Source organism: Pan paniscus, chromosome 21 (assembly GCF_029289425.2).
Source record: "Pan paniscus chromosome 21, NHGRI_mPanPan1-v2.0_pri, whole genome shotgun sequence".
NCBI lineage: Eukaryota > Metazoa > Chordata > Mammalia > Primates > Hominidae > Pan > Pan paniscus.
The window spans coordinates 62,674,889-62,746,977 of NC_073270.2; positions in this window are offsets into that span (position 1 = coordinate 62,674,889).

The following is a 72,089-nucleotide window of genomic DNA, read 5'->3' on the forward strand; positions in this document are numbered from 1 at the left end:
TCCAAATAAGCGTCTCTTAATCACCCTTATGAAGGCGTAATTTGCAAAACACTCCTAGGAAGTAACATCTTTTTCATTTCAGGGGAAAAAAAAAAAGTGCATTGATAAAAAATAAGTAGAACATTTTAATTAAAACTCATAAAGTTGTGGACATCTGGTTGGGATTGTTCGCCGCGGCGGTGATTAGCGGATCCGTGCACCTAGATAATGAAGCCTGGTCGCGGTTATTGGCAGAAGGGCCCGGGCGCGCTGTGAGAACGCTGCAGGCTCACTTTGTAGTGCGGGGCCTACGCCTATTAGATTCCAATCAGTTTCGCCTAAAAAGGGGAGGAGGGCGGAGTGGGAGGGGGGCCCAGAGTTAAACACAGGAAACAAGCGTTGAGTGTGTGCCAATAAAAATGGTCACAAATCAGGGCTGCTGATGTCATAACCCTGGGGGTCGGGGGTCAGGGGGAGTGAATGCGCCTGAAAGGGACCGCCTGTCTGCGGCCGGAGCGGCGGCGGGCGCGGGGGGCGACGGCGCGCACAATGGGCCCGGAGCGCCTCATTAGAGACGCGTTTGATGGGCTCCCGTGCCCCACGGGGGCCCTGGGCGATGTCAATGGGATAATTACGATGATCTAATGGCCGGCTCTTTTGCATGCAGGCCCGCCTGAATGGGGCGCCTGGAGGCTGCATTGAGGCCGGGCTGTGTAAACTGTAGGGTGCCTCGCCAACTCGGAGCCGCAGAGACTGGCGGCGGGTCAACTTGGACCACTTTGCATTCACGCTTTGAATAGGCGGAGCGGGAGGCGTCCTTTGCCGCGGCCGCCTTTCAGCCGAGAGAGTGACAGATTGGAGGTCAGCGGCTGGCGGGACGGAAGCCCTCGCCGGGCAGATGGACCCGCTCCGGGCCGCGCCGGGGACCCCCGCCCCGCGCACAGGCGTGTCTACGCGGACGGGCTCCGAGCGCACCCGCGTGTGCGAGGCGATGGGCAGCCGCCCGTCTCCCGATGCAGCCGAGAGAACGGTGGTTTTGCATTTTTTCCAAACCTCTTCTTGTCTTAATGACAAGAGTCAAACCGTCTCGCGCTTGGCTCCCCTCCCGGCACCTGTGCGTTTCCCCAGAAGCCGACTTGGCCCCGGCCAAGGGCACCCGCAGAGCAGCCCCTACCCTCCAATATTTTGCAGGAGGGGAGAAGAGGAAAAAGAGAACTGGATATTTGATATGTCGAAAGAATGATCGATGATGAGGCTGCACCGTAGGAGCTTGCCGGTCTCCGACCGCTGCTGGCCTGCGAAGCCGGCACGTTTACAAGGCTCAGCCCTGGGCTGTCATACTTCCACCAGAACAGCAGCAAATGCGTTCATGGTGAATTAGTTTGCAGACGTGAGAACTCTGATTTTTTTTTTTCAGCTTCTAGGACTTACACACAGTTAGCCTGGGTCTTTTTTAGCACATTGTACATGGTACTAGAATTCAATAAATATTTGTTGAAGGAATTAATCGGTAAAAAATGAATATAGAAGTGTGTACAGACAATTAGGTCTCCTGTTCTTTGCCCTTCCCCCACTGGTGGAATATCTTTTCCTTTCTCTTGTGGATAAAAAAATCACTCTCTTTCTGAAGCAAATAGTTGGCATTCTAGAAAAATTATACTAACAGAGTAAAAGGAAGGTAATACTCTTTCATCCTTGCATTCTAGAAAACTTAAATTATACTAACAGAGTAAGGAGAGAGTAATCATTCTTCATCATCAGTTAGGACGTGTGTATGTTCCCTTTATGAGATTATATACTATACATCACATGTCACCTATCACATTACATGGCTTTGCTTTTATGGGAGGGATCAAATGATACATGACATTTTAGAGCTGATTTAACCTACACTCACTGACATTATTCTGTATCAGTAAAGATCTATGTATATTCTCCCATGAATGCCTGCTTAGTGTTCTGCAGCATGGATTTGTCCTTATTTAATTAAGCAATCCCCCACTGATGGACATTTAGGTTGTTTCCAGCTTTTCCCCCTTTAAAACAATATTGCTAAGAATATGTTTGTACATGTATTACAAATATATACTCTTCGTACACTCTTCCAATGATCTCCTTAAGATGAATAATTAATATTTCAAGGGTAAAGGATGCCATTTCTCTTATATAGCCTATATTTAGGGCTGGAATCCAACCTAGTCAATAATCTAGCCCTGATCACATATGCATATTCATAAAAATGCACCTAGCTGCCGATTCTCTCCTCCTTCTTGCGATTTAAACTCATCCTTTCCAATTAAGCAACTTCCTTCTTCTTGCAGAAACTGGGGTCACTGTAGGGAAAGGGGGTGTCTCTGATTTTATCTCATCCACTCTTGTCTTCATTCGGTGAAGTCTTTTCTTCTTACCTCCCAATTACAAATAGCTTCGTCTTGATTGCTTCCCTGGAGTCATAACCCTCTCACAGATCCACACACACATTTGCACACAGGCTGAGCACTAGGTTACCTGGAGGTCCCAAAGCCACATTTGGAAACACTACTGGGCACAGCAAATGACATCGCAAAGTCGATGAAATGAAATTGTCAAGCGTAAGAAAATGCAAGCCGTGCTTCAGAACGCGCTGCTGCCCGTGTGATGTGCAAGTGGCATCGAGTCTGCAGGATAAATTCATCTTCAGACAGAAAACAAAAGTGGAATTGAGTGGTATTTAAGCATCTAAAATTCTACTCAGTTTTAATAAAACAACGTAGGTATATAGTAGACAATTTTTTCCCAAAACAAAAACTGTGAAAAGTTTCTCCCCTACCTCATCCCCCCTCCCACTTCAAGATTCTTCTTCCCAGAGGCAACCATTTCTACCATTTTCTTACATCTCCCCCCGTAAAAGTTCTTTGCACACATCAACAAGCTGTACATATGTAGGCATCTCTCTCTTTACCCAGTAAGCTACCTGCTGGACACATTGTCCTGCATTTAGCCCTTTTCACTTAAAATATCTGAACCAGTATTCCTTTGTGCGAATGAACCACAGTTTAACCCCTTGCTAATAAAAAGGTTGGGCTCGGTCTTTTGCTCCTACAATGTTCTTCTCCCCCAGGTAAACCAGGTCTGTTGTTAAATCACTACCGCGGAAACTGGGCTGAAAGTGCATTCAGTCTTGGTCACTGTTGCCAAACTGCCTTCCAAAGAAACCCTTCCAATTTGCACTCCCCCAAATCGGGTTTCAGAGTGCCTGTTTCCCCACACACTTGCCCCTTCAATGTCTTGTCAACTTTTTCATTCCTCAACCAGATCTGGGGAAATGGTCTCAAGACATTTCTGATTGCTAAACAGCCTATATGAGTTTGGCTGGAAACTAAGCTCCAAGGGAGAGTGGAGTGATTGGGCTCCAAACCCCCACTGAGCCAGGAGTTAGAAATTCTAAGGGAGGCCGGCCCCATGGAATGTCTTCCCCATGAGAAGGAAGGGCAGGTAGGTTGTGTTTACCCTGCAGGAATGAGGGAGGGCCTGTGCCCTGGTGGGGATGGGGGAGGGTGGGGGGGCCCTTCCTTTGCTTGGCGTCACCCTGCCGCCGACAGTCACTTTACCCCAAGGGCCAAGGGCCCCCTGGGGACCCAGCAGCAGGGACACCACCTGGCTGATTTGAGAGGTCAAACCCCGGACAGGACCTGTCCACTCCGAACGATGCACCTGCTTAAGCATATTTAACTACAGAAGGCAGTAAGATCCCCACATTCCCAGATGTCATCCAAAGCCTCCTTGAAATTCCCATGCCTTCCCCACCTCCCACCTCAAACCTGCCCAAGTAATAAACAGGGCTGATTGCATTGGAAATGAATGAAATTACATATTTGAATGGTTTATTTTGTTGTTGTTGTTGTTGTTTGAGATAGAGTCCCGCTCTGTCCCCAGGCTAAAGTGCAGTGGCACGATCTCGGCTCACTTCAACCTCTGCCTCTCGGGTTCAAGTGATTGTTGTGCCTCAGCTTCCCGAGTAGCTGGGATGACAGGTGCCTGCCACCATGCCCGGCTAATTTTTTTGTATTTTTAGTAGAGACGGGCTTTCGCCATGTTTGCCAGGCTGGTCTCGAACTCCTGACCTCGGGTGATCCATCCACCTGGGCCTCCCAAAGGCCTGGGATTACAGGCGTGAGCCACCATGCCCTGCTATTTGAATGATATTTGAGCAAAACTTTTGCATACACGACAGTCCTTCAATTCTTTGTCTTTTTCCACAGCTGCTTGTAAAGCCCACGAAAAAGGTCTGGTATAAAATATTTTCTTTCAGCTGTGATTTCCTGCAAGACTAAGGGACATTGGGCATTTCAGCTGCTAACCTGCTAAAAAGACTACTCAATCTTTTGTATTTTGGGGGGGCCTCTCTGCATTTTGCTTCCTTTTAAATTCACATCCAAGGAGGAATTTGGAGCACTTAATTTCTCACTTTTCCAAGTTACTCTCTACACGATTTTGTCAGCCTGGCCCAACCAGCAGCACTTTCTGTGAATACACGATTCTCACTCTTTTCCTTCTCAGAATAAGCAGCTTTTTTCACTCCAAGGAAAATGATTCTTGGTCATCATTTTGGATATTGACACGAATCTGGAACATTATTCTGCATTTGAACATTTGTAAAGACTTTAGTGACATGAAAATGTATTTCTGCTACAACAAGATTTTAATCTAACTTCATTGACTGTTGTTTCAGAAAAATAACATTTGCATTGGTTTAAGAAAATTTTTACCTTACAATTTTCATCTCCTCTTCCTTGTTGCCTATAAATATTTTTAAGAAACTAGAAATAAATGACCTGCAAACAGCCAAAGGGGGACAAAAGTGTTCTGGTGTTCAAGGCTGGGAGGTCTTTTTTTCCCCCTAACTCTTGAAAGGAACCTGTCCATTAGCTCTTAGATGAAGTTCTCAGGTGTTTGTGCCTTCAGCAAGCTCTGGTGAGTCTGAGCAAAATGAAGCTGCGATGCATCAGAGAGTTAAATGTAAATAGCTCCTCCTTGCAGGACGCTTGGCTCCCGCTGTACGTAGGTGGAGTTTGGAATCTGAGGTCCCACAAACCCCTTGCATTTTTGGTTGATTGTCTTTAATTACTTTTGAGTGCTGAGCAAGGTTGCTCATGCCTCCAGGCGTCCACGACAGACAAGGAATGTTTTTTAATGCCATGTATAAGGAGCACGTCATTAAGCATCAAACAGAGCAAAAATGACAAGAATAGCGAGTGTATCATTATGGCCTTCATTTAAGTAGAAAATACAGTAAACAGAAAGAAAAACCAACTACACGGGGTAATGGGGAGCGGATCTATTTGTTTCGATTGCCGATTATTCAGAAAGGCATTTATACTCGGATTCTCACCGCACTCACTGAAGCTTTAATTTCTCAGGTTGAAGGATGAAGGGACAAAGGGGGGAGGAGGGTGAAGCGAGCAAAGGGGTTCTCATCTACCCTCAAGAAAACAAGTTAAATGCCACTTTAGTGTCTAAAGGGAAAAAGTTCTCACTAATTATTTTTTATAATTTCTTTCTGGGGAGAAGAGTAAAATATGGAGATGTTCCCATGTTGCCAGAGTTAAGCCCATCACATTTAGCAAATCAAACTACGGGACACTCAATTAAATGTTAATTTTAGATAAACAATAATTTTTTTAAGGATAAGTCTTTCTCACGCAATATTTGGGACAGACTTATACTAAAAAAAAGAGTATTCATTGTTTATCTAAAATTAACATTTAACGGGGTCTCCTGTGTTTAATTTGGCAACCCTTTTAGAGGTAGGAATCTAAATGCTGGCTCCTTATAATTCCATCATCTGTGCATCTGGATCACAGGAAAATTAAGTGCCACTCCACTCCATAAACAGAGAGATTAAATAGGGGGCATGTATGATAGTCAAAAGGATAAATAATATTATCAGTGAGTTATACTTTATACCCAACAGCATACGTTTGTATTAGCAACAATGGGCACATATGGAATTGCAATGGTGGACGCCATGAATCTGCACTGTGGAAGTAGAGAGGTGGACACTTGTGTTACTGGAAAGGGGTCCCGATCCAGACCCCAAGAAAGGGTTCTTGGATCTCACACAAGAAAGAATTTGAGGTAAATCCTCAGAGTAACATGAAAGCAAGTTTATTAAGAAAGTAAAGGAATCAAAGAATGGCTACTCCATAGGCAGAGCAGCCCTGAGGGCTGCTGGTTGCCCATTTTTATGGGTTTTTTAAATTATATGTTAAACAAGGGGTGGATTATTCATGAGTTTTCACAGGAAAGGCATGGGCAGTTTTGGAGCTGTGGGCTCCTCCCCTTTTTAGACCGTATAGGGTAGCTTCCAGACGTTGCCATGACATCTGTAAGCTGACATGGTGCTGGTGGGAGTGTCTTCTAGCATGCTAATGCATTATAATTAGCAGGTAATGAGCAGCGAGGACACCAAGAGGTCACTCCTGTTGCCATCTTGGTTTTGGTGGGTTTTGGCTGGCTTCTTTACTACAACCTGTTTTATTGGGCAGGTCTTTATGACCTGGATCTTGTGCTGACCTCCTATTTCATCCTGTGATTAGAATGCCCAACCAATGGGAAAAGCAGCCCAGCAGGTTTCAGGCTTATTTTACCCAGTCCCTATTCAAGATGGAGTTGCTCTGGTTCAAACGCCTCTGACACTTGGACCGAGGATCGTGGCGGAAAGGGCTGGACATGGAGATTCAAGGAATGGCCTCTGGCCACTTCCTGGTGGTGTGGCCCTGAGAAAGCTGCTTAAACTCCCACACCCTGGGTTTCCTCATCTGTAAAACACAAATAACTGTACGTGTCTCCAGAACTTGTACTCTCCGAGATAACACAAGTAAAGCCTGAAGCTCAGGGATGGACAAAGAGCCCTCAAGAAACCGTGGGTGTCCTGTGGAGAGACAGTGCTGCCTCACGGTTAAGGACACTGGGAGTGAGGGAGAGACAACAGAATTTTGGTGGCTTCCTGTCCTTGGGCCGATGACTTCACTCTCAGAGTATTCTTTTTTTTTTTTCTGCTGACTATCCTTTTAAAATTTAAACTGCAATCAGCCCTTTAAAATGGAAATGAGATCTCGTCATTCCCCTGTTCAAAGATCTCAAATGGCTCCATACCACACTTGGAATAAAAGCCAGGCCTTTTACATTCCCTAGGAGACCCCATGTGATGTCCCCACCACCCACCATGGGAACTGTCACTTTGGCCATGCTGGCCTCCTCTCAACTCCTCAGACCTCCAACAGCACTGGGACTGGGGGAGGCAAGAGGGGTACCCGGTGTGCAGGATTTATGGAGGCCTTTGCTTTCAGGATCATGCGAGTTTTCACAGGTTTTGCAGAAGCTCATGTGGTCCTAAAAAATGGCACCCTATACCCTCTGAGGTCGTTGTCTGTGCTTTGGGAACAATTCTGACCTGGCACAAAAGATTCTTGGGCCTGAGGTTGAGGCCAGGTGCAGAAAATTCAAATAAGCTATGGAACTTTCTCTTCACTTATTTGATGACATTTATCAGGTAACAGTATTGAGCACCTACTGTATCCCTGCTGTAAGACCCTAACAAACCACCCAATAAGATTATTTTATATTTTATTTTATTTTATTTTTATTTTTAGAGATAGGGTCTTGCTCTGTCACCCAGGCTGGAGTGCAGTGGCCCGATCAGAGCCAGGTTATATTTTAAAAAGATAGAACTGAGCTGGGCACGTGGCTCACGCCTATAAACCCAGCATTTTGGGTGGCCAAGGCAGGACCACTTGAGCCCAGGAGTTCAAGACCAGCCCTAGGCAACACAGTGAGACCCCCATCTCTACAAAAAATAGAAAAAAAATATCTGGGTGTGGTGGCGCACATTTCTAGTCCCAAATACTTGGGAGGCTGAGGTGGGAGGATCACTTGAGCCTGGGAAGTTGAGGCTGCAGTGAGCCATGATTGCGCCACTGCACTCCAACCTGGGAAACAGAGCAATACACTATCTCAAAAAAAAAGCACTTTGTATAGGCCAAGCATCAGATCAGGTGCTTTATAACAATTACATAATAAACAATGCCCATTCTTTGAGTTTTTGCCAAGTAGGTCCAGTTGGCAATTAGCAAACAATAAAAGCATAATTGACATCCCCATTGCACAGGTGAGGAAACAGGAACAAGTCACTGTCTTAAGGTTGCACAGCTAGGAAGTGATGGAGCTGGGATTTGAACCCACGGTGTCCTGTTTTTGCTTCATTCACCCTTTTCCCTTTACCCTTTGTTTTTACCCTTTTCCCTCATAGACAAGAGTACCCTGTCTTTGAGCTGCATACAACATGTGTGAAACCGTCTGAAAAAGAAAGGATTTTGTTGAAAAAGTTGAGATCAGTTGACCAGTCAAATCACTCCAAAGTCATTAGTTCCGGTCACCAGACATGGTTATAAGGAAGTGACTAAAACCAACAACAGCCTTTTGGCCTGTGACTATTTGCCGCTCTCAATTGTCTAGCAATCAGAGAACCAGCCTGTGGCAAAATGAAAATGATGTTTCAGGTCACGATTGAATTGAATTGAAATGTTTGTTCATCTTCTCTCCATTCTCAGCTGAATCTCCTTGTGTGTTAGCACAGGGGTCAGAAAACTTTTTCTGCAAAGGGCCAGAGGGTAAATATTTTCAGTTTATCAGGCCATATAGTCACTGTTCCAACAACTCAGCTCTGCCGTTATAGTTCAAAAGTAGCCAGAGATGACAGAGGAACAACTGGGCGTGGCTGTGTTCCAATAAAACTTATGCAGTCAATTCTCATTACTCATAGCAGTTATGTTCTATGAAGTTGCCATGAAGCCTGAATGGGCAAACACTCTTGGGGCAGGCAAGGTTGCCCTTGGTCACAATATCTTGTCAACTGATCAATACATAACTTCATTTTATGTGTGCTTCTCTTTAAACATACCTTATTTAATATGCATCATTGATTCATTAACATTGAACTCAAGGCCAACAGCCCTATAACTCATCCCTGAACACAGCTCAGGTGTCAGATGAGCTAAAGCTATATGTATAAACGTAGCTTCTCCTTAAGGCACGTATCGGCCTTGCTGTACTTTGGAACACTAGCCAGCATTTCTACACTACACTTGGGGGCCATTTTCTTTTAATTATTATTTTTTGAGACAGTGTCTTGCTCCATTGCCCAGGCTGGAGTACAGTGGTACCATCACGGCTCACTGCAGCCTTGACTTCCCAGGCTCAAGCCATCATTCTACTTCAGCCTCCCAAAGCTGGGAATAGAGGTGCGCACCACCATGCCTGGCTAATTCTTTTAAAGAAATTTTTGTAGAGGTAAGGTCTCACTATGTTGTCCAGGCTGGTCTTGAACCCCTGGGCTCAAGTGATCTTCCTGTCTTGGCCTCCCAAAGTGCTGGCATTACAGGCATGAGCCACCATGCCTGGCCTTGGGGGCCATTTTAAATATTGAAATCACCAATAAAAAGCAACAAAATGTGAAAAACATGGCACTCAATAGACCACAGAAAAGACATTAGTTCAGTGTGAAACAAAGAGGCAGGGCATCGCCCTGTTTGGCCTCAGTGAGGAACACGTGCATTGGGCAACTTAAACTTTTCCCTGCTTTGTGCATGTCTAAGAATGATCACAGAAGCACCTCCAGAATTGCTATTGGGCTTAAAAATACAGTTCAGCCAGTAGCCAAATTTGCAAACTGAGAATCCGCAAATAATGAGGATATCCTACATGGACACTGAAATGTGAAGTTCGTGTAATTCTTATGTGTCACAAAATATTCTTCTGATTTTTTTTTTTTTTTTTTTAGTCACTTAAAAATATAGAAAACATTCTTAGCTTGTAGGTTGTACAAAATTAGGTGGTGGGCCAGATTTGGCCTTTGGGCTGTAATTTGCTGACCCCTGACATAGCTGATCAACCTTCTTGTTGTTGAGATTTCTCATGGAAAAGGACGGCCTGGAGCCTTTGAACAGGGTCTGTGTCTTCCTCCTGTGTCAGCAATGGGTAAGTTTGGCTCTTCTCACATAAGTAGGAAAACGAATGTATCCCACATCCATTGTCTGATGCTAAGATGGTGAGGCAATAGCACCTCTTAAATACAGTGGGTAGCTCGCCTTACTTTCCAAATATAAGCAAGTAAAGGGTGAGCAGTTTTCTGAGAGCTCCCAGCACACTGAGTTATCTCCCAGTCATTGGCTCTGTCGTGACGATGTGAGGGCTAGAAGAATCAATGCATTATTTGAAGCCCAGCTTTTCCCTTTCTTAAAATTCCCTTCATCCTTGGAGTATCTATTAATAGAAGTTATAAATAAAAAAAGAAAAAGGAAATGCCAGTCTTGTAACTCCCAGAGACACATCCCTGCAGCCAGGACAATGAGGCCATTTATTCCAGCAATGGAGCCCGCTCTGAATGCCCAAAATGCTAACAGGAACTGGGGCGGGAATGGTAGAACTCGCTGAAATGCCTTCGCCTCCTAATTTTTTGCTTACCCATTGGCCCTTTTGTAAAGAGTTCTCAAGAAAAGCCCAGACATGTTGGAGGAGATTGTTCCCCAAAATGCTTCCCAAAATAGATACAGGATCAAAGTAAAAATAAAACTGATGTTTCTCCATAATCTGAGACAGCTTTCCAAGTTGGGGATGATTCAAACTTTTGTCTTCTCATCATGGGGGTTAAAAGCTGGCCAGCATCCTGGAAGGAGAATTTCAGTGGTGGGTATTCACTGATTCATTCATTCATTAACAAACATTGTCCAAACTTCTACCATCCACCAGGGACTCTGCCCAACTCTTAGGATGCAAGAGTGAATAGACCAGGCCAGACGCAGTGGCTCACACCTGTCATCCCAGCACTTCGGGAGGCTGAGGTGGGAGGATCACTTGAGCCCAGGAGTTCGAGACCAGCCTAGGCGACATGGTGAAACCCCGTCTCCACTAAAAATACAAAAATTAGCTGGGCATGGTGGTGCACGGTCTATAATCTCAGCTGAGGCATGAGAATCGCTTGAACCTGGGAGGCCGAGATTGCAGTGAGATGAGATCACGCCACTGCACTCCAGCCTGGGCAACAGAGGGAGACTGTCTCCAAAACAAAAAAAGTGACTAGACCATTGCCTCCTGGTTTTGCCATCTCTAGAATATCAGGGATAAAGGCCCAGTCCAATCTAGGTATCTAGAATCCTTTTAGGAGGGTTTTCTGAAAAGTCCATCTTGTTTTCACTCAAGAGTTCAGAGATAGTCAAGTGACATATGCCTTAATCAATACACGACAGGAAACATCTGGAATCTCTCCCTTCTTTGCACTGAATCTTGCCAAAATAAAAAGTTAAACTTACTTTGATCAGTCAATCAAATCAACATGAGATTACATTAGTCTGGCAATTTTTTTCATTTTAAAAAACCCTCTAAATCTGTGTTTGTGAACACAGGAATTCATTCTTGCTCTGTTCTGTCTCTGAAACCTTGATGCTTTTGTTAAGGATGGTTTTGTGTCTGTTCTTCATTCTGCAAAATTTGCCTCTGGCCAAAATCAAGAATTAGCTGACTTAATTCCACCTAAAATCAGCTGATTTTCACAGCTTCTTTTATTTATTTATTTATTTATTTATTTATTTATTTATTTTTGAGACAGAGTCTCGCTCTGTCACCCAGGCTGGAGTGCAGTGGCACAATCTCACCTCACTGCAACCTCCACCTTTGGGGTTCAAGCGATCCTTCTGCCTCAGCCTCCTGAGTAGCTGAGATTACAGGTGCCCACCACCATGACCGGCTGATTTTTTACGTGTTTAGTAGAGATGGGGGTTCCACCATGTTGCCCAGGCTGGTCTCAAACTCCTGACCTCAGGTGATCTGCCCACCTCAGCCTCCCAAAGTGCTAGGATTACAGGCATGAGTCACCACGCCCAGCCTGATTTTCACTGCTTCTGAGAAAATCTTCGGAAAGCAGAGGAGATTATTTTAAGAGCAATGGGATCTGGAGTTGCCAAAGAGCCTGCGATTCCCCTGGTTAATCTATCTGTCTGGTAACAGAAAAGACTTAACCGTGGAAGGGAGACACCCTGACCTAAGCCAAGGTGGCCCTCTCAGTTTCTTTGCAATAGCTGTACTGTCAACAGAGGCACGCAGCCCCAGGCCACTTTCTAAGACCCAAACCAGGCAGATATCTCTCTGACAACATCTATAGCTCTGCCTACACCACCCAATTCATGGAGAGAGAGTTTCTAAGTAATTTGCTACAAGAAGTAGATGTCTTCACTCCTGTGAGGCTGGCTGGAACGTAGGTGGGAGGCGGCCACTGGGACATCAGATCAAGTTTGGTTTCTCCCTGATCACGGGCCGTTAGCAAATTTGAAAGATTTCTTGGCCAGGCACGGTGGCTCACTCCTGTAATCCCAGCACTTTGGGAGACCGAGGCGGGCGGATCACGAGGTCAGGAGATCGAGACCATCCTGGCTAACACGTGAAACTCTGTCTCTACTAAAAATGCAAAAAAAATTAGCCCAGCATGGTGGCGGGCGCCTGTAATTCCAGCTACTTGGGAGGCTGAGGCAGCAGAATGGCGTGAACCAGGGAGGTGGAGCTTGCAGTGAGCCGAGATAGTGCCACTGCACTTCAGCCTGGGTGACAGACAGCGACTGTCTCAAAAAAAAAAAAGAAAAAAAAGAAAAGAAAGATTTCTTAAGCAATCATTCCTACTCAATATGGTTGGACAAATTTAAAACCTGAATTCTGAGTCACGTAGTATCTAGAGCCTCACAGAAAGAGACTGGAATACAAATTTCATAACTTGACACATTTGTGGGAGATACCTGGAGTTGGTAAGAACCTAAAGAAAGGGGCTGCACATAGACTATGGAAATAAAAATTGGCATTGCCTTAAACAAAAGAGCCTCCACAATGTTCATCAAAATGTAAAAGCACACCTAGTCTTTGCTCAGAAATTCTGTTTAGAGCAAGGGTCTGTGAACTGCAGAGATGGTAAAAGCACAGGGCCCGGGCCAGGCGCGGTGGCTCATGCCTGTAATCCCAGCACTTTGGGAGGCCCAGGCAGCTGATCACCTGAGGTTGGGAGTTCAAGACTAGCCTGACCAACATGGAGAAACCCCATCTTTACTAAAAATACAAAAAATTATCCGGGCGTGATGGCTCATGCCTGTAATCCCAGCTACTCAGGAGGCTGAGGCAGGAGAATGGCTTAAACCCGGGAGGCAGAAGTTGCGATGAGCCGAGATCGCACCATTGCACTCCAGCCTGGGCAACAAGAGCAAAACTCTGTCTCAAAAAAAAAAAAAAAAAAAAAAAAAAAAGTACAGATCCTGCAGCCAGCTTCTGTACAGCCCAACAACTAAAAACGGTCTTTACATTTTTACATGATTTTTAAAAATTGAAGAATATTTTATACCCAAAATGCTAACACGAGCCAAGGCAGGAATGATAGAATTTGCTGAAATCACACTGAAGATGATAGAAACTCCCATTTTAGTGTCCATAAGTGAGGTTTGATTGGCACACGCACAGCCATGCCTTATTTGTTTATGTATTTTCTGCAGAGTTGAGCCTTGGCAGCAGAGACCTTCTGACCTGCAAAGCCTGAAATATTTACACCCTGGTTCTTTCTAGAAAGGGTCGGTTGACCTCTGTTTTCTAGGAATGTATTCTAAGGAAACTATAGAAAAGCAATGCCCATCACTGAAGGACTGCTTAATGAATGATGAGGCCATTTAGAAGTATTCTGCAGAGCTATAGAGAAGGATGTCTATTGCTGGACAGAGATGACCATCATTGTTTTTACTTTTTTGGTTTTTACTTTTTTTGGTCCTTCTGCTAAAAAGTCACCTGCCACCTGCACTGCTTGATGTTGCTGATTCTTGCAAGATGTGCTTTCTGTATTATTCAGAAATATTCAATGCTGATATCAAGAGCAATAAAAATGAATGGAATGAAAGAAATTCATAAGAAGTGTTAATTATAGATAGTGAGTGAGTTAGGGAGGCATGAGCATGCTGGATGCAGGCAGAATAGAGGGGCAAGTGTGCTAGACATAGAGAATAGGGTGGGAGAGTGAGTGTTATTTGTAGATAAGAAGAAATGGGAGGCCCCAGCAAACCTGAAAGATTCAGAAGACACTGATCCCATCTCCTTGAAATTGATAGTTGTGCCTTTTGTAAATTCTGGCCCCAGATGTCGTCGGCCCAAGATTGACAGATGAAATCGGTGGCTGCTCGGCAGGTTCTCTGTGAGTTACAGCTGCATGCAGATGTTCTCCCCCAACTCTATGCAGAGCCAGGTGTGTGTTGGCTCCAGGCACCTCCTGGGTGCTGAGTCCATTGCCCACCCTCAGCTCTGGTCCTTGTAACCACACTGTCAGCGAGGAAAGTGATGATGCAGGAAGAGAGAGAGAGAGAGAGAAAGGGAGGGAAGGAGGGAGGCAGGAGGGAAGGAAGGAAGGAAGGGAGGGAGAAAGAGAGAGAGAGAGAAAGAAAGAAAGGAAGAAAGAAAGAAAGGGGCCAGGCACGGTGGCTCACGCCTGTAATCCCAGCACTTTGGGAGCCCGAGGTGGGTGGATCAGGAGTTCAAGACCAGCCTGACCGATACGGTGAAACCCCATCTCTACTACAAATACAAAAATTAGCCGGGCAGGGTGACACACACCTGTAATCCCAGCTACTCGGGAGGCTGAAGCAGGAGAATCACTTGAACCTTGGCAGCAGAGGTTGCAGTGAGCCAAGATCACGCCACTGCACTCAAGCCTGGGTGACAGAGTGAGACTCTGTCTAAAAAAAAAAAAGAAAGAAAGAAAGTAGGAAGGAAGGAAGAAAGAGAAAGACAGACAGAAAGAAAGAAAGAAAGAAAGAAAGAAAGAAAGGAAGAAAGGAGGGAGGGAGAGAGGGAAGGAAGGAAGGAAAAAGAGAAGGAAAGGAAGGAAGGAAGGAAGGAAGGAAGGAAGGAAGGAAGGAAGGAAGGAGAACTGGATTCGTGTAGCTCTTCTATCAGCTTGTTCCCATCTTAAGTGTTAACCCACCCCAAATCACTCCCCTTGCTTCTTATGGTATGTTTTAGATTAATTCAATGAATTATGAAATGAGGGAGGTGTAAATTGGTCTGTGAGCCTTTCTGTCCTATGGCCTCTGGGGCAGCCTACCAGGCAGTGTTCTTGGGAGTCCCCATTACTGCGAGGTAATTCCCCACGGTGAAAGTCTAGGCGCCGGCACTCAGGAGCCCTGTGGGGGCTGCTCTCTGCTGCCCAGCCTATTCTCTATTGAGTGGCCTGGGAGAGAGGTATCTTACTCTGGGGTTGTCAAATATAAAAGCTTAAAGTTGTCCATTGGGCAAATCACGTGGCCAGCCCAAAGCCAAAGACAGGGAAGGTCACTCTGTCCTCCACGAGACCCTAGCAATGGTGTGGTTTCTTGGCACTCTACATTAAAGGGAAGCTTCTACGAAAAGGGTTCATAACTATGGCACCACTGACATTTGGTCCTGGAGAATTCTCCATGGTGGGGCCTGTCCTGGGCATTGTAGGACATTTGGCAGCATCCCTGGCCTCTACCCATTAGTTGCCAGTTACATCCTCACTCTTCCCACCTCGTTGTGATGACCAAAAACATCACCAGACATTCCCAAATGTTTCCTGGCAAGCAAAATTGCCTGTAGTTGAGAACCACAGACTGAGACCATTTATTTGCTCTATAGACTAAGGTGCAGTCACCTCATTTCAGCCCTCCTTGCCTGTATTTTCTTTCTAGGTCAGATGGCCCTGCCATGTGGCGCACACATGCTATTCTCCAGGTGCCTGCTTGGACCCAAGTGGGAGCCCAGCCAGGCAGTGCCCTGTTGCTCACACCTGTCATCCCTCCATGGAGGCAGATCAGACACTCAGCAAAATATTCACCTTGAAAAAGCAACAGTGATGACTGGCTTGGGTTTTCCCAGTTTTCTTCATGTCTTAAATGTCTTGCCTTAGTGTTTCTGTTAAGTGAGTTGATTTGGGATTTGAGAAATAGAGTCAGATTTTGTGTGACTTCTGACCCCACCACTAACTCCTCACTGAATTTGAGCAAATGAATTCACCTAACTTGCAAATATGAAATGAGGCACAATGGCCTGCCCTCATAGTGTGATGGCACCAGGTCAGTGTGAAGGGCTGAGACCATGACCCGAGGGTGAGTGCCCACCACGGGTTAGCCAGGAGCCCCCAAGCCGCTGCAGGAGACAGGCCGCACCACCCTAGTCCTCACATCAGGATCTGATGGGAACACAAAGACCTGCCTACACCAAGATGGGGTTTCTCCATGTTTGCCAGGCTGGTCTTGAACTCCTGGCCTCAGGTGACCCACCTGCCTTGGCCTCCCAAAGTGCTGGGACTACAGGCGTAAGCCACCGTGCCCAGGCTGAAATACTTTAAACTATTCCCAGCAGTACCTCTGGTGTCTTAGGTATCTTCTTCTAGGGCAGAGGCCAGATTTGGTCCTTGGCTTTAGAATTCCAGAGCCCAGAGTACCAACCAGCCCCATCCCTCACTGGCTAGAGAACTGGAGTTTCTCTGAGCTTCACTGCTCCATAAAAACAGAGCAATAACAGCCATACCTTGCTTGCTTTATTTATTTATTTATTTATTTGAAGAATCAGTAAAAGAATGCAATAAAAATGCCTGGCATAATACACGGCAAACTCCCCAAAATGCTCCTGAAGGTGCTTTTACAACTCACACACTTTTTAAAAGAAAAATATAAGACTCCCGCATTCCAACGTCAGCAGTTACAACTGATAAACCAATATTTGCCTTAACCTCTAGCTTCCCTTTCCCTGCAAGGAAACATCGGAGCTTCTCAACTGGGCCAAACACACTATGGGCTGTGGTTTAAAAACAAGAAAAAACAAAGCTAAATCCCTAACCCAAAGGATCTGGGGGTGGGGGGTTGTTTTTTCCTGAGGGATTTTGCTAATGCCACTCAAAAAGGAAGCCCATGCAGGCAAGAAGACACGGTCACAGGGAGGGTGTTGTCACTGTGTTTAAATCGCTGAAGGACGTATTTATTCAGGCAGAAGGAGGGGAGAAAATGTAATGGTGGAGGAAAATATACTCATCCTCCTTCCTTTGATCTTCCCACATTGTCGGCCCAGCTCATAAGAGAGAGCCTGAAGTGACAGGCTGAGAGGCTGCTGGGGTGGCTTTGTGGAGACAGTTTAGTAGAGTCATTAAGATGGGGCCAGACTGGCCAGTATTCAAGTCCTAGTTCTGTGGCTTCCTAGCTGTGTGACCTTGCACACGTGGTTAAGCCTCTCTGTGCTTTCATTTTTGTTTTTAATTTAGAGAAATAATTGATGCCCATCTTATAATAGGAATGCTGTGGTGATGAAGGGAGAGAATTCACAGACCATCTTAGCCTGATAGTTGGCACATAGACTGTGTCTTAAAAATATTAGCTATTGTCTGATACTTCTTCCTTTACATGACAAATTGGCTTCATGCATGAACACTGAACTTTTTCCTTGTGAAAACAGATGCTTAGTTTAAAAGGGGGGTGTGTGTAATAGCAGAGAGGGGTTAAAGGCTATGAACAGGCAATTCACCAGGGTGAAAATGCACAGTCAAAACACTCCATTAAAAAGATGTTGGCCAGGCATGATGACTCACACCTGTAATCCCAGCACTTTGGGAGTCCGAGGTGGGAAGATCAATTGAGTCCAGGAGTTTGAGACCAGCGTGGACAACATGGCAAAATCCTGCCTCTACAAAAAGAAAAAAAAATACACAAAAAAATTAGCCACGTGTGGTGGCTCGTGCCTGTGGTCCCAGATACTTGGGAGGCTGAGGCAGGAGAATCACCTGAGCCCAGGAGGTTGAGGCTGCAGTGAGCCGTGATAGTGCCACTGCATTTCATCTGGGGTGACAGAGTGAGACCGTGTCTCAAAATAAAATAAAATAAAATAAAATAAAATAAAATAAAATAAAATAAAGTAAAAAATGTTCGGTCTCACTGGAGGTCTGCAAAATGCTCATCAAAGATTGTAGGGTGTCAGCCTTCCCCCCTCAGAGTTGCCAACATTTAAAAGCCTGGTAATATTCAGTGCTAGGGAAAGTACAAGGAAACAGGCACCCTCATACATTCTGAGTACAACTACTGGAAAAAGTAAGACAGTGATATTGATTATACTAGAACATGAACTTATTCTCACTTTTAGAGAGCTGGCCCTCAGCAATAAGACTAATAAAAGTAGGGGCTGGGCACGGTGGCTCACACCTGTAAGCCCAGCGCTTTGGGAGGCTGAGGTGGGCGGATCATGAGGTCAGGAATTTGAGACCAGTCTGGCCAGTATGGTGAAACCCCATCTCTACTCAAAGTACAAAAATTAGCCGGGCATAATCCCAGCTACTCAGGAGGCTGAGGCAGGAGAATTGCTTGAACCCAGGAGGCGGAAGGTGCAGTGAGCTGAGATCACGCCATTGCACTCCAGCTCTGGGCGACAGAGCAAGACTCCCTCTCCGGGGGGGAAATAAAAGAGTAATAAGAGTAGGAGCGAATGAGCATGAACAGAAGAGGACGTGCAATGCCTGGAAATATCCTGCACCCTAGCAATAGGTGACATGCATCTTTGCATGTCTGCAATCCAGCACGTCAGGCAGCTATCGAAAGGAATACTTAGAGCTGTAAGTATTAATAATAAGTGATATTGATTAAATGCTTGCCCTCCACCGAACACAGCAACGAAGCTCTCTCTATGCATGCTATTTGTGTCTACTGTAACCTACAATAGATTTGTTACCTAATTTTATTGGTGAGGAAAACGAGGGCACTACGGGGTAAAGGAGGTCACCCAAGATCTCAAGTTCACGAGTGGCAGCTTGGATTCAAGTCCCTGCCTGCCTCCAGAACCTGAGCTCTGAAACGCTGGACTAATCAGAACCTCTTGGCCCTGAAAAATGAGGCCTATTGAACAAAGAAATTTGTAAGAAAAGGGACTATTACAACCTAGTGTAAAGTAACAAGCAAATAAAAAATGAAATGGCACAACTCCTCCCCACGCTCCAAACTCTCGACCCTCCTTCATGGTTCTGCATAGCCCTCACCCTGCCACACACACACAATTTGTATATTGTTCACTGTCTGTCTTCCTCCACTAGAATGCAAGCTTCCTAGAGCAGGCCTTTGCTGTTTTGTGTCTCTAGTCCACAAGGAGAGTGTACTGGTGCCCTGTGGACACTGGATAAGTGTTAAATGAATGAGTAGATGCATCTCTTTACTTTAACCTTAACCCTGAAAGCGGTTAGCCACTAGCTGGGCCACAAGGATCGGGATGGGGAGCCTTGTAGCCTGCAGCTGGTGATTGATGTTGAGTACAAAGTCAACTGGGATCCGGGAAAGCCTGGGTTTGAGAGAAAACAAGCCGCAACTGTCATATTGCTTCCCGTATAGTAACCACCAAGCACTTGCAATGAACTAGATGACGACTTAGTAAATCTGGAAGCTAAATTTCTTTTGGCGGCAGACTGAAAGGCTTGGCAGCTTCTCGCTGTGTAAATTAAAACAATAAGCTGTTTTTTTAAAAATAACATTTCTAAATATGCATACCCTTGAATTAACATCCAGCTCATGAGACCGTCAACAGAAGACAGGGACCCTGGCTGCATGCCCCATGAGCGCCCCTGCTGCAGTGAGAGCCACTGCTGACCTTTCCAGAGTGTCCTAGGGAGAGCGGCAGAACCCAGCAAGTCTCTCTCTCCAGGGCCTTGATGCATGTGGGTTGGACATGGCCAGTTACTGCCACTGTAGCCAGGCACCGAGGACTGATGGCCAAAAAAAAAAAAAGAAAAGAAAAAAGTTGGTTGCAGCTGTAGTTAATTTACTTCTGATTAGTCTAACCTTTCCCCCTATGAGGAAGTTGTTTAGCAGGAGGGGAAAATGCGGTCACAATATTGTTTTATGACTGTTTATCTTTAGAGTCCAAGCGATGCTGATTGCAAATATTTATGCACATTTTTAAAAATCTCAACTAATGCTTGGAATGTGTTTTTTTAAAAAAGAGTGAAATCAGATTTCGGGTGGATCTAGCCATTTTGGAGGATTTCAAAGTCATAACCCGGTTTCCCCTACCGGCCCACTGGGACTAATGGCATCAATGCAGCAATTAAGCGAACGGGATCGAAATACAGAACGTTACCGCTCTGTGTGGCTTTGGAAGACTTGTGTAGGTTTTAAATGTACATTATTAATGACCAGCCTAGAAATCTAAGTCCAGGCATATATTATATTAAAGAAAAGAACCTCTGAATGAGAAAACTTTGCATTTCTGCTAGAAATGCTGCTTTCCTCTGAGAGAAACCATCAGCCACGTGTCAAAAAAAAGCTCTGGATGCAATTTCCTCACCTCCCAAGTAGCCACTGTGGTCGAGGCTGCCACCCCGAGCTGAAAGAGCTCCATGCCTCTTCTAATTCTTCGCTTCTCTCCAGCGGTGCTCGTGCCTGCTGGTTTGGTATCTGGTTATGTTCTTTAGCCTCTTAAGATAATGCGCGGATGTCAAGGAGCCTCATGTCATGGGGAGCTCTTTGGCTTCAGGGTTACATGGATTGGGGTTTGAATCCCAGTTTTGCCAGTTTTACTGTGGCTGTACAGAAAGCGATTTAACTTCTCAAATTCTGTGTCCTCTCTATAAAATGGGGGAAAATGATACTCACTCAGTACTATGTTGGTTGCAAACTGGCTTAATAAAAGAAAAGGGGGGCCGGGCGTGGTGGCTCATGCCTGTAATCCCAGCATTTTGGGAAGCCGAGGTGTGTGGATCACGAGGTCAAGAGATTGAGACCATCCTGGCCAAAATGGCAAAACTTCTTCTCTACTAAAATTACAAAAGTTAGCAAGCCGGGTGCGGTGGCTCATGCCTATAATCCCAGCACTTTGGGAGGCTGAGGTGGGTGGTTCACCTAAGGTCAGGAATTCAAGATCAGCCTGGCCAACATGGTGAAACCCCATCTCTACCAAAAATACAAAAATTAGCTGGACGTGGTGGCAGGCGCCTGTAGTCCCAGCTACTCAGGAGGCTGAGGCAGGAGAATTGCTTGAACCTGGGAGGCGGAGGTTGCAGTGAGCTGAGATCACGCCACTGCACTCCAGCCTGGCAACAGGGCAAGACTCCATCAAAAAAAAAAAAAAAAAAAAAAAAACAGAAAGAAAAGGGGACTAAGTGACTCAGGGAAATGGGAAGGCCAGGGACAGCTTCAGGCTCGGCTATATCCAGCAGATGTCAATGATGTCATCAGGCGAGTTCACTCTCCTTCTCCCTCATTCTCTATCTCTGACTTCTCTTTCTCCCTGGGTGTTGGCCCCTCCTCCTCCATTGCAGATAGACTTGCTTCCTACATAGGGAACATGTCACCAAGTGGTCCTAGTTTTACTTCCTTCCAACATCATGATGCCAAAGCAAAGGCTCTTTCTCCTTCTCCCCCAGCTCCAAACAGAAGGATCTGAGGAAACCACTCTAATTTGCTAACTTTCATCTTAGATCTGCCTTGGTCTGAGTCCCACGTCCTGAGTCATGAAGGGCTGCACTGGTCAGGATGGGTCCTGGAGCTTGGTGTCAGGCCATGCTGATCAGTGGCCCCCCTTTAATCACATGGGCAGGGAGAGAGAGCGTCATTCTCTCAGGGAAGTGGTGGAGGGTGTTGTCCCCAGGACCATCTTGCAATATCGACTCAGTTAATGTTGCCTGTGTACCTGCTGTGTGCCATGAAGCCTCCTGAACAGAGGGACACCGGGGTGAGCACAACGGACACGATCCCTGTCCTCAAGGACTTTCACAGGGGAGGGGTGGGGGAGACCGTCAACAAGCACATGAATAAATGTGCAAGGTTGTTTCAGACGTTGATGGAGACAGAGACTGCAGGGAGGGTGGGCTGCGGCTGCTCTAGGGACAGCAGACGAGGTCTGAGCCAGGATCTGAGCCAAGATCTAATGAAAAGACAAGAAGTCCATCCTTTGTGGGATGCTCCAGAGGAAGAATGCTGAAGGGTGAGAGAATGGCGAGTTCAGAGAACTGGAGGCTGCTGTGACCAGGATCCTTGGGGTCACCAAAGGAAGACCTGAGAGGATTAAGGGGAGAGATGGATTTGGAGAATAAAGCACTAGATCATTAATGGCCTCTTTGGCCACAAAAAGGAGTTTGGAGTTTGCTTTCAGTGTTTTGGGAAGCCCTTGGTGGGTTTCCACAGGGGAGCGTCGTGTGATCTGATTTGAGCAGCTGGTGAAGTTTGCAGTAATGTGTGGCAGAGGTTCCTTTGATATCTGTTATCCCATTTCTCTGAGAAAAATAAGCACCGAATTTTGACTGGGCACACCTGGCCACCAGGAATAAGAACCACATTTCCCAAGCATTAATACTAAGTTCTGGATAATGGGATGGAAATGGGAATATTACATATGATTTCCAAAAAATGTCCTTGAGGAGAGGGAATATGCCCTTTGACTCCCTCCTCTCTTCCTGCTGGCTCGAATGCAGACACATGCTTGGGGTTTGAGCAATCATTTGTGGGTAAGAGGTGTGAGTCATGAGCAGAGGATGGCTGAGCAGCTAGAAAGAAGAGACCTGAGGACCCCAGAGCTACCCTATCAGCCCTGGCTTGCTTTCCTCTAGAAAGAGATAAATCCACTGTATACCACTCATGTCATTGTTATTTGGGGGTTTCAACTACTTGCAGCCAAACCTGACTATATCTGATTGAGGGGGCAAGAATAGAAACAAAAGGACCAGTTAGGAAGTGGATGTGTCCTTCCATGCAATAGGGGGTGTTGGCTCCAACTAAGCAGAGAAATATCTCAAATCCAGAACATTTGGAGGGCTTCCTGATGCATTGGCTGTGACTGGTGAGGGAAAGAAAGGATTCAGAAGGCCAAGGCGGGTGGATCACGAGGTCAGGAGATCGAGAGCATCCTGGCTAACACGGTGAAACCCCGTCTATACTAAAAAATACAAAAAATTAGCTGGGCGTGGTGGCGGGCACCTGTAGTCCCAGCTACTCAGGAGGCTGAGGCAGAAGAATGGCGTGGACCCAGCAGGCAGAGTTTGCAGTGAGCCGAGATCGCACCACTGCACTCCAGCCTGGGCGACAGAGTGAGACGCAGTCTCAAAAAAAAAAAAAGAAAAAAGAAAAAAGAAAGGATTCATAGGTAATTTCAATTTTGCTTGCATGAAACAGTGGGTGGGCCAGGCTGCCCCACTGACTAGACGAGGAATCAGAGAAACAAGGCATGACAAGATGCACAAAAATGTTAATTCTCAAAATTGTAGCTCATTTTTTCACAGATTGCCCTTAAAGTAGTAAAATACATTTAGTTCATTCACCAGAGATTTGTTGAGCAGCTATTCTGTGCCAAACACTGGGTATACAGCAAGAGAGGAAGCAAACATGCCCCTGCCCTGATGGAAGGTGGTGTCTGGAAGGTCGTGTCTGGAAGGTCGTATCTGGAAGGTCGTGTCTGGTGGATTCATCTGCTGGTGGCTGGACCCTTTGGGCATTTCTGAAATCGACTGTGACACTGGATAGGTCTTTTCACCTCACCAAGTCTCAGTCTGACTTTCTGTAAAATGTGTTTAGGGCAGGTATCTGCTTGCCAGGGCTGCACAGGAAAGGCCCTCGCTGTGGGTGAAATGCGTGTGTCCCTCCAAAATTCATATGCTGGAACCTAACCCCCAGTGTGATATTATTAAGTGGGGAGGCCCTTGGGGAGTGACTAAGTCATGAGGGCTCCACCCTGGTGAATAGGTTGAGGCTGTTCTGTTCTTCTGTTCTTCTCCCTCGTGAAGAAGCAACAAGAAGGCATCATCTTGGAAGCAGAAAGCAAACCTCATTGAACCTGCTGGCACCTGGATCGTGGGCTCCCCAGCCTTAGAACCGTAAGCAATAGATTTTTCTTTTTTCTTTTCTTTTCTTTCTTTCTCTCTCTCTCTCTTTTTTTTTTTTTTTTTTTTTTTTGAAGCGGAGTCTCACTCTGTTGCCCAGGCTGGAGTGCATTGGTGTGATCTCGGCTCACTGCAACCTCCACCTTCCGGGTTCAAGCACTTATCCCTGCCTCGGCTTCCCGAGTAGCTGGGATTGCAGGCGCCCCACACCACGCCCGATTATTTTTTTTATTTTTTATTTTTTTGTAGTTTTAGTAGAGACAGAGTTTCTCCATGTTGGCCAGGCTGGTCTAGAACTCTAAATCTCAGGTGATCCACCCGCCTCGGCCTCCCAAAGTGCTGGGATTACAGGCGTGAGCCACCGCACCCAGCCTACATTTCTATTATTTATAAATGACCCAGTCTGTAGTATTTTGTTATAGCAGCAGAAATGGACCAATGGTGCTTAAAGTAGCAGGTGGTAGTATTACAGGCCTGTCATCTGGGTGTGAAATACTAGAATTTCAGCAAATATGCAAGTGCCTGGGATTGATAGCATAGGACATTAGAAATCTAGACAGTTTCAGTCTAGGCGTAGGGTGCTCCTCCTGGCCCAGCTGCATACAGGGAGGGGGTCATGATGTGCTAGTGCTGTGCGGGGCACACCCTCTGGGGGGCAAGCCCAGCCACCGTCTACCTGCAGCCACGTTTCTGAGGCAAGCACCTGACTCTGGACACATGTGATTGGTCCAGAGGTGGGCACCTGACCCAAGCTGGGCCAATCAGGCCTCTCTGTTGGGACTGTGGTTGGAGACAGCTTGAGGCTGCCGGCCTATGACTTGCAAACTTCGAGTAGAGGGACAGTGCCTTTACTTGGATCAAGCAATAATCAGTGTGGCTAAGGTTGAAGTCTGCAAATGTCTGATTCTGAAGCCTATGGTGTTAACCACCCTGTGTCCTGCTGCTTCTGGTACCCAGATCAGATTTCTCTTTTTCTCTGCAGGGAGAAAGCACACATCCTCTTCACTGCGTATTCTTTCTTCTTCTTCATGCCGTCCCCAGTTATTGGAGTGCTGTAGAAAACGTGTAGCCAGGCACATGTCAATGACACGTTTCAGCAGGGTGCCTCCTCAGATATGGGACTTCCAGGTCAAGCAGTGTGTGATTCTGATATTTGCTGAAATTGCCCTCTAGGTTAATCTGTATTTAAATCGAATCCTGAAGCAGAAATGGTCAAAACAATTCTTGGTTATACTTATTTAGAAGACATGGGCAATGAATGAAACCAAACAAACAAACAAAATCTCTTCCCCCAAGCCCCTAACCCCTCAGCTGGAATTCACGGAGCTCTGCTGAATTATTGCTGGTTTTTAAATCACTGAATGTGGTTTGTGGAATTGTTCTCATAAATGGCAAAAATGTAACAAATGCATACATAGTAACCAAGTAAATTGGCCTGTTAAGAAATAAAAAGGGTAATTAAAAGGGTACTCACAGTTCCAATCTGAAATAATATGATGAGAAGATTTTTAAAACTACCATTTGTTGAGAGCTGTGATGTACAGAGTCTTCAGATCCATCCGATTTAATCTTCCTAGCAACTCCCAGGAACAGAGGCCATTATTATCCCCCATTTTACGGACAAGAAGAACGTAGTTTACAGGGGAAGTGGCTTGCAGGGTTGCGTTTTGGACTACACTCAGCCTCTAAAATCTCTCTCAAGGTACCTGCTTCTTCATAAGCTTCACATTCTCTTTAAAAGATACTCACAAAGAACACGAATGCTTTCTTTTGTAATATCAAAAGAAATAAACATAAAAAAACTAGCTGGGTGTGTGTGTGCTATGTGCCTGTGGGCCCAACTACTCAGGAGGCTGAGGCGGGAGGATCACTTGACCTCAGGAGATGGAGGCTGCAGTGAGTCGTGATCATATCGTGCTGTTGCACTCCATCCTGAGCAACAGAGCAAGGCTCTGTCAGAAGAAAGAAAGAGAGAAAGAGAAGAAAGAAAGAGAAGAGAGAAAGAGAAGAAAGAAAGAAGAGAAAAGGAAAGAAAGAAAGAGAAAGAAAGAAAAAAGAAAAAAAAGGAAGGGAGGGGAAGGGAACAGAAGGGAAGGGAGGGGGAGGGGAGGGGGATGGGGGAGAGAGGGGGAAGGGGAGAAAGAAAGAAGGAAAGAAAGAAAGAGAAAGAAAGTGATAGAGATGCAGAGAGTGTCATCTTCACGCAATGAAGAAAGGAGTGATTAGAACACGAACTTGGCCTTCCAGCCAGGCAACCCCACCTTCAGGACTTTCTCCCTCTGTGCATATCTGGTCTTCTGGTGTGGTTCCTGCACACATGGCTTCGGTCCTCCACACCACTGCCTGAGTGCGAGGTGCTCTGGGGTAGAGATGAAACGGCAGTATGCCCTACAACCTGCCCCTGCTCAAACAAAGGGCGGTTTTCACTTGCAAATGGTGGCTCCAGATTGACCAAAAATTAAAAAGTAGAAAAGCAAGAGTTGGCCAGTTTGCAATGGAAAAACCACTCTCTGAACATCGGAAACATTCTGTGCAGTGTTAAAGAGCATTCTCCTAAATGAAGAATTGACTTGTCTGTTTAATGTAGCTTTTTGTTGATTTTTCTTGATGCCACTCATAGCAAGTGGTATTATTCAAAAATTATGATCTGTCTGAAACTGATACACTCAGGCTTGGTGGTTGGACTGGCCACTGATAATTGGAAACAGGAACTGTGCAAGCGGCATTCTTCAAGGGAAGAGCAAGGAAAGGCAAACACACACATTCCCGGAGGACTTGTGACAAACAAGGATTTCTTGGGTCTGCTTTTCAACCCACAGGCTCAAGACTTTTATTCCTTTTGAATTTAAAAGACCAGATGTTGGTGAGTATTGGATGTCCAATGTCACTGTCAACTGCCAAGAATGTCCAGTTTTGTTTTGTTTTTTTGACAGGGTCTTGCTCTATTGCCCAGGCTGGAGTGCAGTGACGTGATCACAGCTCACTGCAGCCTCCACCTTCTGGGCTCAAGTGATCCTCCCACCTCAGCACCACCCCCTTACACCCCACAGTAGCTGAGACTACAGGCACATGCCACTGTGCTCAGCTAATTTTTGTGTAGATGGGGTTTCGCCATGTTGCCCAGGCGGGTCTTGAACTCCTAGGTTCAAGCAGTCTTTCTGCCCCAGCCTCCCAAAGTGCTAGGATTCCAGGCATGAGCCACCGTGCCCAGCCGATGTCCAGTTGTTGCAGCAAGTCCTGAGAGGCAACAAGGTGGGCAGAACTTCCTCTAGAAGCTGAAAATGGCTTCTCCCTAGAACCTCCAGAAAAGAACACAGCCCTGCTGATCCTTGATTATAGCCCAGTGAGATACATTTCAGACTTCTGGCCTCCAGAATGGGAAGATAATACAATAGTGTTGTTTTAGTCTATGAAACTTTTAGTGAAGTGTTAGAGCGGCTCTGGGAAATGACCAGCATAACTGAGGCACTGGGCAAGTTGATTACTTTTCTGGATTCCCTTTTCTTTTCATTTGTAAACTCGTATAATCTAAGGGAAGTGTGTATATTTCCTTACCGTCTTTTACCATCACGTGACAACAAGTTGGTGCAAAAATTGTTCTTTGATTGCAACACTGGGTAGAATAAAAAAACAAAAACTATGTAAAACAGAAAATCGGTTCTTGCAAAAAGGAAACAAATTGAAACATAGAATGTTTGAGTTTCATTTAGAATTGTAAAAGCATGGCATTCCAATTCTCTCCTCCCATGAGCATCTGCAAACTATGGCGCCGAGCTAGGAGAACAGAGTCTCCCATTCTACATTTCAAATGTGAGCACAGTCTGTCAAAGGTAAATCACACACTTCCATCTGCTGGCATTTTTCAAAAGATCTATTATATACTGACATCTCCGTGCATATAGGCACAGGATTATTTACAGCCACCACGCGAGGCTGAGACGTAGTGAGAATCTGGCCCTAAGCACAGTACAGAAATTCATATTCAGACGGCCGAGGAACGAAGGCAGTTCTGGAAGCTCAGTGGACTGTCAGAGCTTCTGCCTTACAGTAGCCGGTGCGTGGTGGAGCTGCCCAAACCACAGGTAGCCCTTTCCCGTCCTCTCTTTCCCCTCCCAGGTCTGCTGTTAGTTTCCCAGCCTGGGGTTCCCCACTGCCCACTTCCACCCAGGACGAGGGACGGGAAGGCTCTCAGGGAGCCGCCAAGTCAGTCCAACCCAAACACCTGTCAGAGAAACTCGGCTCATCAACAGGAGTCCATGTGATGGCTTAAAAACAGTCTGTGCTGGCTCATGACACGCGAGGCATAAATTAAATCATAACTGAGCATGCTGTTGACAGCACGTGATGACAGGTGTTGTGAATGAGTTGGCGCAGGGGCCACTGACCTGCCTCGCGACTGTCAGTCATGGCCACTCCTCGCTCCTCTCCCGCTGACGGGGACGGCTTGTCTAGCGATGAGGGGAGCGCCATTCGAGGTATCCGGGGTGGGAATTGGCTCGGGCATGTCTCATTCTCCACAGATGGCATCAGAGCCCCGTGGTGTCAGCGCATCTCCCACCAGTGGCTGGGCCGAAGCCTCTCTCAGGTGTGCAGTCCTGGGGCCCTGGGCCCGTTCACCCACGCAGGGAGCTCTTCTCCCTGCACCCTAGTGTCCACACCCGTCCCAGGTTCCTCAGCTGCAGTGCACACAGTGAAGGCACCAGCAAAGCAGGGACAGCCAGGAACAGAGCAAAACCATAGGGAAATGCATTGATGAGCGATGTTTCCAAAATCAAAGTTCTTGGCTGGGCACCGTGGCTCACACCTGTAGTCTTAGCACGTTGGGAGGCTGAGATGGGAAGATTGCTTGAGCCCAGGAGTTGGAGACCAGTCTGGGCAAGAGAGCAAGACCCTGTCTCTATAAAAAATAAAAAATCCATAAAAATTAGCCAGGCTTGGTGGTGGTGCACCTATAGTCCCAGTTACTAGGGAGGCTGAGGCAGGAGGATCCCTGGAGTCCAGGAGTTTAAGGTTACAGTGAGCTAGGATCATACCACTGCACTTCAGCCCAGGTGACAGAGACCCTACTTCTAAAAATAAATATATATGGCGGGGCTCCATAGCTCATGCCTGCAATCCCAGCACTTTGGGAGGCTGAGGCGGGCAGATCACTTGAGGTCAGAAGATCGAGATCATCCTGGCCAACATGATGAAACCTTGTCTCTTCTAAAAATACAAAAATTAGCTGGGCATGGTGGCACACGCCTGTCATTTCAGCTACTTGGGAGGCTGAGGCAGGAGAATCGCTTGAATCCGGGAGGCAGAGGTTGCAGTGAGCTAAGATCACGCCACTGCATTCTAGCCTGGTGACAGAGCAAGACTCCGTCTCAAAATATAAATAAAAATAAAGAAATAAAAATAAAAATATATAAAAGGTCTCCAAGTAGTGGAACATTTCAGAACTTTGTTGGAATTCCTATTTATGTTATGAATGATTACAGTTTTTTGAAATTGCCTATGGCAGAAAAACCGTAGTCCTTAGATTGTTTCTGAAAATGCCTTCTAGTCTGAGAAACCCCAAACCCAGACTCCACTTCACTTCCATTCTCACTGTCAGGATGGCTTCTCCCTGGGAAACCCGTAAGTCTTCTCATTCCTTCTTCCCAAACAGCCCCCACTAGGCTGCCTTTCACCTGGCCGCCTTCTAACCCCAACTTTCAGGTCCAATTCCAAAGCTCCCTCTCCCAAGAGCCCTCCATGAACGTCCTGGTGAAAACTGGCCTGCCCCGTGGCTACCACACATCATCCCGCCCATTTTGACCATAGCACTTGTCACAATCTGAAGTTGTCCTGGTGAAATCTGCGGGCTCATCGTCTTCCACGAAGCCCCTGGATGGCAGGGATCCCACCCAGCTTGCTCGTGACAGTCCCCTACCCTGGCCCTGCACCTGGCGTGAAGGATAAGCTCTGCGGACGTTCCCGGAGTGAAATGAGTGGATATGTAAACCAAACGCGCCCGCGTGCCCTAGGCATCTTCTGTGCCCGACCCCAGTCATCGCTCCTCTGCTCTGCGCCTTCATGGCAGGATGACCCAAGAGGAGTTGTGACAGCTGTCACAGTGTGTTACTGTCACCACGGGCCAGGTTTCACCTTGGGCCACACACGCACTCCCAGCAGCTCCAACCCGAGATGCATCTTCTGCTTAGCCTGGGGCTCACTCCAGCCCCAAAGACTGCATGTCCATGTGTGCGGGGAGTTTGCAGGAGAGCAGGTACAGGTGGCTGGCTGAGGTTACCTCCTGTCACCATCTCTCCTGCCTTCCCCCGACCCAGCCAACCACTGACTTGGGATGGCTGGAATGAACGGAGGGGACTGGTGCAAAGGGGTTTCAGACACCTCAAAAATACTGGAGAGAGGTGGCTGAGCACGGCAATTAGATAGTAATTCCTCTCCACGCTGCTCGTGAGGCACTGGCAGATACGGACCCTGCTGGAAGCAACCCACAGCCCAGCCTCCAGAAGCTCGCTGTCATGTGGGGCAGGGCTGCAAGGCCAGACACATGCTAAGCCTTTTTGCACAAACTGCTTATTTGTTTTTTTCTTCACACTCCATTGAAGTAGCTATTCTTATTTTCCCCATATTATGGCTTAAGGAATTGAACCTTGGAGAGGTAACGAGGCTGGCCACGGTCACGCAGGTGCAAGTGGCAGGGAGGCGGGGCAAGCTTCGAACTCGCTTCTCTCAGGCTGCAAAGCCCGGAATCGAAACGACTCCTCTGGGTCCTGCAGCTCCATATTCTCCAAGCCCTGGAACATTCCGAGGAAGAGGGAAATAATCTCCCTTCTGATATCTGCAAGGGACTCTGCCAAAAGCGCCCAGGGAGGAAAGGATGTTCTTGTTTGAGTCTAGAGCGCCGCCTCTCACAAGCTTAGCGGAGGAGGAAGTGGGAGTGGATGCGGGCTAGAGAGACCCTCAGACTCGGGGCTTCTTTTTTTTTTTTTTTTTTGAGGCTGAGTCTTGCTCTGTCACCCAGGCTGGAGTGCAGTGGCGCAATCTAAGCTCACTGCTGGGATTACAGGCATGAGCCACCACGCCCGGCCTCAGACTCGGGGCTTCTAAAGCGGAGCTGAGTTTTCTTAACCTGGCAGACAGTTGCTGGGCAGAGTGCGTGTTCAGAGCCCCAAGCTGCGAACCTTTCTCTCTAAGTGTCTTCCCCTGGTATAGAAAAGCAGAAAGCGTTTGCAGGGTAAGACCTCCAGATTCCAGTTCAAAATATTTCCTTGGATCTTGCCATTTAAAGCCTCTTAATAGGCACTATCCTACTTCTTTCTCTACCTAAGCAGATCGAGAGGCCTTGGAGGAGGGGACGCCGTCCACAGACCTAGCTGGAAGGATTATTGATGGATTCAAGGAGACCACGTGCTTTTAAGTGGGGTCCAAAAGAAATACAACGCCAGTCACAGATGTAATTTTATGTTTTCTAGTAGCTACGTTATAAAAAGCAAAAAAGAAACGTGGCGGACTTTTTGTTGCTGTAAAAACACATTACATTAAATTTACCATCTTAATCATTTTTAAGTGTATGGCTCAGCAGTGTTACATATATTCACATTGTCATGCAACAATCCTGGTGACATTTATTTTAATGATGTTGTTTATTTAACTCCATATGTACCAAGTATTACCATTTCAACATGTAATCAATATACAATCATTAACAAGGTACTTTACTTTTTTCTTTAATTTCTTTAAATTTTCTTTGAAATCTGGTGTGCATTTTTTACTTATAGCACAGCTCAATGCAGGCACTAAATTTTCAATGAAAATATTTATCACTGTTTGAATGTTACGAAATTTACAGTTGAAAAGGCAGATCACCACACCTTCCGCATTCTTGGAAGTTTTCCAGTAACTGAATTGCCAGCTTTTAAGTTTAAATTACTTAAAATTAAATAACATTCGGCCAGGCACGGTGGCTGATGCCTGTAATCCCAGCACTTTGGGAGGCTGAGGCAGGCTGATCACTTGAGGTCAGGAGTTCAAAACTAGCCTGGCCAACATGGTAAAACCCCGTCTCTACTAAAAATACAAAAATTAGCCGGGCGTGGTGGTGCACGCCTGTAATCTCAGTGACTCGGGAGGCTGAGACAGGAGAATCGCTTGAACCCAGGAGGCAGAGGTTGCAGTGAGCCAAGATTGTGCCACTGCAGTCCAGCCTGGGCAACAAGAGCAAAACTCCATCTCAAAATAATAATAATAATAATAAATTAAATTAAACGACATTTTAAAAATTCAGCTCCTCCATCACACAGGCCACACATCACAGGGGCAGGAGCCTCGTGTGGCTGGTGGCTCCTGTGTTGGCCAGCACAGGTCAGGAACTTCTAGAAAGTGCTTCCCAAGTGGTAGCAGTGATTGTCCTACTATAACTAGCAGAATGACAGGAAATGGAGGGTTTCTCGTCTTGACCTCAACAGTGACTACCCTGGTCAAGGAAGCTGGCTGGTTCACGTCCCCCACCCCGAGCTGCAACTCAGGACCAGCCCACCCCATTCTGGGGAGGGGAAACATTCACAGCTGAACTTCTCTCTCTCCCTGCTGACCCTAGTAAATGAGGAGACTGGACTGGGAGGGGAAAAAAGACTTCAGACTGAAAATTAAGAATCACCCTGGCTTATTTTATCACTGGAAGATCACTTCAACAACTTCCTCCAGGAAATTGCAAAGGGAAGTCATTATCCAAGGCGGGGAGGGGAAGACCGTCCACGTGAAGCGCAGATGCCGCCCCCGTGCAGGGGAGAGTAGGGGCAGGGGCGGGTGTTTACTGGGTCATGTAACCGGGTTTCTATTTTTTAAAGTTTCCTTTTCTACGACTATTTGTTGACCCTAATTGTTTCCATGCCCATGAGATGCGTCCTTGAACTTCCTCCTGCGGCCTGTCGGTGGGGCCGGGTGGCTCTCTCTAATTGCCTGTGTTCCTGCCTTTTCCCTCGAGTCTCCAGGGCAGGCCAGTTCCCACATATGCTTCCAGAACCATCTTAATAGAGGGGCAGCAGCGCCCAGCTGACGACATATGTTTAGCTGCTTGCTGAGGTCGGCCAAGCGTGCAATATCACATTACATGAATGGGGAGGGTCAGGCCCAAACAAGCTGCTTTTTACAAGCGCTGGCTTAAGGATTTGCTGCTAAATAGGGCTAACATGGTGGGGGAGTGGGGGGTGGGTAGCAGGCTTCTTGTCCAGCTCTGCTCTCTGTCTCCGTTTTGCATTGATTAGAAAGTTTTCGGTCTCCCAGGACAACGCTCTGTTAGAAAACGCCTTTGCAGCTACTGGGGTTCCCGGACCGAGGTGAAAACGGGGGCCTTGAGCCGGGAAAAATGTGGTCGAGGGTCTCTTGATATGTGGGGCTTCAGGACGCGAGCTGAGAGCCCTGCCGTGAAGAGCCAGCAGCCCTCTGCCCGCTGGCCGCTGCATTTATGCTCCATTAAGCCCACGCAGGCCCAAGGGGTAGATGGCGGCAAAGCAGAGAAAGACAGGCCAAGGCTGCTTTCACCCGGGCCAGTGCCAGTGTAGATGCGGGCAAATGCAAGGCCACCACTCACCTGTTGGGGCCCTACAGCTGCCCGCTGGACCCCAGAATGTGCCTGCACAAACTCCACTCCCGAAATCATCACAGGCCCTCCTTGAACCTGAGCCAGCCGAGGGCCTGGAGAACATTCCGGACAGAAATCAAAATGACATTTCAGGTGCTGGGTGTGGTGACTCATGCCTGTAATCCCAGTACGTTGGGAGACTGAGGCAGGTGGATCACTTGAGGTAAGGAGTTCGAAACCAGCCTGGCCAATATGGTGAAATGCTGTCTCTACTAAAAATATAAAAATTAGCCAGGTGTGGGGGTGCGCACCTGTAATCCCAGCTACTGGGGAGACTGAGACAGAATTGCTTGAACCTAGGAGGAGGAGGTTGCAGTGAGCTGAGATCACACTACTGCACTCCAGCCTGAGCAACAGAACAAAATTCTGTCTTAAAAAAAAAAAAAAAGTGACAATCAGGGTCCCCTGTCAACAACAGTGAGGACGAGGTCATCTACTGAGCTCTCACTGCATCCATGGACTAACTGATTTAATCTCCACAACACCCGGAGAGGGGAGCACTATTATTATGCCCATTTAAAAGCTGAGAACGTAGAGGCAGAACAGTTGAAGTAATTGACCCAAGGTTGGCTTCTATCACAGTACCATTCCTGCCTTCTCATGCAACTGGATATTGAAAAATGTCCTTCTTTCCCTCCCTTTTTCTCTTCCTCCCTTCCTTCCCTCACTGCTTACATTTTTGATATGAAAGCTGCTCTCAGTTTTTAAAAAAGAAGCCAATGATACAAAAGTGAGGAAGGTAAGACGTCAAAGTGTCCCACACCTGTGACTTACTCCTCTTAAGCTGCTCATCATTTCATCAGTATCACGTTCACACACAGTGTTTTTAGTAAGTAAATGTCATGAATTCATTCAACAAACATTCGTTGAGGATTCAGAACATGTAAAGGATTGTGCTATGGGGTAGATGTTTCCCAACTTCAGTACTAATGGCATTCGGGGCTGATTAATTCTCTGTCTTGCGGGGCTGTGCTGTGCACTGTGGGATGTTCTGCCACATCCCTGGCCTCTGCTCATCAGATGCTGCAGCATGCACCCCTTAGTTGCGACAACCAAAAATGTTTCCGGACATGGCCACGTGTCCCGTGGAGCCTAATGTCATCCCTAGATGAGAACCACTGGTCTAGGTGGATAGAGCCGTATGGGGCTCTTCTGCTGAACTTTCCCTTAGCTGTTGGAGAGTGGCATCCTGAGGCTTAAGCTCAGACATTCCTAACTCTCACTTTTTACACCAGATTCAAGAGTATGGAGGTGCTAGAACTTAGTGAACTCCCCATTAATAGATATTTGGGGCTGTTTCCATTTTTTCTGCATAAGAATCAATGTCACAACTGCTTGTTCACACCCGCATCTGCATACACACATCTGAGTATTACTACAGGACAGATTCCAGCAAAATTGCTGGATCAAAGTATAGGCATTTAAATGTTTGCTATAAAATGTTAACATCCCCTCCCAAAGAGGGTTGTACCGATTCGTCCTCTCACTGAGGACATTTGAGAGTGCCTGCTAACCGCCGCCTTGCTGACAGGGATCAAAGCCATCAGGAAGAGCCCTCCTAAGAACAGAATGAGTTGAACGTTTCGGAGAAAAGAGGTGATCCCACGTTTCACTCAACGGGGCTCTTAGGTCATTTGTTTGCACTTTGCTTTTAACCTTATTTTTCATGAAATAAACATAATTACTCAAAGTGGCAATTTCAAAATTTCCAACATGCATAAATAGAGGACTCGCATTTGAACTTCAAAATATTAATGAATAAATTAGAAGCACGTGGGCGGGTACTAGATTAGTGACCCTGTTGCAAAGAGAGAGGGCCTGGCAGACTAGCCCAACCTCAGGATTCCTCTGCCATCCCAGGACGCAGGCCAAGCTCTGAGTCCCAGAGACATGTGGATAGCCCAGGTGCATCATCTCTGAAGGCCATGCAAGGCAGGTTGGGGGCCCTACCCCCAGAGACCTGTGCTCCCCAGAGACAGTGGATGTCCTAAAGAGGACGGCTCCCTGAGGTCACCCTCCTCACTGTAATAACCTGCTGCTCTTCTGCCTTCAGGTTCCCCTTCCAATGACAAATCTCTGGCTCAGTTTGCATTTCCCCTCTGAATTAAATTTGAAGCAAGAAATTATTTTTTTTCTGTTTGAATACAGATAGGAGAGCAGGCTGGGCGCGGTGGCTCACACCTGTAATCCCAGTACTTTGGGAGGCCAAAGCGGGTGGATCACCTGAGGTCAGGCGTTTGAGAATAGCCTGGCCAACAGGGCAAAACTCCATCTCTACTAAAAATAAAAAAAATTAGCCAGGCATGGTGGCACGTGCCTGTAATCCCAGCTACTTGGGAGGCTGGAGAATTGTTTGAACCCAGGAGGTGGAGGTTGCAGTGAGCCGAGATCATGCCACTGCACTCCAGCCTGGGCAACAGAGACTCTGACTCAAAAAGCAAAACAAAACAAAAACAACAACAAGAAGAACAAATAGGCAAGTAAAAATGCCTCTCTGGAATTTCAAGATAATGTCGATTTGATCACAATGGGAACCTCCAATCTTTGCAATGGTTATTCAAATGGATAACACTCTGAACATCTATTTTTTTTAAAAAAACTAAATGAGATGAAATTATAGAAATAGCTAAGTCATGCATATGGGTGCAACATTTCAAAGGCAAAGAAAAAGTTATAATGAGAGAAGTAAGCTTCCCTCCCTGCTCCTGTACACCCAGAGGCAACCACTGTTACTATTGGGGTAACCCACATGACATTTCAATATTTACTTGTTTTCCACCAACAAAAATGGCAGTTTCACTGGATGCAGTGGCTCACAACTATCATCGCAGGATGGCTTGAGCCCAGGAGTTTGAGACCAGCCTGGGCAACATAGGGAGACCTCATCTCCACAAAAGCACAAAAATTAGCCAGATATGGTGGTACACCATTAGTCTCAGCTACTCAGGAGGCTGAGATGGGAGGATCACTTGAACCTGGGCAGTCAAGGCTGCAGTGAGCCATAATTTTACCACTTTACTCCAGTCTAGGTGACAGAGTAGGAACCTGTCCAAAAAAAAAAAAAAAAGACAGTTTCATATGATTCAATCTGTTACTCCCAGTTTCTCATTTTCTCAGATACTCTGTGTGTATAAATACGCACTTAGATAGAATCTTTCTGTTTTCTTTTTTATATAAATTACAGCAAATTATACAGTGTTTTTCATCTTGCTTATTTCACTTAACGATGTATCTTGAAGGTAGCTCCATTTTAGTATTTAAAAAAGAGCTTCATTCTTTTTAACAGCCACGGAATATTCTGTTGAATGGATGTGTCATGATCTATTTAGCCAGCCCCCAGTGATGGACAATTAGATTGTTTTCAGTCTCTTTCTACCAAAAACAATGCTGCAATGCCTATCTTTGTACACACATTATGTCTCACAAGTGGGAGTGTGTTTGTGGGATAATAAGTTATTCAAGGTAGAATTGCTGGGCCAAAGGATGTGTGTCTTTTTCATTAGGAAATCTATTGCCTAATTGTCCTCCATAGACGTTGCATCAATTCATACCCTGAGTAGACTGACAGGTCCAGCTTGACACTGTGCCTGATTTTAAGGTCCACAGAGCAATGAATGTTCTCCACGGCTCTGAGATGAGTGGCACTACCAGGGGCAGTCTGGGAAATGTGGAGCGTCTAGATAACGTGCCAAGTTTGGCTCTGTCTCCTCCAAAAGGCAGATAAGGATAGGGAAGTCTCCTCTGCAAAGCAGTCTCTTAGCCTGGAAGGTTGTGGCTGGGAAAAGGAAAGGAGGGGTGTCTCCATGTGTTGGAGATGAAAGAGGGAAGTTAGGCCCTAAGACCCTCTGGACTCTCTTCTGCTCCCAACCTAGGAAGGGCTGTCACCCCAGAGGCTGTTCAACCTCAGGTGCCCACTTCACAAGCATTAGGTAAAAGACACTGTTGACACAGTATGTGGCTAAAGTGTGTGCCATAGATTGATCATCATCAGGTGGCACGAGTTTCTGGTCTACCAGCGTGCTCTGGCAAACCAGTTGACCATCATTAGGCTAGGGATGGACAAGCCAGTGGCTGGTCTTGGGAAGCAGTTTAGCATGTTTCAATATGTTCTTAATTTCTTTAACATTCTCCCTTCAGAAGGTGAAAATGGATTCCCTCCCCTTCAATGTGGGACAGGCTGGATGGTGAAATAATCATCTGTGACTTGCAAGACTGACTCATGCAAGGCAATACAGCTTCTGCTGGCTCTCTCCTTCTTGGATTGCCCATTGTGGGAAAAGCCAGCTGCCACGTTGTAAGGACACTTAAGCAGCCTGTAGAGGGGCCCACATGGGGAGGAAGTGAAGCTCCTCACCAACCAGCAGCACCAACTTGTCAGTCACCTTGGACATCACCTTGGAAGTGGATCCTCCAGCCCCAGTCAAGCCTTCAGATGACTGTGGCTTTGGTCAACTTCTTGACTACAACCTCATGAGAGACCCTGAGTCAGAACTGGCCAGCTAAAGGGCTCCTATATTTCTAACCCATAGAAACTGGAAGAATATACATGTTTATTGCTGTTTTAGGACACTAAGTTCTGGATAATTTATTGCCCAGCAATAAGTAACCATACATATGGCCAGGATGATCAACTTGTGATGAGCCTGTTCTACCTGCTTCTTTGCCTCTACTTCATGTCTCCCAGCCTTGCGAGGAGGGAGAGATCCTCTTCAAATGACATGGAAGAGCAGATTCTACATCTTCTATGAGGTCAACATGAAGGAAATGTAGCCCATTACGAGAGGTCAAGAAGGATCCTGAATGCTCCTCTTCACCTTCACTGCTACCCTGTCACTGCAGGGTGTGGGAGCATTTCATAAGCTCCCTTACCCTCAGCTGTGTCATCTGAAAAATGGGGTGATAACCAAAGATGTAGTGTGGGCCCAGATAAGCTCTTCAAGTCCCTTAAAGCATTGAGCACTAGCTTTTATACATTTTAATTCATTCACGCATCAATCATCCATTTATCCACTCAGCAAATTTATGCTAAATGCCTACAATGTTTTAGGTACCATGAGAGGTGCTAGGGATATGAAAGAGAGCAAATCAATATCCCTATTATCAAGGGGATCCCAGTCCAATGGGAGAGAAGATGGAGAGATGGACCAGTAACACATGATGTAATACAACTGTGCCAGGGCTGAATGATTACAGTAAGGAGAGCGGCCCCCTCCCAGGGTGGAGGAGCAGAGACATACAGACTGTGACTCCTGAGTGGGCCCTAAGACTCCTGCCCTGCAGAACCACAAAACCAGGCATAGTGTTCCAGGTTCTTGATCCAGTGTAAGTGGCAAAAATGGAATCAGAGAAGCTTGGGATGTGCGGCTAGACATCCTGATGACCTAGCTGGACATATGCACTAAGTAAGGTCCAGAGGGAAGAGAACTTGCCCAGGGTTATGCCGATCCCTTCACCCCTTGAACTTGCCCAGTTCATTGCTTCCCCCAGGCCTTTGCACATGAAGTTCCTTTGCCAAGATCACTCCCACCCTATCCCCACTTTCTGGTTCAGGGAGCAGTGAGCTCCTTGTCACCATACAGATCTCTGTTGACATGCTTTCTTCACAGCAAGGGCACTATAACGAAGCCTGTCTTTGCCCACACTCTTCAGCCTTGTTTCATTTTTTCATGGCACTTGGACAATCATAACTGTGCTATGTATTATATGAGTTTCCCTTCCTGTTTTTGGTCAGCCTTCCTCATTAGAGTGTAAGCTCCACTTACACTCTAATGTAAAAAAAGTAATTTTTGTACTTTTTTTTTTTAGTAGAGATGGGGTTTAATCCCGTTGGCCAGGGTAGTCTCGAACTCCTGACCTCAAATGATCTGCTCGCTTTGGCCTCCGAAAATGCTGGGATCACAGGGGTGAGCCACCATGCCTAGCCAAGATCAACCTTTGAACCACACCAGTCTGGGTGCTTATTCCAGCTCTACCCCTTACCGGCACTGCCACCTCATCCTCACCAAGCCTCAATTTTCTCGTCTATACGATAGGTTTTTTGATGATCAATAAGAGAATCCATACATGTAGAATCCTCTATGCAGCATTATCCAATAGAAAGAGAATGCAAACCACATGTGTGCTTTTAACTTTCCTAATAGCCACACTCAAAACATAAAAAGAAACAGGTGGAACTAATTTTAATATAATTTATTTGGCTCAAAAGATTATCATTTCAACATGTAATCAATATAAAAATCAGATATTTTACATTTTTTTGGTACTAGGTCTTCAAAATCTGGTGTGTATATTTTACACTGACAGCACATCTCAATTCAGACCAGCACACTTCAAATGCTCAAGAGCCACGTGTGGCTAGTAGCTGCCGTATCAGCTCAGTTCTAGTAGTTGCTGTATTAGCTCAGTTCTAGCATAAGGCTGGGCCCATAAGAAATATGACACAACTATGGATCACTTCTGGCTGCTCTTAACATGGGTACTAGAGAGAAGAAGAGATTCTGGGTTTTGGAGAGAGCTTTCAAACATGGAACCCCCTGAGCTGAATGCCACCTGGTGATGACAGTCTGCTCCTTCAGGTCAGTTCTGAAAACTCTGAGAGCTGCTTGCTCATGGTCTGCATGAAAACCACAAAGAAAAGCAAATGATAGCCCAGCATCCCTCAGGCAGACCCTCTCCCACAAGATTTAAATTTAAATAATGTCTACTATGAGTTACACTGAGGGAGTTCCAAATTTCCCAAACCATTGCTACTTAAATGTCATGTCCCCTGCTCATAACTCTCTCTCTCTCTCTTTTTTTCTTTTTTCTTTTTTTTTGAGATGGAGTCTTGCTCTATCGCCCAGGCTGGAGTGCAGTGGTGCCATCTTGGCTCACTGCACTCTCCGCCTCCCAGGTTCAAGCAATTCTCTTGCCTCAGCCTCCCAAGTAGCTGGGATTACAGGCATCCGGCCACCATGCCCAGCTAATTTCTGTATTTTTAGTAGAGATGGGGTCCACCATGTTGGCCAGGCTGATCTTGAACTGCTGACCTCAAGTGATCTGCCCACCTCGGCCATCCAAAGTGCTGGGATTCCAGGCGTGAACCATCGCGCCCAGCCACCTGCTCATAACTTTCAACGGCTGCTTATTTTCTCTTGGGTTAACGCTGAACTCCTGGGGTTTCTAAGCTCTTCCGGAGCCTGAATCCATCTCAGTTCATCCAGTCCAGTCTTCCCATTGCTCTGTTGTAGTTAAGGCAGCCACAGGCCAGGCCTGTGGATTGTCAGGGAGGAAAAAGAGGTGAAGAATGGTGCTAAGACCAAGGGCTTGGGAGAGCGTGGGTGGAGTCAGGCTGGCTGAGATCACAGACATCACAGTGAACATGTTACAGTCATTACATCTCATGGGGCGTGCTCATCCGTGCTAACTCAGTAGGTCTTTGCCACAGCTCCACAACATAATATAGTGGACGTCTCCTGTTTAACCTGTCCTGCATTCCTTTCCCATTTCTGGTAAGAGCACCCCAACCTCTGACTTGGAGGGTCTACCCCTCTGTGCTCTATCAATGTGGTTCTGGTGGTACCAACGACAATGTGGCACTCTTCACTCTGTGCCACAGGGAGGCCTGTGACCCATGCCAGGCCAAACCTAATGCCCTATTCTTTTGGTTACAGTGATTAGACCCAGGAACTAGACATGTGTCATGAGTCTGGCCAATCAGAGCCTTCCCTGGGATCTCTAAATACTAATGTGAGCTGATTACGCTATGAAGATACACAAATGGAGCTTGTTTTCATCTGGTCTGAAGGCATGTGGGAGAAACCCTTCTGCAGGAAGAGAGCATGAGGCCAACTTGCAAGAGAAGCAGAGGTGAAAGAGAAGGAAATGGGAGAGAGAGGAAATGATATAGCCTTTGAACTGCTAGATCCAGCTGTGCCTGAAGCCAGCCCCCTTTTTTTTTTCTTTCCTTTCGTGGATCTGCTTGGCATCTTTTACTTAAGCCAGTTTGAGTTGGAGTTCCGGCACATGCAACCAAAATAGTTCTGACGAACATAAGTCAAGATTAGCCCCTCTGTTGCATGAATGAAAAGACTAAGGCCAAAAAAGCTAAATAATTGCTCCAGGCCCCCTAGAATGCAGAGCCAGGATTTGAGTCCTCATCCTTGGACTTCTCATCCTATGCTCTTTCCACAACATCCCCCACTGTGCTTAGTGTCTGCATTAGTTTCCCATGGCTACTGTGGCAAATTGCCACAGACTTGATGGCTTAAAACAATATAAATGTATTTCACAGATCTGGAAGCCAGAATCAGAAACCATGATTAACACACTGAACCAAACCACAGGGTATCAGTAGAGCCATCCTCCCTCTGCAGGCTCTACAGGAGGATCTGTGTCTTCGTCTTCCAGCACCTGGTGGCTGCCAGCATTCCTCAGCTTGTGGCTGAATCCATCCAGTCTGCCTCTGTCATTACTTGTCCTCCCCTCTGTGTGCATCAAATCTCTGTCTGTCTCTTATGAGGACACTTGTGATGGCCTTTAGGGCCCACCTTGATAAGCCTAGATTATCCCCTTATCTCAGAAAGATTCTTAACTTAATCACATCTGCAAAGAGCCTTTTTCTCCAAAGTCACATTCACAGGTTCTAGGGATTAGGACCCAATATCTTTAGGTGGCCACTATTTAGCCTAATACAGCATCTGAGCTCTCAGGATTTAGTGTTTAAACATCCATGAATCAGCCCTGAACAAAACCTTCAGGACCCAATAGTCCAGTCTCCCCAGCCCAGTGGTTAGTTCCCAGCCTCCTCTTTCTCCTCCGTTCAGATGCCAGCACAAGACTGAGCACAGGAGTCAATCCTGACTCAGCCTCCCCTCCCCTAGGCAGGAGTAAACCAAGGGTATTTCACCCTTTTAAAAAAATGGACCCCTTTCTCCTTCCTAAAGGCAACGTCTGCTGTTCACCCTGCTTAAATCTGCAGCTTCTGGTTGTAAGAAACAGAGCCACCATGGCTATCTCACATAACAGGGATATGTTATAAAGCTACTTTGCACATTGTTGGGGTTCAAGGAAAGAGCTACAAGCACAGACCTGGGGGTCTGACTGCCTGGATTCGAATCCCAGCTCTGCCATTTTTTGGCTGTGACTTTTGAACAGGTCATTTAACTGCTGGGAGCCTGGAGCCTCTGCTTCCCTGAAGATGGGGATGCTGGTCTTACCTCAGGGCTGGGTGACTGTGAGGGTTAAATGGGAGTGCATGCGTTCCCGGAGGAGCCTGGCAGTGTTATTACTGTTACTGTCACAGGGAATCTGCATTTTTTTCTTTTGCTATAAACTGACTTTCTCAGGTTATAAATGTTAGATACTATTATTTCTACCAAATAGAATCTGAGGGTTATGACTTCCTTGGGCCCCTTACAGTGTGTAAGTCCTCAGAACTCCAAGTGGTACCCTGCCTCTATGGGCCAGGGCTCCTGACCGGCCCCAGGGCATCCTTCCACGCCCACCTCCATCCCGCAGGCCCTTCTGGGCTTCCCACCCTGGGGGCATTGGTTGGCACAACCCACTGCATCTCAGGGCCCCGCCCTGGTCCAATCAGCACATCCCATCACTTCTCAGCACAAGGCCCTGGTCCAATCAGCAATGGGCAGTTGGACAGCATGGGCGGGGCTGGGGGTAGCGTTGGGTGCCTGTAAGACCCAGGTGCAAGACTTGGTCTGGCCCCAGGACAGGTCCTGGGGGCGGGCAGTGTGGGCAGCCCAAGGCCACGGCAGCTCTCGGTTTTGCTTCCCCGAGAGCCTGTCTCCACCTCCTCCACTTTATTCTCACTCTTCTCCATGCACCGGGTTCACAGCCTCCCTCCAGCCCCCTATGAAGCCTCCCAGTATTTATTCACCCCATCGTGACCTTCCCTTTTGGACGATCCAAGTCCTTATCTCCAGTGGGATACATAAGACTTTGCAAATTCTTCCCTAATCATGGGCTCCCATAGTGTTTCTATTTTTCTCGTTGGAAACAACAATAACAATAATGATCCTAAAAGCAGCGAACGGTGCTGGGTTGTGGTAGTTGCCAGGCAGTGGCTAAGTGCCTTTATGTGGATTAACTCGTTTCATTGCACACACGTCCATGCATGTGGAGTGTAGGAGCTTTATTTTATTGCTAATGAAGCTGCGGAATCTGCTAAGTCTCAGGGCCAACAGACCTTCCGCCAAGGTTAGTTCCATTCTTTTGCTAAGTGAATTCCAAATAAATAAACGTGAATGCTAAAACCATACTGCCCTATAGCATTACTTTAAAAATAAAACAACTAATGATTTTTTTCTGATTACAAAGTAAAATCTGTTCATATGGAAAGTTTGAGAAAAAAAACCATACTAAGCAAAAATAAAAATCACCCACATAAATATTTTGGTTATGGCTGTTTCCAAACTATCTGTCTATCTGCTTCTATCTACTTTTTAGGGGATTAAATTTAAGCCATGACTTATTTATTTATTTATTTTTGAGGCAGAGTTTTGCTCTTGTTGCCCAGGCTGGAGTGCAATGGCGCAATCTTGGCTCACCTCAACCTCCGCCTCCCAGGTTCAAGCGATTCTCCTGCCTCAGCCTCCCAAGTAGCTTGGATTACAGGCATGCGCCACCACACCTGGCTAATTTTGTATTTTCAGTAGAGACGGGGTTTCTCCATGTTGGTCAGGTTGGTCTTGAACTCCCGACCTCAGATGGATCCATCTGCCTTGGCCTCCCAAAGTGCTGGGATTACAGGCGTGAGCCACTGCGCCCGGCCTATGGCATGACTTTTTAACATTTTCCAAGTCTCTAGGGTTCTCTGTTTGGATATTTATGTTGTATCCTATTTTTCTGCTATTGTAATACCTGAAAATATTCTTAAACCTGTATTTCTGCCTGCTTTTCTGATCAATCATTTCCTTAGGATAAGAAGTGTGTATTTCTTTTTTTTTTTTTTTTTTTTTTGAGACAAGGTCTCACTCTGCTACCCAGGCTGGAGTGCAGTGGTGCAATCATAGCTCACTGCAGCCTCCACCTCCTGGGCTGAAGCCATCCTCCCACCTCAGCCTCTCAAGTAGCTAGGACCACAGCTGTGCACCACCATGCCCAGCTAATTAAAAAAAAATTTTTTTTTTTTTGGTAGAGACAGGATCTTCCTAGGCTGGTCTTGCATTCCCTGGGCTCAAGAGATCTGCCCGCCTCAGCCTCCTAAAGTGCTGGGATTACAGGCGTGAGCCACCATGTCTGGCCTGGGGATGTATTTGTTTCAAGCTTCAGATGCACATTCCCAGGTGCCCCTGAACGGCTGCAGCCATTGCCATCTCTCCACAGTGTCGGAAGGACCCCGCTCACCTCCTCAGCCGCTCAGGGGTTATTTTGGTTTTGTTTTTTAAATCTTTGCCAGTGTTTTCCTTTGCATTCTTAAATTCCTGATGCCATGAATTTATTTCATTTTTCTATACGGAATTTACTGGCCATTTGGGCTTCCTTTCCTCTTCTTTACAGCACAGATTTTACACATTTTCTCCCCAGCCTTGGCATTTTCTTTTTTTTAAACCTTATTTCCCCTTCCCCTTGATCTATTATCTATTTAAAACATGATGCTGGTTATGTGGTTATGAGTCCCTTCTGCTTTAAAGGTTGGATAAATGGATGTACGGCATCAGCTCAACAGCTGAATTAGTTTTCAGGTCATCTCACCCAGCTATGCTAGTCTTTTTTTTTTTTTTTTTTTTTTCTTAAGACAGGGTCTCACTCCCATGGCCCAGGCTGGAGTGCAGTGGCATGATCACAGCTCACTGCAGCCTCGACCTCCCTGGGCTCAAGTGATCCTCCCACCTGAGCATCCTGAGTAGCTGGGACTGAAAGTATGTGCCACCACGCCCGGCTAACTTTTGTATCTTTGTAGAGACGAGGTTTCACCATGTTGCTCAGGCTGGTCTTGAACTCCTGGGCTCAAGCGATTCTGCCCACCTCAGCCTCCCAAAGTGCTGGGATTACAGGTGTGAGCCACAGTGCCCAGCCTAGCTATTCTATTCTTGCCACTGGGAAACCCTCACAGAAGAAGTGTGAGAGGCCACATCGGAGAAGAGGAGGTTATGCTAAAGTGTCCAGAAAAATAGTGCCTACATAAAATAATTCAGGATCTCTAAAAATCACCATTCACTTGCCATCCCATAGAGTTGTGAAGATGAAATGATGTAACGTATATGAAAACAGAACATTCTCTGCTCAGTTCTTTGGAGGGTAGAAGTATTTAGACAAAGCACTTCAGAGTTTATAAACATTTATCAAGAGCATTTTGCAGCTCACCCCAAGGCTCTCTGGTAGATGCCATCTCATCTGAAATTGGCAATGCTTTGCTGGATCAAGGAAGTTACATGAAAGGGGACTTAAAATGAAAGGAACAGCCCACAGGAGCTTCCTGTTCAGTACCCGACATTGGAAAGGTTTTATCCCAGCGGATCATAACCACCTTGCAAAGCAGATAGAACCACTCTTCAATAGATGACATTTATTGCTTATTACGTGCCTACCGTGTGCTAGGCTCAGTTCGAAGTCCCTGGGGATGGAACAAGGAGGGAGGAAGACAGACAAGCCGCCTGCCCTCACAGGGCTTTAGGTTCCGGGGGTACAATTCCAAGAAGATGTTATCCTCTTTTGATGGATGGAAGTCTCAGGGATGGTCAGTCACCTGCCATGGCCATCCAGGACTAGAATGCAGATGTCCCTAACCTCAAAGCCCCTCGCCATCCTGGGGTCCCAATTCTCTACTACATCGAAGCAGCCGGTACCTCACATGTGTATTCTCATCTCCAGTCAGAAAGCTCCTAACTACATTTCCTGGAGGTGCCCTGTGTCCAAAGGTGCACTTTGTCTGATCAGGCCCATAGATAGGGGCCTGTCATGGAAAGTGGCAAAACCAAAACCATCCAGAGCGATTTAACCCTTCGTCGCCCATTTGCTGCTGTCATGGGGCGGGAGGACAGGAGCTGTTTCAGACCCAAGACTTTTCTGGGGATTTTAGATGGAGGAGTCCTAATCCCTGTTTACTCTGTCTCTATATTGGCAAGTGTTTCCCTGGGCTTACAAGGGCAGAGAGGGGAGGCTCTTGTTCTAACAGCAATGAAGCCGTCTTGCCACTGGTAAGAAATAAAATGATGACAAGATTGCTGGGCCTCAAGTCTGTCACCCACACCCCACTTCTCTGGGCCACTCAGACACTGTCCTCCTGGAGCCAGTCCAGGACCCTCCTCTTCTCTACTGGGGACAAAATGGGAATAATAATGCTAATAATGGTAAAGAAATGAAGCATTTGCTTTCTTTTCAAAGCTCTCCCAAGGGTTCAGCTGGGCTTTCTGGCCAATTCTCCCAAGGCTTTAGAAAATAGGTTTGAGTTTGCTGAGGGCTCTGCATCCAACTGTTGAAGAAGGCTGAGGGAGTAACTGAATTTCAGGTTGCTCTCAAGACAGTGCACAGAAACAAGAGGTCCCAACTCTCACCTCCAAGGTAAACCCTTCTGATTTTAAAGGTTTGTGGGAATGCCAGCATCACTGAGCAGCCCCAGTCCTCAAAGAACACTCGATAATGATTTATGGTTGTGGCTTTACCAACCAGGCACGGCAGGAGTGAGAATATTCATGCTGATGCTTATTCGTGATCTGCGCTAGGTGAATTACAGGCATGGTCAGGTGTCAGCCCAGAGACAGCCCCACTGTGGAGTAGGTGACACATGCCTAGGCCCTCTGATTTGCCCAGAGGTGCACAGTTAAGTAGTGAAGGCAGAATCCAAATGCAGATCCATCTGCTCCACTGTCCTGGGTCTGTTTTGTTTGTTTGTTTGTTCGTTTGTTTGTTTTTTGAAACAGAGTCTTGCTCTGTCACCCAGGCTGAAGTGCAGTAGTACGATCTCAGCTTACTGCAACCTTCGCCTCCCAGGTTCAAGCTATTCTCCCACCTCAGCCTCCGGAGTAGCTGAGATTATAGGCACGTGACACCACACCTGGCTAATTTTTTCAGAGATGGGGTTTCACCATGTTGGCCAGGCTGGTCTTGAACTCCTGACCTCAGGAGATCTGCCTGCCTTGGCCTCCCAACATACTGGGATTATAGGCATGAGCCACTGTACCTGTCCCGGATCTGTTTTTAAAGGAAAACCTGGCGTCTCCCACCTTCAGCTGGCCGCTGGAGCACTTCAGACTCCATCTGGGGAGCGGAGTGCCTTCCAGGCACTTTCCCTCTGCCCCAGGCTGGCAGCACAGGGTCCCACTCGCCATTTGGGGCCCTGGAAGGCAGAGGGGCCCGGGGTGAGTCTGAGTCTGCTCCCTTTGCAGTGAAGGCAGACTCCAGGGAGCTGGCCTTTCAAATGCAGAAAACAATTGTCCTGCCTTCCAAGCAAATGACAGGGGCTCATTTTGGAATCTTCCAGTTGCTCCTTTCCCCACTTCAGATCTGGGACTGCTTTTTCCAGCCTCTGCAGAAGGCAGGCCTAGCAGGCACCCTCAAACAGACTTCCAAGTGGGACTTGCAGTGCCAGGCGAGGTGTCACCCAGGACCCCCCACCCACAGGCTGAGGGAAAGAACAGTGCCAGATGACACCATACCTGCCACCTGCATCCCCTCCCGGGTGTGACCCTGGGCAAGTTACATGGCTTCCTCTGCAGTCTCAGCACTGTCTTCCTTACTGGCTGGTGAGGAGGGTCCCATGGAAACTGGCTCCTGGCAAATGCTCCGCTAAACAGAAAACGGGAGATAGGCGTGGGGGTGGGGGCACAGGTGCCAACGTGGTGCCTTCAGTTTGCTTCCCCCCTCCATTTTGGGCTTTTCTTGGTTTGTTAGTGACTAATGGGACTCGGGCAAACTCTCAGGCGCATCCAAAGGAGAAGCTGTACTTGGAAATCAGACTCTATCCCCTTGAGTCAGATGAGGATGAGAGACTTGATCTCATTTCTGCCAAGGCCACAGGGCTGGATCCTGAGAACTCAGCATGACTTGGACCTCCCGAGGCCTCTGGGTGAGTGATGGGGCTCTGGAATCTGAAGTCGCAAAGCTCAGTGGGCAGAATGGCCTTGGCCCTGAAGCTCAGTGTTTTCCCTCCTTTTCTCTCCAAGGATCAAAAGCCAGTGACTTTCAAACCCGACCAGATCCCAGGTGTCCTTGGAGATTTCTCAGGACTGCCCCCGGGATGGGGAAGCCTCCTTCCACCTCTTGGGGCCTCAGCTTCCATGTCCTTGAGATTTCAGCAGGGACAGCGCCAGGATCCTTAACTAGGAGACACGTTGTAGACATACTTAGGGGGAGGCCTGGGCATCCGTCTTAAAGCTGCATTTATTTGCAAAATAAGCTCAGTGTTTTTATTTGTAGGATAAGCTAAGTAGATTATGTAAAATCTCCACGTCTCCCATCCATATTGCCAGTGTTGTGTGGTTCTGGGTATGATTGCACCCTGAAAAAAAGTGTTCTATGCCGAGAAATGAAAATTAAAACCCACAAATCTAACCTCTCGAGTGCACGCACGATAGTCACTTAGCGCCTCCCATGAGCCAGAGCTTTCATTTCCCATCCAACTCTGGAAGTGCTGCTTTTCTTGTTATCCCCACTTGCAGACGCAGAAACGGAAGCTCTGAGGGATGGCCTCGCCCAGCACACACCTTTGCAGAATTTGCTTTCAAAGCCCGGTCTCTACTACCATCTCCACCACGCTGCTGAGCCTCTATGTGCATTAGAAAGTAAAATCACAGATGAATTTCTCAGCCATCTCAACGCGCCCCATCTCACATTCATTATCATTTGCTTTGAAGGATTTTTTTCTTTTTGAACAGAAGGGGCACCTGGCTTTCCTACTCTGATTTGCAGATGTGTGTTGAAGGAATGGAGAGAGTAGATTTTGCAGTTATTCCCTCTGGGCCCTCCGACCTTCTTGGAGACCTGTCATGCAGGGTTAGCAAAGCCATTTCAACACACTACTGTGGTGTGGACAACCAACACAGACTTTGCTGCCCTGGAACAGCTCCCCACCACCACCTCCACCCCAATTCTCCAGCTTTTAAAGCCTTTCACTTGGCAGGAAAACGCTGCCCCCTTCTGGCTTAAATGGATAGGCACGTCCAGGGCAAGGATTCAGATTACTGTGAACGTCATTCAATGTGAATAATAGGCGCACTGAAGACCAAAGGATAAATCGGGGTAAACGGGGCAGGGCAAGACAATGCCGCTGGGCGGAGATGAAGATTTTGCGATACCCTCTTCACTTAATGAGATTCATGCAGTCCCTTCGGGGCAACAATAGCATTGCCACCAGTTGCACAACCCAAGATGTTGCTGACAGACTGTCCTCTGTGGAAGAGGTTATAAAAGCATCTTTGATTTCAGAAGGGGCAATAACTCCAATAATTAACACACAGTCTCCAGGGGTGACTCTCAAGCCGTGAAAGTCAGGACAGCGGCAGGAAGCCCCACACCGCCAGCAGGGATCCTTGGCTGCCAGTGGAAGCTGGGCTTGGCTTTGTGTGGGTTCTGCGCTCCTTCGCCCAGTTTCAAAACCTCCCGCACCTGTGTCTTTCTCCATGCAAATGAGCCCAACAGGAAAAACAGGCGCCTGTGGAGGTTTCACAACAACCTAGAAGCTGTCCCATGCCAGATCTCTGTCGGTGAGAAAATGTGTGTGGATGCTGACTTCTAGAAGACTCCAAAGCGCTTTTCTTCCCCACTCCCCATTTCCAAAGGCTGAGACTCCTCTGCACTCCGAGTTTCCTCCCACGCTTCGTCTGAAGAGTGGGTTTTGGGGAGTGAAGGATAGAAAATATCTGAAGACTCTTCCCTATGACTTAAGACATGAATTTTCTTCTCAAGTCTTGAACTAAACTCAGAAAGTGTTTGCAAGAAATGTTCTTCTAGGTCCCACATCCACGGGACCAGATGATGCCTGGGTGAGCATGTTTTTTATGTATTTATTTATTTTTGAGTTGGAGTCTCTCTCTGTCACCAGGCTGCAGTGCAGTGGCGTGACCTTGGCTCACTGCAACCTCCACCTCCCAGGTTCAAGTGATTCTCCTGCCTCAGCCTCCCAAGTAGCTGGGACTATAGGCGCCTGCCACCACGCTCAGCTAATTTTTGTATTTTTAGTAGAGACGGGGTTTCACCACATTGGCCAGGATCATCTTGATCTCTTGACCTCATGATCTGCCTGCCTCGGCCTCCCAAAGTGCTGGGATTACAGGCATCAGCCACCACACCCAGCTGGGTGAGCATGTTAAAGATCCCACAGGGAAGGAGCATGAGGGTCAGATGGGGGGAACATGGGGACCAGTTGGAGATGGAAAATGAGGGGTCAGATGGGGAAGGAATAGGAGGAGGTTAAATGGAAGAGGAACATGAAGGTTCAGATGGAGGAGGAATATGGAGAGTCAGATGGGGAGGAACGTGGGGGTCAGATGAGGGAGGAACAGGAGATCAGATAGGGGAGGAACAGGAGGAAGTCAGATGGAGAAGGAGCATAGTGGGTCAGATGGGGAGGAACAGAGATCAGATGAGGGAGGAACAGGGCATCAGATGGGGAAGGAACAGGAGGAGGTCAGATGGGGGAGAGCATGGAGGCTCAGATGAGGGAGGAGCATGAAGGGTCAGATGGGAGAGGAACAGGAGGAGGTCAGATGGAGGAGGAGTATGGAGGCTCAGATCGGGGAGGAGCATGGAGGGTCAGATGGGGTAAGAACAGAGGAGGTCAGATGGAGGAGGAACTTGGGAATCAGATAGGGGAGGAACAGGAGGAGGTCAGATGTGGGAGGAGCATGGGAGTCAGATAAGGGAGGAGCATGGAGGGGCAGACAAGTCTGCTCTTCTGGCCTAGCTTGGGCTCCAGAGACTGGCATCCCCCCGGGCAGGTTGGCCTAGTGTGTGTCTCTGCTCTCCTTGTTCTTTGTAGCCTGTTTTTGTCCCACCAGCCTGTGAGCACCGTGTGACTGGGACCCGCCTCCCACATGAGTGTATCCCCAGCACCAAGCCAGGGCCTGGCACACAGCAGAGCCCAGCATGTCTTTGTTGCGCGAGTGTGGGAAAGTGGCCAGCATCCAGGAGAGGAAGGGCCTGGCATGTTCAGCCCCTTCCCCTAACTGGGTCTTAATCACTATCCTGTAAAAGGAGGGAAATGGCCATGGTTTTCTCGGCCATCGGCTGGCTGGACTGTGCATTCTCTGGGGTGCCGTAAAGTCCTGCTCTGGGGCATTGCCCTGCATGATCAGCCTCCATCATTTTCCTCCCTGAAGTGGGAGGCAAATGCCAGCCCCCAGAGGGCAGGAACCCAGCACTTCCTGAGCACCATGTGGAGCCCCAGACCCCAGCTCATTCCGTCCCCCGTGACAGGTGTGTGGACACTGTGGGACTCCTGTGTCTTCACAGGAGTGATTATCTAGTGACCAGGTCCCCACCAGGGGTAAGCAGGGAAACTGAGGCCTACAGCCCAGAGATTCTGGAATACCCAGGCCTTTGTCATGGAAATCACCCATTGTGCCCCTTTTGTGTGCTGGGCACAGTGCTGGACCCAGGGCTCACTAGAGTGAGCCAAGCCCCTGTGCCTGTCAGCCTGCCTTACAGTCCGGTGGGGGAGACAGAGATTAAAGGAACATTTGTACAAATAATTCATCCCAGTGGTTGAAAGTTCTCCTGAAGGAGAATGACAGGGGACCCTTTGGGAATGGAAAGGTCAAGATTGGTGGGAGATGACAGCATCACAAAAAGGGAAGAGTATGCTCTGGTGGGGGAACAGCTTGTACAAAGGCCCCAAGGCAGTTCTTGGGGAAGCACAGGTGCAGCTGGCACCATCTGTTCCTTTTTCCTCCTACCAAGAGCTCAAGGGTGATGCCTGAGGTGGTTTCAGCCATCTCCCAGCCATGAATGAAAGACCAAAGGAACCTGTGGCACTAGCACTATTGAACTGCTGAATTCCCTGCAGCCACCTAGGTCCAGGTTCCCATCATGTGAGAAGCAGTGATTTTTCTTTTACTTGCAGCTCAATGCATTCCTATCTGAAGTGGGGCAGAGAGGCTGGCAGCCTTCTTTACTAACCAGGCCTGGGATGAGGTCAGGGGACACTGCTCCGTCACAAGGTGGGTTCAACTCAAGTGAAAAGGTACCCATTCCCATCATCACCCTGCCACTAGTGGGAGCCCCTCTGTCCCTCCCTGAAAACCCCTTACTGCCACTGGAGTTGGTCTAATCCTTGGAGGAAATGTCACCCCTTAGGAAATGCCCAGCTCAGTCCCCTGGATGACCTCCCACATCCCAGGAACAACCAAGGTCATGTTATCCAGATCCCTCACAGGGTCCAAGTGCACCCCCTCTGGCTTTGCAGCTCCTCCCTCCCTCTGCTCTACAGACCAGCGACCCATCCTGGTGAGGTCACCGAGTTGTCCTGTGTGGAGTCCGGCTCTTGTTTCCAATGGGGAAAACAGCTTTCCTCAGAAAGTTCTACTCCCTCTGGGGAAAACGACTGAGAGGCTCTTGGCAGGGCTATTCCCAGTTTCCTCACTAATTACTCTGGGATATTCCCTCCTGAATGAAGAAACTTCTATAATTTGGGTTATAAAAGATCTCCTTGAATTTTCTCCAGAGTCTGCTGTGATTATAACAATAAAATATACGACACACATGAAGACTTTCATCCCAGCAGCCCCAGGCTCACTGCAAACGAGTCATAATTATGCATCTCAACAGCACCCCCCATTCTCTCCCAATGTGGAAACTGAGGCAAAAGGAGGTCAAGGCTATGGCTCCTCAGCCACCAAGAGACCCACAGATCTGCTGTGACTTCCCTGTGCCCAGAATTCCAGCCTTGCGGGGAAGCCGTGGGAAGTTCACTCAGGCCATCTCAAATCCCAAACGTCCACCACCTTGAACACCCATCTTTGGACAGTGGGAAAGCTGTGATCCAGCTCCATCTGGATCCTTTAGGTACCCTAAACCTTGAGCGGCCATGGAGTCCCGACTTCTGACCTATGAGATTACACAAAAACAATACAAAACAGCAAAACACATGATAGAACAGTGAAACGCGAATGCTGCGTTGCTTGGGTAACCCACGTGTCCCTCTCACCAGGTTGTGAGCTCTCCCAGGCAGGGACCACGTCGCCATATCAGGGTCAGTGCACGGGCACAGGATGCCACCTGCCGTGAGCGCCTGCTGTGTGTTTGATACTATTCCACACCATAAGGATCCAGAGATTTCCACCGGGGACTTTGCCAAGCTGTTATCTCCCCTCATGACTGAGTGTAGAACAGAGTCCCAGGCTGGGCGCAGTGGCTCGCGCCTGTAATCCCAGCACTTTGGGAGGCCAAGGTGTGAGGAGCACTTCAGCTGAGGAGTAAGAGATCAGCCTGGGTAACATAGTGGGGCTCCATCTCTACAAAACACAAAAAGATATACTTTAGCCAGGCGTGTGGTGTATGCCTGTAGTTCCAGCCACTTGGAAGGCTGAAGCGGGAGGATCCCAGGATCCCTTCAGCTCAGGAGTTGGAGACTGCAGTGAGCTGTGAGGCCACTCCAGCCTGGGGGACAGAACAAGACCCTGTGTAAGGTGGCAGTCCTCTACCCATGTGTGAGCGTGATCACTTCCACAGATGAACACTGAGGGGGTCTCTTCTGTGCCAGGTTCTGTGCTGGGCCTTGGGATATAAGCAGCATGGCCCTCCCTTGTGGGGAGCGTGGGGAGAAGGATGTTAAATAATCTAAAAAAGGGGCCTAAAACTCAATCTTTGAAGGTGAGCTGCAGGGTGGTGTGGTCTCTTTGATCTCTCAGGGGAGCCAGGGAGGGTGTCTGTCGAAGGGTGACTGTGGAGGTCAGATCAGATGCATCAGCAGGAGGTAGCAAGACAGAGGTAGGAGGGAGGGCTGAGTGGTTGAGGCAGTGCACACAGTTGTGCAAGGGCCCGGGGGCAGGAGGAAATTTGGTGTGACAGAAGGACTGAAGGCAGTGTGGCTGGACAGTTGGGCTGTCCAGAGCGTTGGGACCATGCTAAAGATTTTATTCTTGATCCTAGGAGCAATGGGAATCTATCAAATCATTTTAAGCAGGAGCCAGATTTGACTCTATGCACATTTTTGTTTGTGTTTGTTTGTTTGTTTTGAGATGGAGTCCGGCTCTGTCGGGCAGGCTGGAGTGCAGTGGCGCGATCTCGGCTCACTGCAACCTCCATCTCCCGGGTTCAAGCAATTCTCCTGCCTCAGCCTCCCGAGTAGCTGGGATTACAGGTGCATGCCACCATGCCCAGCTAATTTTTCGTATTTTTAGTAGAGATGGGGTTTCACCGTGTGAGCCAGGATGGTCTCCATCTCCTGACCTCGTGATCCGCCCACCTCGGCCTCCCAAAGTGCTGGAATTACAGACGTGAGCCACCGCGCCCAGCCATCTCTATGCACATTTTAAGACATGTCTGCAAATATTTTCTGTAAGGGGACAGATAGTAAATCTTTCAGGCTTGGGGGAGCATAGGGTGGAAATGGCTCAACTCTGCCCACAGAGTGCAGAAGCAACTGTAGACAATAAACAAAGAATGAAGAAGTGCAGCTGCCTGTAGCAAGCAGGAGGCCCACAAAAGGGATATCGATTATTACTGAGGACATGACTGCAAGTTATGATTCACTCACTCCTGCATTCACCCATTCAACAGATACATTAAGTACCTGCTACAGGTGAAGCATTCTTAATCTGAAAATCTGAAATGCTCCAAAGCTCAAAACTTTTTGAGTGTTGACACCATGCTCAAAGGAAACACTCTTTGGAGCATTTGGGATTTCAGAGTTTGTGTGTGTGTGTGTGCGTGTGTGTGTGTGTGTGTTTAATTTCATTTTTTAAACTAGAGACAGGGTCCTACTGTGTTGCCCAGGCTGTCTCAAACTTCCGGCCTCGAGTGACTCTCCCACCTCAGCCTCTCAAAGCACTGAGATTACAGGCATAAGCCACTGCACCTGGCCGGGATCTCAGATTTGGGGATTACGCATGCTCAACTGGTAAGTATATTATAAATATCCAAAATCTGAAAAACACCCAAACTCCAAAACCCTTCTGATGGCAAACATCTCTGGTGATTGATAATCAGCCTGTGTGTACGTGCCAGGCACTGTCCTCCGCAGTGGGGAAACCGCAGAGAACGAAACACTTCCCATCTGAGTGAAGCTTGTGCTGTCGTGAGAGAGGCAGATGATAAACCACGAATAGGTAACATAGTGTCAGGGAGAGATGAATGCTAGGAAGAAGAAAAATCGGAAAGGAATGGGAAGTGATGGGGGTCTCCTTTAAATAGGAGGGGCAGGGAAAGTCTGAGGAGGTGACACCGAGCTAGGACCTAAATGCAGACAATTGGGCGGGGGAGCCTTCTTAGCAGAAAAGAGCACATATGAAAGGCTGGAGGCAGGATTGTGCTTTGGGTGTTGAGGGAGCCAGCGGTGAGAGATGCAATCTCCAAGCCTGTGGCTATAAGACGTAAACTTGAGAAGTGTACGGAGACACACTGTTAAACTACACACACCATGAAGAACAACATTTCACCCAGCAGGATTAAGCTATTTCCATTTGTGCGTTCAGTAGATGTATTGAACCTACCTGTGACCCAACCCGCTCCCCTCTGGCCTCCAAAGATTTGGGCCAATAAAGACAAAGACCTGGCCAACCTGTGTAGACTGAAGAATCCCAGCCTGCGGCTCAGTGTCCACAGGCCAGGCTTAGGGAAGAGTTTGTGTGTGAAGTGACGGACCATAGGACTGAGCCACAATCTAGGCTCGGAGTCTTTGAAGCTAATGACCAAGCTAATGATACACAAACCCGGGAGTTGAAGAGGACCCCCGACCAAAACTCTAAATTAGCCTAACCTCAAACTGTGTCAAACTCAGCCAAAAAAATGTTATGAGCTTGGTTTGTTGTTTCCTCCCACCCTCTCTGCCTCCTTCCCTTCCCTAAAATACAGGATGGGTAGGAAAGAATCTTGCTTTGCAAGAAATAACAAACACAATCACGATGTTTATGAAGACTTGACGTGTGCTAAGTGGTTTACACTGTCAGAAAAGAATTATGAAATAGACAGAAAAAGATTACCAAATCTCTAACATTCTCTTTAGTTATCTGATTCTATAAGAGCCGTTGCTTTTCATTGTCTTTATTGATAGTAATACAGATGCTTTCTTTTTTTTCTTTTCTTTCTTTCTTTTTTTTTGAGATAGTCTCACTCTGTTGCCCAGGCTGGAGTGTAGTGTTGCAATCTCAGCTCACTGCAACCTCCACCTCCCAGGTTCAAACAATTCTCCTGCCTCAGCCTCCCAAGTAGCTGGGATTACAGGTGTGCACCATCGTGCCTGGCTAATTCTTGTATTCTTAGTAAAGGCAGGGTTTCACCATGACGGCCAGGCTGGTGTCGAACTCCTGACCTCAGGTGATTGACCCGCCTCAGCCTCCCAAAGTGCTGGGATTCCAGGCCTGAGCCACCGCGCCGGCCAGATGATTTCATCTACAGAAATGCAAATGCTTTGTCCCTGGAAACACTATTTTTGCTCTGTGACTATTAACTAGTTCTGCATCTATTGGTAAATTCATTTCAGCAGTTCTGATTGCCTATCTATGTGTGTGTTTGAATTATCCTTTGAACTATGTGTAACATCTTACTGAGTGCCTGGTTAATTTTAAGAGTTAAGTAAAAATCTTTGTTTTAGATTTATAGAAGAGTCATGATTTTGTCTTTAAAAATATGCTTTAATAACATGCATCATCTTATTTCCAACCCTGTGAGGTGGCTATCATTACCATCATCCCCATTTTACAGACTTACAGAGGAAAATCAAGGCCTAGGTGTCATGAAATTTGCCCGAGGCCGTCCACAGGTCATTGCTTGAGCCAAGCTTTGCACCCAGGCAATTTGAACCCAGAGCTGAATCTGTTCACCACTATACCACGTGGTTCCTGTTGTGTAGCCCTTCATCACTGTATGATGTGACAGGCTCACCCCCAATTGGGCTGCTGCATTTCAAGTTGGTGACCTTGATGTTGGCCCTTCAGGATTCCCCAGTGTTCAGTGCCTTTGTAGTTGTCCAGTGTGGCCAGCTCCACGGGGAACCCCACGGAGAAGGCGTGAGGCCTTTTCCTCCACTGTGTTCTTCTCTGAATGCCTACTGCAGAGCTCTGACCTGTGTGGGTGCAGCCAGGTTCTTACTGATGGGGAATGGGAAGCCAATTCACAGAGGCCTTAAAACCTCCAGCTTGGCCACACGCTGGGGCTCACGCCTGTAATCCCAACACTTTGGGAGGCCAAGGCAGGAGGATCGCTTGAGCCTAGGAGTTTGAGACCAGCCAGAGCAACTTGGCAAAACCCTGTCTCTACAAAAAAACGCAAAAATTAGCCGGGAGTGGTGGTGTGCACCTGTAGTTCCAGCTACTTCGGGGGCTGAGGGGGTGGATTGTTGGAGCCCAGGAGGTCGAACCTGCAGTGAGCCATGATCGCACCAGTGCACGTCAGCCTGGGCAACAGAGTGAGACCCCTGCCTCCCACCAAAAAACCCACCTCCAGCTCAGAGTCTGTACTTGTTCCTCAATGACACTGAAGTCTACTGCTTTTATTTGTTTAACAGAATAAATGCAAAGCAATAGTATGATTGCTATCACAAGAATGTCAAATTCTTTAAGGTAGCAAAGAACAACTATAACCTGAGAATGTTACTAGCTGATAGATGGATTGGCTTTTAAAAACACCCAGAAACTATTGAACCACAGATATTATCTGAAGGGAGAATGAACAAATTAATGTTTCATTTAGTTGCTGTTCCTGTATGAAATTCTAACCACAGCTCAATGGAGTCAGAACCCCAATATTGCTGTGGTGTGTTTTGTGAGCAGTATTTGTATTTGCATGCTGTGGTATTGCCAGCTAACAGTTACTAAGCACTTTGCATCCAGATCCTTTGTAAATATTTTATATTCATGTTCTCATTTAATCTTTAAGTGACTCTATTGTGTAAGTTCTATTATTAGCTTTGTTTTATGGATGAAGTGACTGAGGTCCAGAGACATAGCCACTTGCCAAAGACCCCAAATCTGCTAAGTGGAGCTGCCAATCAAACTCCCCTGCACACACATAATTCACACTCATTCTAGAAGAAGAGGAAAGCTCAGAGAGGGAGTCAAAACTCCATTTCCAGTATTTCCTTCCAACAGGGAACTCTGTCCTCCCTCTGAAGGTAGCACTCTCACTTTAATTTCTAAAATAACTTTTGTTTCCCAGCTTCCTGGTGGAGTACCCAACCTTGCAGATGGCCCTCGATGATCGGCAGTACCTGGTCTTCATGCGCTTGTGTTGTTCCTCAATATTGTCCCTCAAATGTTGAATCAGGACTGGCACATCTGACTACAGTGGAAATTATAATGTGACTTCTGAGGCCAGGTCATAAAAGGCATTGCTGCTTCTGCCCTGGCCTCTTGGATTGCTTGCTCTGTGAGAAGCTAGCTGCCATGTTGTGAGGACACTCAAGCAGCTCTGTGGAGAGGCCCATATGGAGAGGAACTGAAGGCTGGGCAACAGCCACACCAACTGGCCAGCCAAGGGAATGAACTATCTTGGAAGTGGGTCCCCAGCTCCAGCCAGATGCATGTAGCCCAGCTAAAAACTGAATGCACCCTTAGAGCTCCCAAAACAGAATATTCCATCCAAGGTGCTCTCAAATTCTTGAACCAGAGAAACTAGAAGAGATAACAATTATTTTTCTTTTAAGTTCCTAAGTGTTGGGGTAACTTGTTATGCAGCAAAGCATAACTAATAAATATTTAGTTCCTAGCAGCAAGATGCTGCTGTAACAAAAATCTAAAAATATGAGAGTGGTTTTGGGGCCAACAGTGGGAAAAAGTTGTAGAGACCATGAAGAGAGTGTGAGGGAAAGCCTAAATGGTCTTAAAGAGACTGTTTTCAGAAATATGATGGCCTTCAAGGAGGCTATTGGTAAGATCTTGAAGAAAATTGAGGAACACGTTACTGGAAGCTGGAAGAAAGGGGATTCTTACCCGTGGAACAGCAGAACATCTAGCACATTTTGTTAACATGGAAAATAGAAAATGTACCTACTGAACTGGGTGATCCAGCTAAAAAGATTTCCAGGCAGAGTGGTATAGGTGCCACCTTGATTTTCGTTGCTACTTTGAGTAAAAATCAGAGGAAAGGTAAGCTAAAGAAGAAAAAAACCTATTTATTACAAAAGAGGCAGAAACTGCAGGGTTTGAAAATGCCCAGTCTGTCAAGGTAACAGACAATGTGAAAATTTTAAAAACATTTTGAGACAAAGATAAAATCCAAAGTACAGCCAGAAAAACAGAGTGTAAAGATGAAACTGAAGGTGTGGCTGCAAGGTTTTCTTGTTTAGACCTCAGAACTATGCAAGGTGTAGTCTTTCAGCCACTTCATAGCATCCTAAAGTAGAAAAGAGATTTGTGGGTGTAGCTTTTGTCTAACGGAGTGAATCTCAATAAGATTCATAGGACACTTGCAAAAATTTTAAGAGAATTTTGCTAGCAAAAACATTGCCAGCTTTGACTGAATAGAAAAGAAACACTACAAGATGAACTGAAGACTTCTATTGGCAAATAAACTACTCAACTGCAAAAACACGTTTACTTTTATGAAAAAGAAAAGATAATTCAGGGATTAGAAGCAAGAACCCAGAAGACAGAGCCAAGAGCTGTAAAGAATCATTTTCAGCAGTAACAGGACTGAGTCCTGACCAAGGAACTTGCATAATGTTCCTGGCTAGGCTTCAAAATTTATCAATAATAGACAATCAGTGTACCTAGTAACTACCTGAAGCACACAGAGAAATCAAAAAGGATTCATTAGAGGAGGAAAATTTGCCAAGCAGGTAGGAACCTGATTTACAATTGCTTTTTTTAAAAAAAAGGCACCTATGGTGGAGCTTTCTTGACTAATTTTCTTCCTTGCATTATTCTTGATACACAGATAAGCCAAACCAGTGATTCATCCATGACTCAGTCATAAATAAAGTGGCAAGTGGGATGCTGACTGACTTTGGCACCTGAATTCTAAGGTGCTACAGAAGTGTGGATTTTTATCAACAAACTAACGCAGAGTTGAGGTTTTCAACTCCACTACTATGAGCCCTGGGACTTCCAAAGAGATGTCTCTCGGTCTTTCTTGGGGAGGAGTAAAGGTGAGGGTTGCTGTCTCCTTCAATTCAGCTTGAAACAACTCTGCTTTTTGTTCAAAAATTTATACACACATATGTGTAGTCTTTGTACATGAAAATGTAAAGAAGAAAATAAAATTGGTACAGATTAAGCCCAAGACAACTCCTACTTTCATTAATATAATTGCACGAGGTTAGCATGGTAGGTGTTCTGATGAATATGCTCCACCTCCATTCCACCCTCCCTCTAGCATCCCTGCTTGTAAGGCAGAGGCTATAAAGATGAAAATCATATTTTCTGGACTCTTTTGCAGCTAGATTTCTGGATGTGAATTAGATTCTGCTAAATGGATGTACCTGTGTGGAATTTGGATGGTGAGGCAGGTGCCATTGTCCTGCCCCTTTTGGATGTGAGAGATGGGGTTTACTGCAGCTGCAACCCCCTGTGCATTTTCCAGCTTGTTCATTGTTGAGAATCAGGTACAGTCATGTGCTCTCGAACTCTGTGGTTCTATTGGCAACCTCAGAGTTTGTAGCCCCATGCAAGGCCAGTTCTGCATGCTATGGGAGTCTTTCTTGGAAGAACACATTGGATTCCAGTCCCCAAAGCTCCCAGTGGTCTTGCAAGCACTGTGTTTCTTACATTAAACCCTGGAATGTTTTCTATTTCTTGCTTTGAAACTTGACTGATACGATTAAATAATTAAACATTACAGAAATAAACAAAAAGTAAAAGCTTCCCTCCCTATCCCAATTCCAATTTTTCTTTGTAACATATTTATTATTTCAGAAAATTTTTCTTTGAAAACCTCTTTATAGATAAGTGCATATATTGTTAAAATATGTTGTTATATATGTAAAATACATATATGTATTATATTATGTAATAGTACTCAAAAAAGTCATAATATAGCTATGGTCTTGCATATTGATTTTTTTAATTACAAATCTTTTTGAACCTCAATGAGAACCCCTCACCAGAATGACTAAAAAAAGAAAAAACCTGACACTAGTAAGTGTTGACAAGGACCGGGAGCAATAAGAACTCTCATACATTGCTGGTGTGAGAATTGTAAATTAGTTGGACCACTTTGTAAAACTGATTGGCAGTTTTCATTAAAGTTAAATATACACCTATCCACTGCCTCAGCAACTTGTCCACAAAAAGACTCATACAAGAATGTTCAGAGCAGCTTTACTATATTAGTCAAAAAGTAGAAACAACCCAAATGTCCCATATGTAAATGAATAACAAATTGTGTTATAACCTATAATAGAATGTTACATAGCAATGAAAAGGAACAAAGCACTGATGTATACGTAACATGGATGAATTTCAAGAACATTATGCTAAGTGAAAGAAACCAAGTATAAGAGAACGCACACCATGTGATTCCTTTTCTGTGAAGTTCAAGAACAGGCAGAACTACTCAACAGCCCCCAAAGTCAGAAGAATGGTTCCTTTGTGTGGGGAGAGGGCGTGACTGATTCTAAAGAGCACAGGGAGCCCTCTCAAGTGACGGGAATGTTCCATCTCTGGATCTTGGTGGTGGTTACACGGGTGTAGACACATGGAAAAATTACTCAAGCTGTGTACTTAAGACTAGCACACTTTCCTAACTAAAAGGTTATCTTTTTGTATCAGCACATTTACATCTGATTCCTTCTGTTGACTATCTGCAGAGATTTCTAGTGCACAAAGTTCCATGTTTTAACCACTGCCCTGTGTATGGACTTAATAGGTCGTCTTCAGCATTTTTGTCATCGCAGATGATGCTATGATGAGCATCCCTGGACATACCTCTTGTGATTCCACCGCAAGTATCCGTAGGGTAAATTCCTAGAAGAGGAATTGCTGGGTCAGAGGGAATGTGGCTCTTGATGTTTCACAGACATTGCCCAATTGCTCTCCAAAAATCTTGCAGCAACATGCACTCCCGTGAACACCACAGTCATGAGAGTGCTGGTTTTCCCACACTCTCCCCAGCACTGGAGATTAACAACTTTCACAATGTTTGCCGATCTGATAAGTAAAAGAAAATTATCTTTTTTTTTTTTTTTTAATTAGAAGCTGCTCTATCTTTATCCATTTCTCATATTGGGTTTCTGCATCTGATTTTGTTTTTTTAAAAGGAACAAATTTGTTTTATTCGTTGCTAAATAAATTAAAATTTAAGACTAGAATAAAGAAAAGATCACATTTCTTGAGATTTAACAGCCAAAGGAAGAACAGAATTTCTCTCCGGTGGGTCGTTTCTGTAACACTGAGGCTGGGAGACCCCATGGACGCCCAACTCACAGCTCATGGGGCCAATTCTGGTTTTGGGCACGATGTTTCAACTTTCTGTGCTTCAGTTTCTTCACCCGTGAAGCGGAGGGAATAACAGTGTTATTATTGCTGTGACAGTCGTTTGAGCTGTGACTCATGCAGGGCTCAGACCGCGCCTGGTCTTATCTCCGCTTCTGCCATTGCCGACATCAGCGTGAGTTGTTATAGAGGCTTCCCCTGTGGGCTTGAGTTTCTGTTTTTCTAAAATGAGGCTGCGGAGTAAGATCCCTTCCAGCTCTCCCGCTCTCCTGATTTCCTGTCCCGTGGCCCCGTGAAGACGTTGCTTCCCTGCCCTGGGCACTATGTCCCAGCTTCCTGAGGTCACCCAGACACCAACGTACCACCCAGGCTGTGCTGCCTCCACCTTCTCCTAAAGGCCAGGCCACACTCAGTTGCCTGGCCACAAAGAGATGAAGCTTTTTCCAGAACCTGGGGATCCCTGGAGAGAGCATTTCCCTTGGCTTCAGCTGCAGCCCCTCTTTCTAGATGGAGTGAGCTCCATCGCGGGGGTCCCCCAGGGGGACAGATGCCTTCCTGTTCCCTCTGCCCAAGGGCCCACGCTCAGAGCACTGCCTCCCACACTGTCCCTCTGCAGATCAACCGAGGCGTTGACTCCAACAGAGAGTGGATTCTAATTTAGTCTTGGCTGGGACCCCTTTCCCGCAAAAAGATATCTGACCTGATGTCTTGCCAAGTCTCTACCCTCCTCGGCTTACATCATGGAAACTGTCTCTTTTACTTCATGGAATTCAAGAACACTTTCTTCCTTCTGGGTCTGGTTCTGAAGCCAGTCACCAAGGGAAGGCACTAATTTCTCTAACTGAAAAATCCTCTCCTCCAGATTGTAATGGCCCCGGACAAAAGGATCAGATCATTTGAAAGACAAATACTCTCTAAGTAAGTTTCCACATTGTTAATATTTCTTGCCTCTCTGGCCCCCACTTTCCTATTTCAAGGCCTCTCTCCAGTCCTGGTTGTGTTCGCTGGAGCCCAGAACCTAACCTGGCTTTTTTCCCATTAAATAATCAATTATAGACTCACATCAGGCTGGGCACAGTGGCTCACACCTATAATCCCAGCACTTTGGGAGGCTGATGTGGGGCGGATCACCTGAGGTCAGCAGTTCGAGACAAGCCTGGCCAACATGAGGAAACCTCGTCTCTAACTAAAAATACAAAAATTATCCTGACATGGTCGTGGGCACCTGTAATCACACCTACTTGGGAGGCTGAGGCTGGAGAACAGCTTGATCCTGGGAGGTGAAGGTTGTAGTGAGCCGAGATCGCACCACTGTACTCTAGCCTGGGCGACAGAGCAAGACTCTGTCTCAAAGCTTAAAAAAAAAAGACTCACATCAAAGCGAGGTTGATGAGAAGGACAGCAGGGAAAGAGGTGCACTTGCTTATTAGTTGTTCATTTTGATGGCTCTTTTCATCTTCACTTTGAGGGCTGGGAAGGCACGACATGTTAGGTTTGATGGGGTTATTGTCAAATAAAGTGCAAGGCATCGAGAGGCACACTCATGAAAAGAAAAGTGATTTCCATCGTTTAACCTGAACATTGATTCATTTCATAGCTTGGAAGTTTGCTGTGTCAGGGTCCTGCTAATGTTGAATTCTAAGCCTGCACGCAAAAGTTTGCAAAACCCCTTCTTTTTGCATAGCTCAGGCGGACAGACAGGTAGGTGGATATCAACAGCAGCTGAAACATGGCGAGGATGTCACTATGTGTCAGGCATGAGCTAAGCATTTGACTCACATCATCTCACTGAAACCTCACACCCACCCTGGAAAGAATGCTACTTCCACTAACTTCAGTCTACAGAAAAATGAGAGTTAGTGAGCTTTATTAATAAGAAGTTCAAGGTCACACAGGAAACCTGAGCAGAGCCATGACTGAGGCTCGGTCTGTCTGGGCCTCCAACCTCCCTGTTCCAGGGCTTCTAGATCTCTACACTATTGACATTCGAGGCTGGGGTAATTGAGTGTGGGGGGAGGGCGGGGGGGGGGCGTAGGGGCTGTTCTATGCATTGTAGATGTTTAAAAGCATCCCTGGCCTCTACCCACAAGATGCCAGTGGCACCCGTTCCCCAGATGTGACAACTAAAAATGTCAGACATTGCCAAGTGTCCACTGGGAGACAACATGACTTCTGGTCAAGAACCAGTATGTTCAGTCTTTTTAGCATCTCTGTTCTCTTCCTGCCACCCACGTGCACGTTAGGGCATGCTCCTTGGGACCCTCTACAGACTGTGGAAGCTACTTGGGAGGCAACCACTCCTGTAATCACTGAGCTTCTGAAACTGACCCTCCACCTGATGGGCCAGGGTATCTCAGTTCCAAGAAACCTGCTACTCCGCCTGCAGTCATCAAGAAGCTACTGTGCACGAGTGGTTTCCAGAAGTTACAGAAATGGACGAGACATAGCCTTCCCTCACCACTGAGAGTGGAGGTTAGAATCTAGTGCCCCACAGCCAAATCTGGCTTAGGAGTGTGTTCACCATCTTTGCAAAAGACTTATACAAAATTGAATTAATGGCCAACACCTAAAAATTTGAAACTTTCATATTTTTTAATTTAAAAAAATCTAAATTTCTGGCTTATGTGGAAAATTGGAAGATCTGGCTATTGTCAAGAGTGGGAAACCCCTGACAACACCGTCAGTTGCCCTGCATTTTTCCATGACTCCCTGTCACCCCCCATCACCCACCCCGGTTACACAAACAGCTCAGGCCAACTGGGCAGTTCAGGGTGGGGCCCCAGAGCTTGATCAGAAGCTCCTGGAGCGCTGATATCAATACTAGTGATATTAACTTGTAATCCCTCCTACGAAGTCTCTTCAGATGGCTGACCTTAATGCAGCAAGATTCCCAGAGGAGGGAGGGATTGCTATGGGCTGGAGACTCGAAGAGGGCTCCGTGGAGGAGGTGAGCTGGGCAGTAAAAGTAGGTAGTGTTTGGCAAGATTGCAATTCAGAGAAGGAGATGCTTCATGGTAGACGCTGGATAACAGATGAGCTGTTATGTGCAGAAAGGGGCCAAAGAGAGAGCAGTTGGCCATAGGAAAGAAATGTAGTTCCTGTCCCCATGGGGCTGCCAGGCTGGTTCAAGAACCTCAATGCCCTAACTTCCTTACCTGAAGGGTGGGGACTAATAATGGCACCCATCACAAGGGCTGCTTTGCCCCCAGGGAGCTCCTCGATCTTAGGTGTCATGTTCATTCAGCTGAATTCCTCTGTTAGTTGCTCTATAATTGGTGTCTATTTTTATTAATGTTGATAATACACCAAGCTCATGTATGTGGATCATCCAGGGGTTGAAGGTATAGAAGGACCTCTTAGTAGCTCACTTGTCCTAAGAGAATTCCAGCTACAAAAAGTGAGGAGCTCCTTGGGCAAGGCCTGGTGCAGGCAGCTTTGCTATGAGGGGGACAGTTCCTGCCCTTCAGAGGGAAAGTCCAACTAGGAAAAGCAAATCAAGGGGAGCACTCTCTCCAGGGACGCCCAGTTGCTGAAGAATTATTGTTGGCCCAGCTCATTGTAAATGCAACCACGTTAGTTTTTGTGAACATCGCTTGTTATACCAGCCCAGGGGCTGTTGCTTCCAGCTGGAAAGCTGGCCGAGGAGAAATGGGTAGTAAAGTATTTCATAAAATTGGTTGGAGAATTGAGGGGCCAGCTTCACCTCAAGGCATGAAGAGAGGCACCGGGCCTGAGCAGCTGCGTTTACTGTCCGGTGTAACTGGATATAAGCGTGGCTGTAAAACAGATATTTACGAGTGAGTCTGATGGAACGGTATCACCAGGTGCTTCTGTGGCCTAATCACATAGGTGACAAATTAAACAGCAGAGTTGAAGTTAAGAATAAATAATGTTTAATTACAGGTCACTGCTGCCCTGGCTGCAAGGTGAATCCCATTCAAATTCATGGTAGGTGAACTAGAGAAACCACACATCTGAGATCCTGCTTTCTCCTGCTTCCTTCCCACCACGCTACCACTCTGGGTTTCAGAGCTGGATGTTCAGTCTGGAAAAGAAGACCTCCTTGTTTTTTGTTTTGTTTTGTTTTGTGTTCGTTTGTTTGTTTGGAGACGGAGTTTTGCTCTTGTTGCCTAGGCTGGAGTGCAATGGCACGACCTCGGCTCACTGCAACCTCCACTTCCTGGGTTCAAGTGATTCTCCTGCCTCACCCTCCTGAGTATCTGGGATTATAGGTGCCCGCCACCATGCCCAGCTAATTTTTGTATTTTTAGTAGAGACAGGGTTTCACCAGGCTGGTCTCAAACTCCTGACCTTGTGATCTGCCCACCTTGGCCTCCCAAAGTGCTGGGATTACAAATGGGAGTGACTGCACCCGGTTTCTAACCTATGTCTTTTCTGCCCAACTAGACTGTACATTCTTTTGTTTTTTTTTTTTTGTTTTGAGATGGAGTTTTGCTCTTGTTGCCGAGGCTGGAGTACAATGGCTTGATCTCAGCTCACTGCATCCTCCACCTCCCGGGTTCAAGTGATTCTCCTGCCTCAGCCTCCCCAGTAGCTGGGATTACAGGCACATACCACCACGCCTTGCTAATTTTTGTATTTTTAGTAGAGACAGGGTTTCACCATGTTGCCCAGGATGGTCTCGAACTCCTGACCTCAGGTGATCCACCTGCCTCGGCCTCTCAAAGTGCTGGGATTACAGGCATGAACCACCGCGCCTGGCCCACATTCTTTAAGGGTAGGGATCCTTACTTCCACCCAATGCAGCAAAACCTCATGGATACCTATAGGCCGGGCATGGTGGCTCACGCCTGTAATCCCAGCACTTTGGGAGGCCAAGGCGGGTGGATCACGAGGTCAGGAGATCGAGACCATCCTGGCTAACACAGTGAAACCCCATCTCTACTAAAAATACAAAAAAAAAAATTATCCGGGCGAAGTGGCAGGTGCCTGTGGTCCCAGCTACTCAGGAGGCTGAGGCAGGAGAATGGCATGAACCTGGGAGGTGGAGCTTGCAGTAAGCCGAGATCGCACCACTGCACTCCAGCCTGGGCAACAGAGCAAGACTCCGTCTCAAAAAAAAGAAAGAAAGATAGAAAGAAAGAAAACAGAGATCCTGCTTCAAAAACCTGCCAGCCCACTGAGGAAGTGTGAGCTGAGCCGTGAATGTGTGCAAATTCGCCAATAGAGATCCCAAATCTACTTTTTCTCTTAAAATATTTGCTCAGCATGCATGACGTATCAGAACAGTCATAGGTGGTAGGGATGCAACAGAACTGTGAAGGTTCTAAGATTTTTCCATACTTTCAGCTAATAAGTGAGCCTGTCACAGTGTTGTCAATGCAGGAAGATGACATAAGACTACTGGGTCAGAGATAAAGGAGTTTATTACTACACAGCAGGCAGCATGAGATTTATGCTTGTGTCTGTTTCCTCTTTACCCTTAAGTCCTATGAGGGGTGACAGACAGTGACCCAGGTGCTTGCTATCCACACAAGGTTTTGCATCATAGCAGAGGAAACCTGAGTTTAGGGAATCCCAGTTTTTTATAAGCTTCTAGATCCTGCCCACCCTTTGCCCTAGAGGGAGACATTACTGGTAAGCAAACAAACTTTCCCTCTGTTATCTCTATTTTCCAAGACTATTTGCTTACAAACATCCTTGGAAAGGTAGTCTGGAACAAATGCTGTCAGTGTCTCTGCTCACAAGATATACTGACATTCTGGAAACCCATGGAACACTGTCTCCCAGCAGCTACCACTTTAGAAGTTTGTCAGGGAGGAGATCGCAGGACTCCTCCGCCATGTGCTGGTGGTGAGCCGTTTCCAGTTCACTGTGCACCGGGCACTGCACGTGGCTTGTCTCACTCCTCTTCATAACCCCACGAGACAGACCATTGTCAGGCCTATTGACAGGTTAGGAAATTGAGACTCAGAGAAGCTAACTTGCCCTAGGCCACCTCTGTTGTCAGTAGCAGAGCCAGGACTTGAACTGAGGACTGCTGACTGCAGAGCCCCATCCCATGTTCTGCTCTCAACATATAACACTCCTGGAACAAAACGAGTTATTTAGAAAATACCAGTCAATGCGGTTCTTGGAACCTCACCCTGGTCTGTGACCCCAGAACCAACATGTGCCCCTGCCCCTCTCTGACCTCCCTGGCAGCCAGCCTCCCTAAAGTGACAGGCGGTCTTCTGCCCTCTCCACCTCCTGTGGAGCCAGAAGCCTGGTGCCCTCTCTCTTGGTCTGTGTCCAAGTAAGGAAGAGCAGCCACGTCACGGATGCTGGGCAAACATCAGCAGCAAGGGATGCCCAGACTCGGGGACGAAGACCCGCTTCTAAGCTGCTCTAGTGTAGTGTGAATACTCCACAAACTTCCCAGCTGTCTTCCACCCACCCAGGGTTCCCTGGCCAACAGGATCCCTCCACCCAGGGCCCTGAGGGAGGCTCTTGGGAAGTCTTTGAAAGCTGGAAGGAGCTTTTCCTGAAAGAAGAGGTTTGGCTAGTCTGGTCTCTTGTCTTTTAAACTGCCCTGCAAGGACAGAAAAAGTCCTTGGACTTCTCATTGCAAAATCTCAATCCACCGCCTCCTAGGTTGGCAGGAGTTGCTGCTGGGGAGAGGGAGTGAGGCATGCTGGGAAGAATGTGGAAGGTGAAGTCCAACAGGCCTGAGTTCAAATCCCAGCTTTACCTTTTTCCAGCTGTGTGACCTTGGGCCTCAGTTTCCCCATCTGCAAAGTGAGGATAATGCTTGCACCTACCTCACAGAGTCACTGGGAAGGTTTAATCAGATTATGCATAAGGAGGCATTCATTCTATCTTTAAAAAATATTTACGAAACACTTAATATGTGCAGGAACAGTTCTAGGTGCTAGGACTATAACAGTGAGAAAAACAAACGTCCTCGCCTTGCAAAGCTCACATTCTAGAGGAGGAGACAGATAATACCAGCACCTGCGATGTAGTAAATGCTCAGTGATTCTTAGCCACAGGCAGAAACGGGTTGCTTGGGGGACCCCTCTTCTGGTTAGTGGGGAGGTCTCAGAGAAAGGAGGTGATCAGCTAGCTGGAGACCCCAGAAAGCATCTCCGACAAGAGGAAGCATCTAAGGTCAAAGAACAGCTGGATGGCTGATTGGTGACATTGACAGCATTCTACTTTCTGAAGCTATAGGAAGATAAACCCACTGTATGGTAGCTGGGTCTGGCCTCCTCCAGGGGGTTGGAGGTAGTCACAGTAGAGGGGCTCCTCTGAATTCTCAGAAAGCCATTCTGGGTAACTCAGCACCCATGGCTGTGGCCTCCTGGGAGAGGCAGAGACAGAGTCAAGACGTCTGCTCCCCGGCCTGCCCTTTCACTCCCATCTCCTCCACCCTTCACAGGCGCCGCTCTCAGTCTGGGCCCCTCTGCAACACCTGGAGATGGGCCAGCTGTGGAGCAAGCATCTGCTCCTTAATCCGCCCCCAGGGTTTGGCCTGCTGGAGGTGCGGCAGCACCCAAGGGTGAGTGGTTCCGGAAAGGAAGAGACAGCCCTTTGGACACGTTCACGAGTTTGTTCATTTATTCAGTGATTAGACATTGTTTGGAGCATCTATTGCAAACCAGGCACTGGACGTGTGGGGCTGTGGGGTCGCCACTAGCTCGGCAGAGGGGGGAAAATGGTACATTTTAGAAACACAAAAAAATAGCTTCAAATAATACATAATACCATCTCCTCAGGTCCTGAGACCCTCACCTTGAGCCCACGTGTTCCCTGCCGCTGGGGTTCAGCAAATGGCAGCGCTTTCATCAAGGTAGAAAAGAAAAACAACAAAAAAGTCAGAGCACCTCACCTGTGCCACCTGGTGGCGGGATCTGTCCGCACTGCAGCCCAGCAGCGTGCCTCCCGCCACCCACCGCCCCAGGAGGCTAACCCTGCCTGGTGGCTCTGGGACTGGGTGTGAGGAAGGCTCCTGAGGCCTGTCTGGCCTCCAGGATCTGGGTGAAGCCAGAGGAGCAGGCTCCGAATCACCCCAGCCTTTGCAAAGCCTTAGGAGTCAAGTTGCTGCATATGGGAAGCCTGGGGCTCCGGTAACAGCTCAGCAAGGCTGCGACAGCCCCGGGCCAGGACTCAGGGCGAAACAACCCTGTTGCTGGCTCCCTGGCTTGGGACAATTTCTAGTTTCCCGAGTCTCAGTTTGGTCTCCGATGGGGAAAGTGTCCCTTCCTCTAAGGTCCATTAGCCCAGGGTGCCTTGATTCAGTGAGGAGGGGTCTGGACTAGATTAGGGACACAGAACAAGGAAAATTCCCACATCCCCATTACCAAGAACTCCTACTGCAGGAGAGTACAGCGTGGTGTGACAATCAGGGACTCGGGACCAAGAGGCCTGTAACCGATTGCTATCCCGCCTCTACCTGTGTGGCTTGGGCAAGTTGCTTCACCTCCCAGGGCGTCTTTATTTATGAAAGAGAATAAATGTATCCTGATTATAGTGTTGTTGCAAGGAGTAAGCAGGAGGATGTAGCCAAAGCACTTAACACAGTGTTTGGCAAGAACTGTTCAATAAATAAATAATTACTATTGTTATTACTATTATTTCTTGAGCATTACGTTCTAGGCACCATAGCAAATGTATAGCAATAGTAACAAACAACATTTGATGAAAGCTTTCTTTATGCCAGGCCCTATGCTGAGAGCTTTATATTTATTATTTTCATCATTTTGACCCCCACTATTCTATAAGGTAGGCTATAATTACCTCCAATTTTGATGAGGAAACTGAGGCCCAGAGAGGTTAAGTGACTTGCCCAAGGTCACACAGCCAATAAGGTTCAAAGGTGCGATTAGAACACAAGTCTGTCCACTCCAAATGGCTATGGGAGTTAAAATAGATATTCAAAGGCGGCCGCATGGTGGGGGCATTGAGATCTAAGGGGCAAAAATGATGAGTTCTTCAGTTTAAGATGAGTTACTCAGGTCGCAATGAACGTGAAGGTGGAAGTGGCCATTGTGTCCCTTTAGAAGCCTGGGAGTATGGATCAGGAGGCTGCCTGGGAGGTGATATTGCAGCTGCTACAACCTCAGAGAACTGGGAAAACTTGGGGTGCGGGCCAGAGGGAGCGCAGACT